General features: G+C 43.8%; 1 protein-coding gene across 1 annotated transcript; it reads left to right on the forward strand.

Annotated features, from left to right (window-relative positions):
• Positions 1–12,450: 12,450 nt before the first annotated feature.
• LOC149440135 (G protein-coupled receptor family C group 6 member A-like) lies at positions 12,451–47,429 on the forward strand. Its single transcript, XM_089658895.1, has 6 exons — positions 12,451–12,661; positions 17,993–18,290; positions 20,240–21,091; positions 25,492–25,704; positions 30,168–30,285; positions 46,205–47,429. Exons 1-6 carry the CDS (start codon positions 12,474–12,476, stop codon positions 47,185–47,187), a joined length of 2,652 nt encoding a protein of 883 aa, XP_089515021.1. The 5' UTR covers positions 12,451–12,473; the 3' UTR covers positions 47,188–47,429.
• The last annotated feature ends 24,660 nt before the right edge of the window (positions 47,430–72,089 follow it).

The following is a 72,089-nucleotide window of genomic DNA, read 5'->3' on the forward strand; positions in this document are numbered from 1 at the left end:
CAGCCCTGGTACTGCAGCCGACACAGCAGGTGAGTCCCACCACCAGTGCTGAGTCCATTCCTGACAGGCAAGAAGCATTCCAATTACATACAGTATGCTTTAATTAAAAACACAACCTTTCATTAAAAACCTAATGCCTGAACTTTGCTTTTATTGTTAGTTGTTTTAGGAGGGATTGTTTTCTGAGATAAAATTAGATTGAGCCACAGACCAACATCTTTCATATAACATTAAAGGTTCAGGTATACAGGAATAGAACCATGCTAGACCTCCACAATTTTCCTAAGCTTCCAGAATGATTTCAAGCTGTTTGGAAATTTTTTGCCAATAACACTTGAAAAGATGCCAAAAGCCTGAAGTCAATTAAAAAAGAAAAAGAATCTACACCTATCATCCTCAGACTTATACTCATTCCGTTTATCAAGTTGCAAAAAATCTTTTGATGACGGAAGCAAAGATAAAATATCAATAAAAGCACCTCTCCAAATGTATTCTTTCACACACAGTGGTAAATGAAAACCTAAAGGTGAAAATTCACAAGGTAAAATTCTTCAAAACAAGTTTCAGGTATGGCAGTTAAGAGGTTAACAGCAGCATTAACACCATTAACAATTGGTGAAGAGGTTAACAGAGATAGACATAGTGGAAACTGTGGAAAAGGAGGCCAAACAATACCTGGAGAAGGTGCAGAACTAGACAGAGAAGGTACACAAGACATTGGTTGTCAAGAAGTGAGGATATCTTCAAGTTTTGATAAAGAAGAAAGGAGGCTCTTAAATAAAGGTAGCTAAGGCAACTCACCAGCACTGGGAGCAGCACATGGGCTTTGGGCCACACTAAAACCTTCCAGCTGTTGTGTAGTGACAGAGCTGTCATCCAGGCAGGAGGAGGCAGGGCCAAGACTGCAGGAACAGAAGAGGCAGTAACATCCAGCGGGTATAGCCTGGAAGAGTGCTGATCTGGTTACTGGACAACAGGTTTCAGTATGGCCAAAATGGGAGCTGAAAGTCCTTTTTTGGAACCGACCACCACTACGTATTATTGGGTGCTGAAGAGAAGGCCAACCTCTGCCACTTGCTCCTTCTGCCAGTCAATCTTCTGCCAATAATGTTATTTCCAACTGTCGCAAACACGCGCCTCCGAGAAGGATGCGGTGCAACCATTTTGGTTTCAGACTCCATCTTGCTAAGGGTATCCATTTCTCTCCTTCCCCCCTTTCCCTTCCTGAGAGGCCAGTGTGTGTGTGTGTCAGGAATGTCACAGGAGGGTCATATGAGCTAGGTGTCGAGAGGTCTGTAGAAGTTGTAGCCTTTCTCTCCTAAGCCAAGATAAGGGCAGCTTTTCCCAGAGAGCCAGAGTCTTTCTGCCCAAGAACCTGTGTAATTTCACACCTCGTAAGGAGATAAGGCAGCTCTCCCAGGAATTGAAAGAATTGTAACCTCATAAAACCTAGTTCAGCGTAGGTGACAGGATCAGATAACTTCTGGTAAAATCAGTTTTTCCCCTATGTTTCATATCTTGAAATATGGAAGGCTTACATAAAAACCGGGCACCTCGTCAGATGGCCAATGCGCAAACGGACATTTTGATGGGTCACTCGGATCATCAGGGGAGCCAAAACATAGAACTCGTACACCGTGTGACGTACAATTTCATAATTCATATCTACATGATCCTTAGACTTAGCTGCATATTAAAATACCCGCGGAGAGATTGTCGCTTGTGCAGCTGGGAAGTTATAGGCCAGAATATGAATTATGAAAGATGCTGGTTCTAATTTTGGGTTTCGATTTTGGGTGCCAATCCCTCCCTAAACAGAGTATTGGTCAGTTACTCAGAGCCACCCCCCTGCTGGGGGACTTTAAAAAACAGGCTAGCAGGCCTAAAGAAGTTAAGTTGAAGACATCTCCTATCTTTCCATCATAACATATGGAGATCAAATCCCGCTTCTGCTCTGCAACTTGGATCTGCTGACCCAGGACTTTGGCAAGTACTTTAACTCTTCCCTTTCTCTCTGATATCTCGTTGCTGTGCTATGGTTCTTTGTGTATATATATATATATATATATATATCTCTTAGTTACATCTTTTTTCTGTAAATATTTTTATTGCACCCTGTTTGACATTTTAGTAATAAATCTTCCTTTCTGAAAGTGTTGAACTGTTTTTATAGCTTTTAATTGCAATTTGTGAATCCCTGCCTTTAAAGAGACGCTACTGTTTGTTTAACCCTCTGTATAAAAGACCTGTGTTATGACCGTTTTATACAGACGATTATATCGACCATTGTAGTATCATAGCTGAAGCCGAGTTTCCTCTTTCTCTGTACCAAAAAGGAGGTGATGGCAGTGAATGGTTAATTGCATGATTAACCTGACCCAGTAACAAGCGCATTCAGGCTGCAGGCACAGATTGTAGTCCATTAGCTGGAAAATCGCTGTACAGGGTGCAGCTGGGTGTGGCATTGTGACGCACGTCACATCGCGATTTCCGATTGACCAGTCCTTCGGTCACGAGTTTGGTGAGAAGGTCTGGGGTCTGACGCCGCGATCGTGACACCAACCGGCTACTAACTAGCTTCCTCTTCATGCCAGTCCCAAAGCACTGAAGATGCCAGCCACTCCAGGGGATGGCTACACTGCAGCCAATAAGGAGAAGGTACCAGATCCTCTTGCTGGCTTGATTGGAGTCACAACTCTGGGGAATTGTTCAACTGTCTCCTTATTTTCTCACCTCTCAGCAGGTGAGCCAGGGCCAAGCAGTGCTGGAGCCATTCTTCCCCGCAATCAGCCTTCGCTCACTCCAGAATCTTCTCACTAGAGTCTTCTTTGCAGACCTAGGTGAGGTTAAAGTCCAACGTTCAGTCAACTGCAAAGCTTCCAGCAGAACAGCTGCCTTATATACTGGTCCAGATAGGATGCAGAACCTTCCAGATCAATATATGCTGTCAATCAACCACTTAAATTTTACCTGGACAGGTAAGCTCAAAATTTAAAAGGGACAATAAATCAAAAATTATGCATAATACCCAAGGTCATTTTTTTTTTTTTTTTCAAATAAATGATGGCAGGCCCATGTAAATGGTCCCATGTTAAATATGCCCTTTTTGGACAATCTAATTGTCCAAGGTCAGTGCAAACTTTTGGCTTTTTAACTTTTTTTTTTATCAAGGACTGTACATGGAATATGTATAATTTAGTTGTGTATGAAGGAAAAATGATTTTTGTTACATAGGCTGAAAAAAGACACAAGTCAATCTAGTTAAACCAATAGAAAAAATAAGTGAATAGAGAACCTCCATATACACAATCCTATATTGTTTTGGCGGTTTTCCTACCCACTCTTATTTACTTGGTTCTATACAGATTATAAACGTAATAAGTGATTATAACCTTTTGTCTATACCTGAATTTAGCCAATAGTGTTAATATTAAAAGATAACCACTGTGCAAAAAATAAAGATCTGATTTATTTACACAGCAAGGAAGCTTTCTATTAATCAAACACAACAAAAATATAATACAGAATGTTACCTATACAAAGACTACAAGAGAGAGATAGTTACAAGAAAAAGACAGAGCAATGGTGATACATTACAGCATCCTGAAGGTCTGAGGTCTGTGCTCTCGAAAGCACATGGCAGGAAAAGGGGAAGCTGAGGGGGTGTCCAAGGTGTTTTATGCACATTACAAAAGACCATCCCAAGAACCACCCACCCAAGTTATCTTCCAATGGGTGGGCTTCACAGCAAGGTACACAAAGAAGCAGCTGCCTTCCCCCTCACCTCCATTGAGTCTTTTGTGTAATCCCCCTCCCCCCCACAGTCACAGTCAATAACCTTCATGAAGATGTAGGCCCAAAATTGCCATTACAGTTCCCCCTCAAGTTCATTCGAGAACTTATGCCCTCCCTCAATGATTTTGTACCCACCCATGACCACCCAGAAGGCCCAACCCCCCCACCACCACTGCGGCCTCCTCTTCTTTCTTGATCACGAAGGAACTCCTAGTCCTGGTGCCTCCGAGACCTCACATTCGCACCATGAATGCCTGTGCTGCGATGTTTCCTCACCCCTCTGCCTTGGAAGGATGGAACTCCAACATCGATGGCGGGATCCTGGTATCTTTAGTCCCGTATCTTGGGAACACTGTGCAATGTTTGCAAAGATTGGATCAGACCGCAAAATGGCACTATTCAGCATGGTGAAAGATGGTTGAGGAAGGTCTAGCTTTTGCACCCTTGTCTCAAGAGATGACGTGGTGGTTGTTGTTTCTTCAGGTGGTGGTAGGGCAGGCCTCCAGACAATCATACATGGATACAAAAAAAAGAGAAGGAGAATGTTATTGGGGGGGAAATCAAGCATGAAGCAGCTGTTTGGCCTTTAAGGTTGTTAAGCATAGGGGGTCCTAATGTGGGCAAGTAAAGTGGGATCCCCACAGGATGCAGAGTCTGAGCAACAGCTGGTATTTACCAGAGCCCCTGAAGGTGGGGATGGCCGATGCTGCATGCTATTGTCAGGTCTCAGTCCCTGGGTTCTCCCCACCCACTCACAGGGCTCGGGGTGAAACTATATGCAGATTGAGGGATGTCTGCAGGAAGCAATTCTAAGCCTGTGGATCCCCATCGGACTCTTGAAACTGAGTCGGGCACAAATGCCACAGCCTTTTAATTCAGGCTAAAAAAATTACATGAAACAAGGAAAAAAAAAAAAAAAAGAGAGGAAAGAGTAATAAAAGCCAAAGCATAAACAAAATGATATAAAAATGAAAAGGGTACAGATTTAATGCTCCTCCAACTACGACTTTTACTTCACTTTAGGTTGGTAAAGAGCAATGAGTCTGTATTCATACAAAAAAGTTAAAAATGAGAAAAGGTAAAAAAAATTATAATATATACTGTATAAATATAGTCGCCTGGGAAAACTGCATTAAAACACAAAAACATTGCAAAAATTGCAGCAGTTACTAGACACTAGACAAGTCCTCCACCATACTATAATCAACAGTATATTTGCAGGTCAGGTACACAAAAACGGGGAGAGTAAAAAAATTTGATTGAAAAAACTTTTAGAATTTAGATAAACCTGACTGCATTTTATTACTCCAATTTAGAGGCTTCTCCCAAAAACAAACCAAACCAAACCAAAAAAAACAATAAAAAGGGGAAAAAAGAAACAAAGAACATCAAGAGTTTCCTTTTCCTTTATGTTGTTTTAGGGTCCTCTCTTGAATGTGCAAATTTATTTTGTGTGTATCGGATCAGGTTCTTTAGAGAGCAGTTAATGGCCTCTCGGTTTCTCTATAGGAGATACCTCATTGAGGTACACCTTCTTATAAGTTTGGTGATCATTTTCCTGATAGTGATGCACATTATTAATTGCATCCGGAAGAGCAACAGGGTTACGCAAATCAGGTGAAGAGGGTGGAGTAAGATGTTTAAGAAAGCTGTGGCTTTAGGACTGTACCTGAAGAAACCCATCAGCATACCTTAGCATCTCTCTACTGTGTGTGTTACTTGGATTAATCAACTTCGATCCAAAGGTAACACTTAAATTGACCACTCCACTCCTCCTAAGACATCCTGATCTCCAGCTCTCTTGTTACCTCCTCCCATGCTCATCATCAGGACTGCTCCAGAACCTCTGGAACTCCCCTCCCCAGTATGTCCAGCAAACTTCTACCCTGTTCACCACTAGGTGATCCCAGAAAATTAATTTATTTAGGGAAACCTCATCTGCCTCCACCTAAAAACTATACCTCAGTGAGCTCCATCAGACCATTCTCTCATAGCTATTACTTTTTGTACCACCCCCTCCCTTTAGATTATAAGCCCCTTGAGCTGGGCCCTCCTGTTGATGCGCTGCACAAACTGTTGGCGCTATCTAAAACTCAAACTTTTAACTCTGGCCCAAATCCCAAAGGAAGTTTCTGTAGGTGTATGGGGGTGTCAGGTTTGAGACCAAGCCTTTTCCCTGAGGTAATAGGGGTATATGCCTGTGTCTCTGCTATTCTTTGTGCCAGTATTGCTGTCTCCTGTAAAGCCCCAAGCATAACATAACACCCTCCTTTCTCCAGTACCCATCAGTATCAATCATCTGAGGATGTCCGGACTCATAAACCATCAAAACATGATGGACTCGGGGATATAACACAGTAAAGTCTGACAGGATAGTACCCAAACTGACTGCGGTATATGCACATTGTTCAGTCCCTGCAGCTGGACACAGGGATGAGACAGTGCAAGTCAGGCATTGATAGCCAAGGACCTGAGCCATCCACCAATCCTTATGACTCATAGCAAACTTGGATACTACCCTACCTGTGTCTTTTCAAAGTGGAAATTATCCCACTGAGAAAAAAAACAATCATTCCTCCGAGGTCCTGGGACACCTCTGATTGTACCTGGGTACCGGACAGAGCAAGTTGGGTTTCCTGACCCCTTTACCAACATGTATCAGACCTCCCAATTTGGTTCTGAGTATCTCCAGATCCGTATTGTAATATTAATTGAGGTACACTAGGAGTCTAGGACAGGAAGGGCACCTATGGGTACTATGTGAGGAGACTACAGCATACCCGCATGTATCACAAGGTGAAGGGCTCTTGGAAGAGCCGAGGCACAGTGTTCAAGGATCTGCTGCTATTGGGAATAATTGGCCAATAAACAAATATGAATCTCTTGCAGCGCCGAGGCGCTGGGATCACTAAACAGGGGGTAAAATTCAAGCTGACAGGTGTGCATAGAGACATACAGATATTGGGGACAAATATACAAAAACACATAAAAACAGCCATGCAAACAAACAAACTGAATTCTCTAGAAGACAGGTAGAGGTACACTGAGACACTGGACAGGAAATAGGCTTAAAATACAATTGGGTACACAAAGGCAGGCTGCTAGGAACAATAAGGTGACAAGGCTATGGTAATTAGACAAGCTTGAAAAGAGATAGCCTGGCTGGGGGGTGGGGGTGTAGCTAACTGAATTAACAGCAGGAGGTTAACCAGTCTACAACACAAGTTTTGTGAGACAACAAGGATCAGCCAAACCTTACAAGTTAAAGCCATGGCACTACATATACTACATATACCATCCTACCTACTGATCCTAAGGAATATCTTCACAAAACACAAACACTATAGATGTAGTAACACTTTTTAGCGCTGTCCTAATCAGATTTCCATCTGAAAACTGGCTTTACCTAGTCACCAATCAGTGGAGCAAAGAAACTCGTTCATACTTGAGCTCCATACATGTCAGATTAGGACATACAAGCGTACAATCCAAACGCACACGTTCCTGCATTACCAATGGCGGTGTGTATAAGTGGGTGCTGCAGCGACCGTCTGCTGGAACCGAACAGAATCAAGCAAAGCAAATTGTCACCAGCACACTGAGGATCACCAATATGGGGCAAAAAGTTTTAATGAACGATCACATGGTTACAACAAAGCAATTAGAACATACAACACACGCCTAGACCTGAACAGTAAGACACAACCTGACTGACAAACGCAAACAAGCACCATCTAACTAATGGGGGGTGAAACTCATAAACATGGACACCTGAAAACAGACAATACAGGAGAAAGATCATTTTGGAACGAGATGATCGCCTTCTGTTCGGAAAGCCCTGAAAGCCAATGACAAAACCTGTGAGGTAAAACACCAATAAAATTTAGAAATAAAACATTACATTTCCACCTAAAAAAATAAACAACCAATGGTTAGGGCTTTACAACAGCAACACAGCTTACAGTGAATATTAAAAAAAAAACATTTTCTCAGATGTTTAAAGAGTGCACTTTTTGTATTACAAAAAAAATTGTTGACGTCAACTAATTATCACCACGTGGATTTTGTTTATGGTATACCATTAATATCCAAAAAAAAAAAAAATTGTTTGCCATGGTTAAAATGAGCAGCTCAAAACAAACATTTTAGTGTTACCATTCATTTACAAAATGTTGTACTTCACCAAGAAAATTCTCCAAACTCGTCTTTCTAGAAAAACAAACACATCATAGTGAATACAGCTCAGAACATTTGCATATGAATAGGGTCATTTCCACTCACTGACCTGGCTATACAGGAAGGGGGGGGGGACAGTTGTTGGTGGGCTGTCAGCAACTGAGACATTAGATTTTTGAAGCCTAAACAACTATTACACTCACCTTCAGACAAGACAACATAGATTCCATAAACACACTTTTACAATTTGTTATCTCAAAGACAAACTCAAGATACCACTAATGCCAGCATGTCTTCTCCAATAACCTGGACTTTTCTTTTTACTTCCATAAAATCCATTTTGGAAGTTTGAGATTCCTTTAATGATTTCTCCCTTTTCAGTTGCTTATTCTCAGCCTGTGTAGATGCATTCTCTACCTTCATCTGCTGGAATGGGACCCGTGATCTCGGCCGTTCATACTGATTACACCTCGGCCATGTTCCAAAGCGTGCTGAATACACTTCCACATCACGTCTCATTGTCCTGTATGGATTTTGTTTCACTACCTTTCCAGCAGAAGAGGATCGACAAAATCGTGCAATGTGGCCAAATAATCCACATGCATAACATTTGATCTTTTCTAAGGTGGTACGGCATCTATTAACTAAAGGCTGTGTTTTAGACTCAGAATATTCAGTGACTGACACCTGATTAGCAACTTTTCCTGGCTGCATACAAGATGAAGGGGCAGCTTTACAATCGCTCCCACCATCCAGAGATTTACAAATGTTCACACATACACTAGGAGACGATGATTTTTCACTGAATTCACAAATACTTAAATCAGTCTTTTTATCATCTACTTTAATGGGAAAATGAGCAAGCTTCTTCTGGCAGTCAACAGAAAATTGATTCATTTCACTTTCTGTGTTCTTCAATTTTTCTACTAACTGATCAATTTCCTCCTGTAATCTTTTGTTATCTCTTGTTAGCTGTTGGTGGCTAGCATCAGAATTGGTTACAGAAGTTTTTAAACTACTCAGGTCGCTTTTGGATACTTCAAGAGCTTCCTGTAATGATTCGTTTTGCACCTTCAGATGCTCATATTCCTTAGCCATCCAACAGGCAGCAAAGATCAGTGGAGTTTTTCCCGCACGCTTACTATAACTTTTCCCGCTAGGTTTTGATTTTGTATCTTCTAACTCCAGTCTGGCCTTTCCCTGACTAACTTCTCTGTTTTCCTCATTCTGTTCCTGTTCCTCACAGTCTTTTGGTCTTATCTTGTGGCTCTCCCTTTTCATCAACTGCTGATAACAGTCCATATCAGTGCTTGAGAATTCCACTGGCAAGGACTGGGTAACTGCATAAGGCCCCAGTCCTGAAGATTGCTCACTGTCCCCCTGTTCATCATTGCCACAATTCTGGGGTTTAGACTTTTGTGACTGTTCCTTTATACATTTACTTTCAAGTGTTTGGAATGCGTTCTCATGGAATGATTCCATATTAAAAACATTCCCTGCTTCCCTACTCATTGACTCTAACAGCCATATACTCCAAGCATCTCTTTCATTTGGCCGTGTCATCTTTTTATGATGATCATACCAGAGGTCTTCCCAGGTCTTAGGTTTAAAAGTACCTCTTTTAGAATACTTCATTCCAGTCCAGCGCTCCCAATCATGTATATATTCTACCACCCAGGGTCCATATTTACCGATCATCTCTTCCCTTGGGGTCAGTTGGCAGGGTTTGCCACACTTAGACGCCCTCCTTGAGTTGATGCTGTTACCCATCCTTACGGATACCGGACCCTGGAATAATTCCCAACCTTAAGCGGTTGCCCCAACCTTGAGCGGTTGCCCCCAGAGGTAGCTAATCTCTGGCCAATGATTGGGTTGACAGGTTCTGCCCCTGTCACCGTTGCTGCTTTTCACTACTTGTAATATAGTCCTTCAAGCAGCCTAGGGATCACCCGAACTTGATAGTTCAGTCCCCCCCGTGGACGTTTCTGAAGTATTCTGACAGATTTTTTCCTAAATTGCTCCTATTATCCCAAGAAGGATTAGAGCAAACTTAAATAATCAAAATTTGAGTGCTTGAAACGCATCAGGCGTGAGACACAGCTACTTGCAGTATGGTGTGTAGTAGTTACAATATAGCTGGTTCTCACAGATCTAACTACACGCTTACAATCTACAGTTAGTAAATTACAAAGAGGACAGATTCATACTCACACCCCGCTGCAATAGGTGCAACCCAGCAGTTATGATGTTTCCTTATACACTCTCAGTACAATTTTAATTCAATTATACTGTTCATAATCAGTCTCATCAAAATATTAGTAAAGACAAAAGGTAAAAATGACATTCGACAAAGCTTACTAGTCTAGGTATTTTAGACAGAAATGGAAGATAGACATGAAAACAAAGAAAGATGTAAATAATTATCTATTCCACACAACAAGTAACATTTACCTAAACATTCAGACTTCCTCACACGGGGCACCATTTGTTTTGGCGGTTTTCCTACCCACTCTTATTTACTTGGTTCTATACAGATTATAAACGTAATAAGTGATTATAACCTTTTGTCTATACCTGAATTTAGCCAATAGTGTTAATATTAAAAGATAACCACTGTGCAAAAAATAAAGATCTGATTTATTTACACAGCAAGGAAGCTTTCTATTAATCAAACACAACAAAAATATAATACAGAATGTTACCTATACAAAGACTACAAGAGAGAGATAGTTACAAGAAAAAGACAGAGCAATGGTGATACATTACAGCATCCTGAAGGTCTGAGGTCTGTGCTCTCGAAAGCACATGGCAGGAAAAGGGGAAGCTGAGGGGGTGTCCAAGGTGTTTTATGCACATTACAAAAGACCATCCCAAGAACCACCCACCCAAGTTATCTTCCAATGGGTGGGCTTCAGAGCAAGGTACACAAAGAAGCAGCTGCCTTCCCCCTCACCTCCATTGAGTCTTTTGTGTAATCCCCCTCCCCCCACAGTCACAGTCAATAACCTTCATGAAGATGTAGGCCCAAAATTGCCATTACAATATCCACAGTTTTTCCGGAGGAATGCAAAAAAACCCCATGAAGCATGGTCCAAGTTGCTCCAGCAGGGAAAAAAATACCTTTCTGAACTCCTGGATGCAATAGGATATTCCCTGGATGAATAATCTCTGGTAAGTAATGGATGTAGTTTCTAAAACAGTGAATGTTACCTACTAGGGGACCGCCCACAGTACATATACTGCGACAAGGCAGCCCCATCACTTATATAAACATGACCCTGCATTTCCGGGTAGGGGGTGCACACGAGGTGCGCGACCGCCCTACCTGTGCTGCTGATCACGGTCCCGGGAGTCAATCACCGGGTCCTGTCGGGTGATTACTCACCAGAGCCCAGTGATTGCCGCCAAACTCCGACAGGGAGGATGGCTGCATTGTTTACAATGCAGCTCTCCTCCTTGTCAGTTTGGGCACACTGCTAGAGATGGCTGTCCCGATCAGTGTGCTTACAGTGAAGCACACACCCCCCACCCCCTAGTAAAACACTCCCATCACACAGTTAACCCTTTGATCGCCTCTCATTGTTAACCCCTTCCTCCCCCGTGTCATTAGTACAGTGTCAGTGCTTTTTTTTAGCACTGATCACTATATTGGTGTAACTGAGGATGTCAGTGACCCCAAGTCAGTTCCCCCCAGTGTCAGAATGTCTGCCGCAGTCCCACCATAAGTCGCTGATTACCACCATAAGTTGCTGATTGCCGCCATAAGACGGCGATCGCCGTTATTATTAGTATTAAAAAAAAATCCAGTATCTATACCGCCATTTGTAAACGCTATAACTTTCATGTAAACCAATTAATTTACACGTATTGGGATTTTTTTTTAGCAAAGACATAGCAGAATACAGTTTGGCCTAAATTTATGATGAAATTTGATTTTTTAATTTTTGTACTAAAAATGTTTAATAGCAAAAAGTCCAAAATAATTGTTTTTTTCTCAAAATTGACAATTTTTTTTATATAGCGCAAAAAATAAAAACCGCACGGGCGATCAAATACCACCGAAAGAAAGCTCAATTCATGTGAGATAAAAGACATAAACAACGCAAACCACTTCTTTAATAAGGGAGCTTAAAAAAAGCATAAAAACGTTTTTACAGCAAATTTTTTAGCTACAAATTTGTTATAATCGGAATCAGGAATGATTCTTTTTGACTCAATGAGACAACACAAGTTCCAAATGCCCAAGGGGATTTGTTTTACCTTGCTTTGGAAAAAATTGAGTACAAAAACTAATGAACTTGATGGATATGCACTAACCTAATTCACTAATGGAACAAGTTTGTTATTTATATTTTGCAATTATGAAATCACTCGTTATGTTTCCTGGATACTCCCTTATAGAAAATTCCAGACCTGTCCTATAAAATGTGAGCAGAAGACAGGCAACATGGCCTCATTCTTCAGAATACAGAGTGTATGATCTAAGAATACACGTTACAAACATGTTTTTATATATATTACCTATAATTACCCTTTCTTCTCTTTATGGATTTGCACTTTCCTGTCGTTCCTATGAACACGCTGTGGCTCACAGTCCCGGAGACATTATGCTTGGAGGGATCTTTGCCATTCATGATGGAGTTTATAATTTATTAGAACGTCCTTATGTAGATAAGTTCACCTGTACAGGGTAAGTGCTGAAGAAATTGAAAATGAAATACAGGGAATTCAGTGTTATTTTTATTTTTAACACAGAAAAACTGTTTACTTGCCATTTTCTTTACTGGCCATTAACATTAGTAAAACATAATTATTTACTCTGATGTTATTCAAAAATTGGTTTTAATCCATGTTTACAAACAGCTGTAGGAATTGTGACTTGCATACAGGTTAAATTTGAAACAATATTTGATGGATTCAGATGTCTAAATGGCTAAAAGACTCCTGGGAGAACAAAGGACACTGCAAGGGCTGTTTCTTCTTTATACTTGCTTCTGTTGTTGATTAAGTAAAGGAAACTGTTTACCTGTCTATTTTTACTTGTCATTAAAATTAGTAAAACATAATTATTTAATCTAATATTATTTAGAAATTGGTTTTAATCCATGTCTACCAACAGCTGTAGGAATTGTGACTTGCATACAGGTTTGGATGAGAGTTGCTTATATTTGCATCTATTGTTGCCTACGTACCCTTAAGCTGGCCATAGATGGGCCTTTTTTTCATTCAGTTAACAAGCTGAATGAAAAAAAAAAAAAAAACAGATTTCTCCATCCACATGAACCAGATGGATGGAGGAATCTCTGCACCAGGATATTGTATTCTGACAGCTGATCCTGCTGTTGTCAGAATACACAGATCAGCAGCTCTGGCCAATTAGCTGTAGCTACTGATAAAAAAAGGTTTCCCAACTTTTTTGTTCAATAGAAGTCAATCTAACAATAAACTTTTGTCAAATAGGGATGGCCACACACAGATTGAAGTTCAGATGGTCCCTGCTGAACTGGCCAAATTTCATCCATCTATGGCTAGCTTTAGCTTGACTTCCAGTGCAGGTCTCACATTTCTATGTTAGTTTCTCAGATAGCATTTTAATCTTTTTGTCCTGCTGTTGTAACAAAGCAGTTATCCCTCTTTGTTGGGCAGTTATATGTGTGTCCTTTTATTTTTCACAAAACTGATGCTCTCACTGTCCTTTGTAAATGGAGAGTATTGGCTAAAGGCACAGAGCCAAATGAAGAGGCTCTGGGATGCGTAATGGTTGTGATGACTGATCACAGAGATCCCTAATGATAACATTGTAGTACTGTTTACATTGATAAGCCCACCCCTTCTTCTCACAGCAGAACACAGGGGAGAAGGAGGATTTAAGACTACAGGGCACGATCAAGTGCTCAAACGGTGAGGGTTGAGAGTTGTTAAATGCCACTGACCACCAATAATTGTGAAATTGTTTTGGGGGGTTTATAATGCCAATGTTGCCAATGTTGTAGGATTGTTTGCAGAGGGAGGGGTCAATAATTAATGATGGGGGTGAGGGAAGGTTTTAAAATGCCACTGGCTACCATTAATTGTGAGATTATTTTGTAAGGTGTTGAAGGCTTTGTGAGTTTATTTATGACATCTCACAATTGTACACAGTGAAATTTCCCCCCATGGGGAACTTCTATTATTAATGAAAAACCTAAACTTTATTTCAGTGGGTGACTTTTAAAGGCTAAAAACACACTACTAACCTAAACACCAACATGTTTCTTAATTTTCAAAAATGTGGCAACAAATCAAATTACCTTGGCATGTCTACTCTCCCAAAAAAAGAGTCCTTTTAGAGGTTTCACGCTGTCATTGCATTTTAATTTGATATGTTTTATTCTAGAAAGTAAGAAAACAGTTTTTTTATGAAGAAGAAATGTTTCCCTTTATAAAGTAAAAATGAAAACCCCAGTGGTTTTTAATTACCACTCAAAGAAAGCTCTACATGTCTCACAAATTTTTAAATAAAATTAATTTGGGTACAGTGTTGCATGATTGAGTAATTGTCAAACTACTACAGTACTAAACACTAAAAAATGGCGTGGACAAGAAGGAAATGTAATATGCTGCCCAGAAGTGGTTAAAGGATGTCCCAAATTTGAGACTCTAATACATAGCCTGACCATCTGACCTGGATGGTGGACTGGCACATTCAATGGGCAGTCAAAGCCTGGGTCTTGCTTGAACAGAGCCATGTCTAAGGCATATTGACCATAGCCCCTTGGCTCAAGCCGAATAACAGCTTACAACAGTTGAATGCACAACCATTAATGGGGCTGGCTTTACACTGTTTCCAAACAGCATGCAAAGGTACCGTCGTAATATTTGTGCCAGGCCCCATGACTCCCCTTCTAGCCAACCCAGACTTCCCATGGGTTTGCAACCAGCTTTTAAATCATACTGTAAGTTTGTTGCTATGCCACAATTCAACAATTTCTTTTGAGGTGAATCTTTCTGTTCGAGATCCGACCTTGCTCACCTAGACACCAAAACACAATTCTCCATGTTGTCTTTTTTTTTAATACAGCAGTTCATAAATCATCCCAAGATCAGATCAGTACACAGCAGACTACTCTCACATTTTCACTAATCTGTACTTGTAAGTCACCATAGACCCTTACAATATGAAGACAAATGGGAAACCAACTTGGGAATTTTCTTGCCAAAACAAGATTGGGAAACAATCTGCACTACTACACATAAAGGCTCTTTGAACATAACACAAGAAGACAATAACAAAGTTGTTAGCCATGCATATGATTAATGTAGCTTGCATTTGCATTCCACTGTACGGGAAGTAAACCCGCATCCCCACAAATACAGACTGGTTTCTAAGACTCAATAGGGTTGAAGAGCGGAGGAACATATACAAACCTCCCAGGACAAACTTACAGACTTTAACAAGACATGGACTTGCTGGTTCTATTTCAAGACCTCTAAGGAACATTCAGATTTCATATTTGTTAATAATACAACATATACCACCATTGTTAGGTTGCCTTTTACCTATAAACGTTTTTTGGAGATCAGACTAAACCTTCTCTGTAATCCAGCTGTTATACTGTACATATCATAATTACTTTCCTTCCCCTTCCCCATCCTTCCCCTTCCCCATCCTTAGCTCCCCTCCCAACTCATCCCAACCCCAGGATCTGCCCAAACCATTCTGCAGTTTTCTTTTTGATCTGTAATACACCCTTTTTTTTAATTTTCATTTATTTCAATGTGATTGCTGCTGCAAAAATTTCAAATTTCAGAGGCTTTACATTTCTTTTAAAGATTTGTTTAACCACAATTGATCAAAATGTTCATAAGTTTGCTCAGCTTTAGTTTGGATTTGCCTAACTCCAGCCCCCTCTCTCTACCACAACTGAATTTTTTTTTAAGTGCTCTCTTTAATTTTTTTGTGCTGCAGGACAGCACTTTCTCTTTTCTTGCCTATGTTAGAATGATGTTGTGCATGTGTGCATAGATGTGCTGAAAGGCTCTGTCAGGCTGACCCAACAGAGACCTTTGGCACATTTGCACATCTGTGGGTTTCCATTTGCAAGTGCACGAAGATGACACAATGAAGGAAGTCTGGTACCTCCCTCAGTGTGCATGAGTGAGCATAACTCAAGCAAGGGGCTCTGCCAGATCCAGAAGTCTGGGCAGAGCTTTTAGTTGCATATCCAGTATTTATCGGTTTCTAGACATTTTGCAGAGAAAGCAGGTGCGGAGACTGATTTACAGTTCATGGAACTCATTTATCTTGGCACCCCACAATTAGGACGAGTTAACACTGACATTGAAAGCAGGCATTTGAGGGGCGTGCAAATGACACTATGGGCAGCACACAGTGCTGTTCACGTTATCAAAACATGAAGCGTTAGTGTAACCTCTCTTCACAATTGAAGCTTCATGTCAAATCAGGAGGAGTTTGTAGCCTTTCAATGGCTCCTATTCAGGTCTATGGTGATGCTCCTAAAATGCACTGGCAGGTGTTTGTAGGGTATTTGCGATGAGATTGCGGAGCGTTAATAACATTACAGTTTATTTAGTTTGTTTTGTGATATTAACGCTTGTCAAATGCTTATAAAATGCTTCAAAACTGCACATAGGGCATATGGGAAGCATTTTTAATGCTTGTAAAAAGCCAGTCTAATACCCATAGTAAAGCTCAGTAACGCCTGCCTAACACCCATACTACAGCTCATTAACATCTGTCTAACTACTATACTAATTCTATAGGAGCATTTGGTAAGAGTTAGAAATTTAGTCAAGTGTGAACAAGCCCTTACTCCCAGCATCTAACAAAAACTGGAATTGTACACTGAGATGCAGTTTTAATTGTTTTACTTTGTATATTTTAGGTCACATTGTAGTAAAGCAATGAAGCATAAACCTCTGTAGTATATTAATATGCTTTACTAAACAATATTGCTGTACCATACAAACTACTTTCAATTGTTGGAAAACAATACAAGACTTATAAAGTATTACAGATATACATACAACATATGCACACGATAACTATCCTTACTTGCGAATGATTATGAACAATGATCTGTGTATATTAGGGATACACTAAAAGTCATTTAGCTTGGTTTATATCAGCTACACAATCTCTGTAGGCAACCAGGACTCCAGGCTCCACTCTACAAGTGATTGCAGGTAATTGGGTATTAACATCATCCCCAGGTGAAGTTGCTTTCATGATCCTGTAAAGTCCCCTCTGGAGCAGACTTTCCTTCTTAGCTATTGTGGTTATGGAGCCCTCTGGCAAATAACTTGCAACCTTGCTTGTTGTAATGGAACCTTCTAACACAGACCTTCCTTGATGTAATGAAGCCCTTCTCCTACTCAGGACCCTTTCCAAAATTGCTTTACTTCTCACAGATTTTATGGTAAAGTGATATATAAGGGTTTATTTATAAAAGAGTAACAAATAATACTCATAATGTTCGTAATGTGTGTGTAATAGTTTCTTTGTTACCTTTCACCGGATGGATGTAAAATTCCCTAACATTTGATCTTAGGCAAAAATAGCCATAAAAAATTCAGCCATGAGAGTTAACATCTACCAATAGAAAAAATAGCCTAACACTATAGCCTATGAAAAATTGACCAGAAGAGGGAAATAATATGAAGGAAAACTCAGCACTGTGTACAGTCTATGGAAAACTCTGTGCAAACAGCTGAACAAATGGTTTTCAGCAAAGTGAGAACTGCTGGGAGCTCCAAGAAGAGAAGGATCAGGGCTGCTCTGTGTAAAACCACTGCACAGAGCAGGTAAGTACGACATGTTTGTTATATTATTTTTAATTGCCTTTAATATCACTTTAATATGTTTTTCATATGTTAGCATCTGTAGCCCTACAACAGCTGGAGATTAGTTGTCACTGTTGTAGTCTCACTATTAACACCCAGAACTAACTAACTAACTAACTAACTAACTAACTAACTAATCCTTTTGCTCCCTTTACCTGTCTCTCTGTGTCTGCTTCAGGTTACATTTACGGATATTGGTTGATGCCTTGTCAATGATCTATACAATTGAGAAGATTAACAATTCCACTCTTTTGCAAGGAATCAAGCTGGGCTATGAGATCTATGACTCGTGTTCTGATCCCCTCAAAGCTGTTCAGGGAACATTAAAGTTACTGCCAGAAATCTTTGCATTAAACAACTCAACACAATGTAACAGCACAGAGTTCATACCTGCCATTAAAGCGGTTATAGGAGAAGTGTCTTCTGAAAACTCCATTGCCATAGGAAGGATACTGAGCAGCTATTTCATACCTCAGGTACCCAGATGGCATAGCGGGGTGAATGATGATGATGAAATAAATAGTTTTGATGATGAATATGGTGGAAATGATGACCATGAAAAATATATTGATGATAAAGGTGGTGATATTGAAGGGATAAAGCTAATGGTCATGATTGTCATAAAGGTGAATGCTAAAGCTAAGCATATTGGTTTGTGCAGTCTGATGTTTAGCCCAGATCAATTAAATTATGTTCACAGCAGATCCTTGATCCACCATATGAGCTGTTCTACTCCTCTCACTAAGCCCATATATAGCCCAGAGACCCATTGCCAGACCCTTTCTTATGAGATTTCTTTTACACCACATGTATGGTCTCCTTTCTTTCCTACCACACTATGAAAGGAAAAGTGCAACAGTTTATGGTACAAAGAAACTGAGTGATCAGGAGGAGAGAAATGGGAAGGGGAGAAAAGAGGGGATCCTCTAATGATAGTAAGGTTAAATAGCCCACTGGATGAGTCCAATAATAAAAGTGATTATACAGTCACTCCTGAATTTGGTGCAGCTCCTCTAATTCAGAGTATTGGATAAATCCTCTGTGGGCATGTATTGAAAAATGTTAAAAGGACAGAGGGCACTGCCATCTAAGTGTAGATATTTATTAGATCCTAAAATTAAAACCAGTATGCACTTACATGCAATAGATAGAAAACAAGCACATCATCGTGCAAAATATGGGCAACACCTCCAAGAGGTTCTGCATGCATTATGCAGAGCTTACCAGGGAAGCGGGCAAGTCTAGCAGAGTAGTTCCTGGAAGGGACTGTGTACCATATTCAGAGTTCACCAGTGAAGCTTTGCCAATGATGACATCAGACATTAGGATGTGGCTGCGCATTCCTTTTCTCAAGCCTGCATATACAGTATGGGGGAATCTCAGGAATGTATAGGGGAGGGTTGTGGGAAAACCTCTCTATGAGTATTAATGAGAAACACACTGGGGTTTATTTACTAAAGCTGGAGAGTCCAAAATCAGACTCCCTTCTGCATAGAAACCAATCAGCTTCTAACCTCAGCTTGTTCAATGAAGCTTTGGTAATGAAACCTGGAAGCTGATTGGTTTCTATGCAGAAGGGAGTCTGATTTTGGACTCTCCAGCTTTAGTAAATAAACCCCACTGTGTCTAATACTGGAGGACTGTGGGCTAGACGTGTACACAAAGGACAAAACTGGCAGGAGGCACTACATGGAAAAATAATAAATCAGTATAAAAGAAACAAAATTTTATTATTACTCATTTATTGCATATGAGTGCATATTGGTTTTAATTTTCTGATCTAATAAATATCTACGCTTAGATGGTGACACCATCTGTCCTTTTATTTTCTTTACACTGTGAAGGGAACCTGTCTTAGGAGAGTGAGATAATAAAGATGAGAGCATGGTTGTAAGAATGAAGTGTATAAAAGTCATGTAGCTCATGCGCATGCACCTAGAGAGAATGAGGAATGATTGATGAGATTGGGCTACAGCACTAATGGAGATATACTTGTCTTAAAATCCCCCCCCCCCTTGATGTCCCAGAAAGAACATGAGTTTCTGAATGTGGCTGCATGCTGTATGAAAGTATTTTGAACTTTGTGTAACTTGGACAATATTTTGGACTGCATCCTGAGAGTGCCCAGGCAGCCTGATTGGGTGCACAAACTAAAGCATTTGGAATAAGGGTTAGGTCTGTGGTTAACTGGTAGGAGTGTGTGAAATGATCTGTATGAGTAAGTTATTCTATTATACCAAAGCAGTAAATTCACTTCAGTTCTGTCCGTTTACACTTGGATATAACAGTCTTTATTCTATAATATGAAGCGTTGCTTTACTTCTATCTTCAAGCCTAAAAATGACATCTTTACCATGCGGTTTCATGTTTGATGTTGTTTCAGGTGAAATTAAATAAAGCGCATTATTTCTGTTTGTCATTACAGATAAGTAGAGCATCATCTGCTGATGTTCTAAGTGATGAAATGAGATATCCATCTTTTCTCCGTACCATTCCTAGAGACTATTACCAAACCAAAGCAATCATGGATCTGATCAAAGCATTTGAGTGGAACTGGGTTGGAATCATTGCCAGTGATGATGAATATGGACGCTCCAGTCTTGATTTATTGAGCTCCCTCTTTAAAGACAGTGGAGTATGTATAGCCTTTGCGAGGACTGTCCCATCCTATGTGAAACATCCATCCCTGCAGAATAGCTTAAATCATGTTATGAGTGATCTCAAAACTAGTACAGCCAAGGTGGTAATCACTTTCGTAAAGGATTCTATCATGGCTGAGATATTTAGAGAAGCCATCCATCAAAATATATCCAGAACTTGGATTGCAAGTGACAATTGGATCAACTCCAACTTAGTAGCTAGTATAGAAGACATTGCAAAGGTGGGCACAATATTTGGATTCACATTTACAAGTGGTATAATTCCTGGAATAGAAGATTACCTTAAAAACCTTTTTCCGTCCAATGACTCAGCCACAAATGAAATTCTTGATGAATATAAAATGTGGAGATTTGGATGCTCAGAAGACTATAGAGAATATCTAAAGTGTTTGAACTCAACTTCTGACAATTGTCCTGTTCCTGCTTCAGTGATGCACAAATCTCCGTTAGCCTGCAATGTGGATGACGTCTCTCTGCAAAATGATGATTACTTGGTACAGCATATAGAAGTAGGATATTCTACATCCTTGGCTGTTACAGCTGTAGCTCAAGCACTGAAAAATATAGTGTGCAAAGATGGAACTTGTGACAAGGATCTCCAAGTCTCACCACTCAAGGTTAGTAAATCAAAAAGGACCTGAACTAAACACTAAACAGTGTCTGATGATACTGTATGCCAATGCAGGCAGCCATTGTCTCTGATCACTGCCACAGCAGTGCAATGTCATCAGACCAGTGCAGCCAGTCACAGTGTTCCCAGTCACCACCACACCAGTCCCAGTGTCACTATTAGGCCTTATTCGCATGTGTGGTTCTCTCTGAAGAGCAATCTGTGTTTAGATTACTCTTCAATGAGCATCTGGCAAGTAATGAGGAGGCATTGTATCACCTCCTCATTGCCTGCTTCAACCTCTTGGACCCCACCCAAGTGCCCCCATTCTCTTTATTGGGACTAATCAGTGGGCACTATGCCCACAGAAAGTGTCAGGAGGTATAATTCCCACCGCAGTTGCAAAGCCAAGCATTGTAGCTGTGACATATGTACACCTCCAACCTCTGCAGCTAAATGGAGTAGGAGTTTGGGTGGGGGGGGTGAGGTCTACCTAACCTCTTGGGTGAACAGGCCCTAATAGTGCAGCCATTCATAGGGTCTCTGATCACCACCACACAGCTAGAAACAGTGTTTCTGATACACCAGACCAGGGCAGCCAGCAACAATAAACCAGGTGTTTGGGCTAGGTAGAGGTCCCTTTGGCTTGGGCACTGACAGGCTGACTGGAATTGTGATATCAGTGTTGATACACCAAGCACACAGCATCTGGAACAGCAAGCCAACACTATAGAAGAGGAGGGTTCCAGGAGGAAATGCTCTCTCCACCTCCATGTCCCTCATTTGGCCACTTAGTGTATGTGTTGCCAAAAGGAGATGGAAACTACAGCCCCTTTTTTGCCCACCATTAGTAACAATTGCCCATTTGCTGCCCACATATACTGTATATTGATTGCCGGTTTGTTGATTACATATTGAAAGTTTCCCATTTATTGCCTACATACTATAACTATTCCTTTTTCTTGACCATATATTGTAACAATTGAGCATTTGTTGGCCACCAATTGAAATTATAACCAATGCGTTGCCCACATTTTATAACAATTGTATGTTTGTTGCCTGCAGATTGTAAGAATTGCCCCTTTGATGCTCATGCAGTGAAACAATTTCCTGTTTGGGATTCAAGTAGTATTGTTAGGATTGGCAGTATTTAAACTCTTTATTTTGTTGTCATTGTTTTTAAGACCATATTGCAAAACATTCATCTCCTGTAGGCCTGTTGACTCTAACCATACTACTAGACAGCATTTTTTTGATAGAACTCTAATTTACTATAACTCGGTAAAAACTGCAGACTGCTCACTATCCACAAATCTTGTTGCAACCATAAACATCCTAATTTACTATTTTGATTCCTAATTTTTAGATACTATAACTGACCAGGCACCAACAGTCATGCATGATCAGAGCTGATTAAATCACAGATCTACACTACTTAACTATTTGGTGGAAAAAAAAAATGAACCGCTTTACAATTTATGTGTTCACTTGTAGCCCCATGATTTGCTATTTTTTTATTTGTAGTTAGGAGTGAGGTTTGAGTTTGTTGCTACCATTGGTACAAGGTGAATCCTGCAGGTTCGAGGTTCACAGTCCCAGGGAATTCTTGTGTAGATTTGCCTGCAAAAATTTTCTTAAACCGTAATGTACTGAATGGCATTTGAACTATGGGCAGCAAGCTTAGAAGGGCCGATAAGGGGACTTTTGGATAAGTCAGCCCCCTTACTATAAAATAGGTACAGGACAGCTGTGTAAGTGCATTGAAAGCTTCTGTGAGGAAAGGAAAGGGAAAGCTGACCAACTGCATGGCGAACTGTACTTTAATTATGATTGGGAAATCTACCCCTTTGCTAGTTTAATGTTCTTCTTTTGGGGCTTTTTTGTCAGTTTTATTTTGTGGTTGATTTCAAATGAGATGTAATTTTTATTTGCTGTCCTGTCCATAGTAAACTTTTTTTATCATGGCTTTCATTTTAAAAATAGCTTTTGTTTAACCGGAGTGCTATTGAGATATTTATTTAGGTTTGTGGTATATTCTGTTTTTATTTTATGTTTATGGAGTCTTTTTTTAGGTAAAAGTGCTTTATTTTAGCTGCAAGGCTTCAAAAACATTTTTAACATTTTTATATGTCCTTTTTTTAACTTTGTGAGGAGGGTGCTAAAAGTGCAGAACTCATTTGTTACTAGTTGCTTTTTATACTATGTTTAGGCTTTTTTTTAAGTTCAATTCTATGATACTTTTTTTGCACTAAAATTGGCCATACTCTAGTACATTTAGTATATATCCAGATTGACAGTTACATTTTTAGGACAAGCTTTTTGGGTTACCTTCTTCTAAGGTCCTTTGATATACAAATCTGCAAGACAAGAATCTCCGAGGAGGGAAAAAAAAAAGACAAACAGACAAAGGCAAAGTATACAAGGCAATTAGGAGAGGAGGTAGGATAAATAATAAAGAAGGGAACTATGGAATGAGAAAGAGGGGGATAAAGTCATAGAGGTGAGAAAGTTCAGAAAACTGTTGGATAGCAGTTTAGAAACATTATGTTCACATTTGGTGCATTACCTCTCGTGTCAAACAGAATTATCATATGTAGTTCAAAAGTATTCCTCTCCTGAGAATTTTTAAAAATCCCCTTTAATATCCAAAACACAAAACGGTCTAGTTGTGCAAAATTGTGTCTCACAGATGTGCATCACTCCTCCTGTTATGTTCTGTATGGTGTGTCTGTGAAGATGTATTCTATTCTGCAAATCCTGTCTTGTCTCACCAATGTAACATCCATGTTTTAATTTTTTGCATTGAATGAGGTACACCACCTTACTTAGGAAAGGAAAATATTTGAACTATGTATGATAATTCACTTAGACACAAGAGATAAGTGAAGGAATGTGGATCTCAGTTTTCTAAATCACTATCAAACATTTTTGATTATTCTCATCTTTTTTACTCCCCCCCCCCCCTGTCATTTCACAACCCTTCTTTTTTTTCGTGCTGAGAGTTTGTTGTCTTGCAGATATGTCATCTTAACATTTTACTAAAACCTTTGTATATCAGTACTGTATGGATTTTAAACAAAGGAAAAAAGTCCCCCCAAAAAATAGGATCGACAGTACTCAACTGTGATGCTATGATAAAGCTACAATCACCTTAAGCATCTTTTTTTTTGTTAATCAAATATCTTTAGCATCTTTAAAACAAGCAGGCTTTTGTTTTAGGTGTGGTACTTTGGGGGCTTTATTTCTTTTGGAAATGTTTGATTTATATTTTATGTTAATAGGGTTTTTCCTAGCCATGATATAATCAAAGCCCAGCATTTGCAGTTCGTAGAGTTGCCTTTTGTTTGCAGTACATCCCTGCATTGTTTGAAAGAAATAATAACTGCAAGAACAACGTGTGCCTAAACCATCTCACGTTATATCACTCACATTCACTGCATCCCCCCATCCATATAGATGAAATTTAGATAACATAGGTAAAAGATAAGAAAGTTAGGCACACAACAGTTAGGCCTATTTATCTGTGATTAGTTGTCTTGCTGCTGGCCAAATTTACACTGCTGTCTCCTCTCCAGCATCGTAAATCTGTTCTGTACCACAACATACAGCTTAAAGGGCATTCCTCAAGCATTCCTGCTGTATGGTATCTAAAAAAACATTATTGTTGCAAAGGTACAATTTTACATGTCCCTCATGGCAGTGCCTAACGTCTCATGCATTTTTTGACAGTACTTTGCTTATTGTCCCTAAAAATTACCAGACTTTAAAGTATAACAAATGGAAAAACCTTTTTTTAGGTTTGGATAAAGTGGAGAAGGATAAAAACACGTTAGGTTTTTATTGCTGTCTCTGTGCCCCCATTAGTGAAAGTCACACTCTCTATTTGTGCTTTTTGCTGTTATCACTGAAACTGAAAGTAAAAAAATATCCCAAATGTTGGGTTGTCACCAGAACAGAAACAGAGGGAAAATCTTCCAAAGGAGAGCCTATTCTGGTGACCCTGTTAACAACCAGGAATTCCTTCACTTTCAGGGAATTTTATTTAACTTCGTGCTGTGGCTGTGGGACAGAACATAAAGGGAAATCTCCCCGATAGAACACAGGTGGTAAAAAAATTCAAAGAAGTTGTAACCCTCTCTTACTCCTTACTCTATCCAAAAAGAAAAAATAAGTTTAGCTTTTAGTTTTACTTTAAATGACAGGATTCTACCCCATTGACTTCAATGGAATTCATCAATAAATTTGGGTTCACTGAATTTCAGAAAGTATTTGCTGAACCCTTTGCAAATCAAACCTGGGCAGATTCTTCCATTCCTATTTGTAGTAAAAATCAGGTGTACCTAATGCAGTAGCCAATAATTGTCAAAGTTATTGAAAAGGCTTGTCATTGTCATGTTTATTTTCCAGCTTCTCGCAGAACTAAAGAAAAACAACTTTACCTACGATGGTGAATCTTTCCACTTTGATTCATTTGGGGAAGTGTTACGCAGCTATAATTTGTTTAATTGGCAACTGACAAATAAATCTGTTAACATGATGATTGTCGGGCAGTACGACACAGTCAACCAAAATCTAAGCATAAACCAAAGTCTTCTTGTCTGGAACAATGTCAATGGCTCGGTATGTAACAAAAGCTAAAAAAAACAAGCAACAAATAACACATGCAATCCCAGTTCAGTTGTATTGTACTATAGATTTATTTTGCTGAATGAAAATTCAGACAAGAGCTATGAATATGATATAAGGCAGCCGTGGTTGTCAACTTATGAGCTAAAGGGACCTCAAATGTGGCCCTTGACATCTTCAAAGGGCCACACATAATGTTCAAAATACTATATGTAATGTTTGAGAGGACTGTCAGAAACTGCAGACCTAATGAGCTGGGGATAGGTAGCAGATATAACAGCTCCCTGGGGTGAGTACACTTTCAGGCACAGATACCAGTCCAATGGGGTAGTAGCAAACAGGGATATGCTTATTTGTGCTATTTACAAGTCAATTTACAAGTGCTGTACAGTTAGGTAAAAAGAAAAAAAAAGATCAAAAACATACAAAACAAAATCCTAGCCATGTCCCTGCACTAACTACACAATCACACACCCTCACTGTCACCGACCTTGCAGCTTTAACAAACACAACCTGTCTGTTCCCTCAGGATAGGAACACAGACTGCATGTTCTAGGTGAGTTTAAATTGCCACAGGGGAGAGGAGCCAAATTCAAACTGGACAGAGGATCAAAGATCTCTTAAAAGTGTATGAGAGGAGCCTGGGAGACATGTAAACGCCAAACAGGACTTTTCCATGCTCCCTCTGAGATACTCTGCTACATAGAGGAAATGAGGGTTAGATAGTGCGGACATGCTACATTTTTGACTGGGTATCTGCTGGAGAAGACATTATGAAACTGAGACTAGTAGAGTTCAATGCTATTACCCTAATCAATGTTCCCACTACAGACTGCTGAGGTCCAAGGCCACATATTTTTTTGTTGAAAAAAAAATACTTAATTTTATATAAAATGTATAAAAAAAACAAAACCTTTAATCAAATAGGGAAAGAAACAGTGAGCGCTAGTCCTGAAAGCGGCTAAGCACTCTAAGCAACCGATATATACTTAAAAATAGAATAACATAAAAATAGTGCAGCGCTATGAGTAGTGATAATAAAACAGATATGAGTCCACTTAAAGTCTTAGTCAATAGAACATGTCCAGTGACAAATAAGGATTCAAAGTTGGTGATCCGTGTGGAAACGGCTGAAAAACGCACTCACCAGAACAAAGACACATAAACGCAGTGTGCATCTAGTGCTCATGGATCCTCAATCCAGAAGGAAATAAAGCTGGTCCGGTTACAGGAAAAGTGGATCCCTCCTACATGCAATTATCTCTCTTGTCATGCCACAACTCCTTCACAGTGGTGCAGGCTTGTAGGGGTTAATAACACATCCTCAGGACCTGTCAAACATCCAATGATGATCCACCATGGATTGCTCTTCAGAAGGTGATGCCAGTGTAAACAAGCCCTTGAATTTATTTACACCATCAGTTCAGTGAATTCTGGTACAGGACAGGAAACAAGAGGATCAGAGGATGTTTGACAGGTCCTGAGGATGTGTTATTAACCCCTACAAGCCTGCACCACTGTGAAGGAGTTGTGGCATGACAAGGGAGATAATTGCATGTAGGAGGGATCCAATTTTCCTGTAACCGGACCAGCTTTATTTCCTTCTGTGTTGAGGATCCATGAGCACTAGATGCACACTGCGTTTATGTGTCTTTGTTCTGGTGAGTGCGTTTTTCAGCCGTTTCCACACAGATCACCAACTTTGAATCCTTATTTGTCACTGGACATGTTCTATTGACTAAGACTTTAAGTGGACTCATATCTGTTTTATTATCACTACTCATAGCGCTGCACTATTTTTATGTTATAAAACCTTTAATCAGTTTACATTCCACCCTGTACTGCGACGCAGTGCATGATATACACTACATTACAATACAGATCCAACCATACAATAAATACATTACCTTTAGATTGTAAGCTCCACGAGCCGGGCCCTCCTATTCCTTCTGTACTGAAATGTATTGTAATTGTACTGTCTCCCTTATATTGTAAAGCGCTGCGCAAACTATTGGCGATATATAAATCCTATATAATAATAATAATAATAACTCTGCGGTATGATGCCTAATGTGGTGTGAGGAGCAAAGTTCCCTGAACCATCACGTCATGCACGACACTGCTTACACTGAAAACCTAGTGTGGCCCCTAAGGTTCCACCAACAAATTAAGTGGCATAATGTTAAACGTTCAATGCCTGAGTTTGACCGCTGTCCCCCATGTCCTACATGATACCACAACAAGAGCAAACCATGCACCAATCACCAATTCAAAACAATTTGATAAGTAATGGGTGTGATGAGGGATAGGAAAGAGGGGTAAGGGAGGGAAACAGATTTCACAGGCCTGAAGCTTTATTTGAAGGATCAAGACACAAAAGGGAGAGAAGGGGAAGGGGATATCTTCTTCAGATGTCCTCTTCCTCCATAAAGTACATAATGTTATGTGTTGTATGCTGCCATGCAGGCTGGGATGCCACTATTATTATTATTATTATTATACAGTATTTATAAAGCGCCAATAGTTCGCTCAGCGCTGTACATTACAAAGGGGGACAGAACATGTGACAGAACAATACCAATACAATGCAAAACTTGAGGGGATTGAGGGCCCTGCTCTTTCGAGCTTACAATCCACTAAGAATGAATAGCACCACTAACACACATAAAACTCGTTTACGTTTTGTGTTGTAAAAGCATTTGTTTTTTCATCCTTAAAGAGGTTAAAAATGAGTAGGGGAGTCCACTCATGATAGGTTCCCCCCCTGGACCCACAAATTTTCTTGGACAGCCCTGTCACCAAACCTAAAAAAGTTGTAACCCTTTCCTACTTTGTACAGTACAAAGGTAAAAATGATGTTTTGGCTGGAATTAGGTTTTAAAAGACCGCTCCAACCAAAATATATTTTTGAGTGTTTTTTGCTGAGTTCCCTGGTGTCCACCTACTGCACCCAAAATGATAATAACTTTATTTTCCTGTCCCAGTGTGTATAAGTGAGGAAATTACTTTTCCTTGTAACACCTTGCCTGGCAGTGCAAGCTGAATTGCCTTGGATTGCAATCTGATCATTTAAATAATTCTAGTTAAAGACACCAGCTCTGGCCATTGGCGAACAAAGCCCATCACTCTAAATCACTCTGCCATTCAATCAAATTTTCGCACTTATGTCACAACAAGTCATTCTTTTGTAGGAGGACCCCCATAGAGGTCAACAGATTGTCGGTCCCAATGTCTTTTCTCACTATCGTCTTGCATAAATGCACTTTCTCTCATTTGGCTTAAGAACAGTCTAATGTTGTTGGTTTTGGTGTGTTTGATAAAGTGTTGAACTTGGATGGGGATTGGGAAAGTAGGATATGCCAATATCTTGCTATAATGAACTTTGAGGACACTGAAACTTGCTTCTTGAAACTCAGAACACTTGTATCATTGAACTTTGCCCCCTTGTAGCATAGAGCAGACAGGCTCTGCAAGGCAGTATTGAGCCTTCCCCGTTGAACAGTCCAAGCAACAGCTTTGCTCCCACGGAATAGATAAGCTATGCTCTTCAGGACAAAACAAACTGCTTAGCGAACACACGGCTGAATTCCTAACACACAGGAGAGGTGATACTCAGTCTCTAAGATCTCTTCCCATCTGTATTCACAGAACACCTCTAGATAGATGGTGACCTGCTACTAGTATCCTGCAGGCAGCTTTTCCCAGTGGTACCAGACTAGATCCTTAGACGACAGCCCTCTCAGCCAGCCTTTAGCAGCAAACAGTGTCTCCATGCCCTCCAGCCTCCCAGCTGAGGCCTCCACTCAATAAGCACATGGCAAGGTGCCCTGGAGAGGCATATGAGCCTCCTAGACGATAATCGCCTCCTCTGGTTGAAGACCAGGCTGCTGTCTGCTCCAGGGTATTTATGCATTCTCCCAGAATCCTCTGGGCCAGACTTCCCAGGAATTGGCTGGAGCTACATAAATATTTAGCTGCTGCCTGGTATGCTCATGCCTTTGGTACCCATAGCTCCTCCATTGGAACAGGGAAAAGAAAAAAAACATGCAGTCTCTGGGATACAGACCAGACCAAAATGATCAAACCCAGTGCCAACAGTTTGCTCAGTGCTTTACAATATAAAGGGAGACAATACAGCAACAATACAGTTCAATACAAGAGGGTTAGGAGGGCCCTGCTCTTTGGAGCTTACAATCTAAGATAAATTTTCCTACACTAACACTTAACTATAAACCCAAAAACAGAATTCCAGCCTCACTGGGTACAGTGAGCCAAACTAAATTTACCTAAGAGAACAAATTAAGCCCACTGACTACAATGGGCCCAAAGTAAATTTACCTATCCTAGCACCTGACTTGTAGGGTGCTACATTTGTATTGCATCATTTTCCAAAACCTTCTGCAATTTCACTGCAGGTTTTAGAATTGTTTGGTAATGATGGTAATTTTATCCTGTAGGTCCCTTCTTCTAACTGTACAGCAACATGCAAGCCTGGGTATTTCAAGAAGCATTCATTTATCAGCTGCTGCTATGAATGTATTGCATGTGCAGAAAACAGCTACTCCCCCATGCCTGGTAGGTATACTGATATCTCACTGGCTCACAGAACTGTCATGTTTCCTTTCCTATGGGCAGAGAGTACACTTTTCGAGGTATGAAGTGCTTCAGCTACCTTCTACACAGGCCCTCATGCTAGAATGAGTTCTAGAAATGTATTATACTCAGTAGAAAAAAACATTTTAAAAACTAATTTCTATTCTTTTTGACTTTTTGTGATCAGAGGTCAGCGAAGCTTTAAACTACAGGACCAATTTTGCAGCACCAGCTATAACCACTTGATATAAATGCATGACAAGTTTGCATTTTGTAATTGTTATTTCGAATAATTAATGCTTTTAATTGGTATTAATAGAAGCATGCTCTGTTTATTTATTTTGAAGTAGCAAATGCACAAAAATGTAAAAAAAAGTATTCTTGTTTTCTACATTTTTTAACCTCCCTAGCGGTCTGATTATGTCAATATTTCTGTGCTCAAAGCGGTACATTTTTGTTCATGGAAATATGTTGTTCTTTTATTGTAGGCCTGTAATTTTTAGGAATAACTCACTGAAATCTGTCCGAACAAGAGTCTAGTAAACATCCTGGGTATGATAAAATTTGAAACACGAAATCATAAATTATAATATATTAATCATAAATAATAATATAATAATAATAAATTTAATTCAATAATGTAATCAAACCAAAAACACTGAAATAAGAAATATAGAGCCAAGTTCGCACATCGCTGAGCTCAGTCGCAGAATTGTTTTCAGTGTCTGATGACGAATTTCCCCACGAATCATTATCACTCAATTCTGCAAGTGGTTCTAATTTACTATCGCTGTTCTCTAGCTGGGCACAGGACAAAGCACTCGGGACAAAATGTATGTGAAATGGTTTGATACAGTAATTAGAGATGAGCGAATCGAAGTATCCGAAGTGGAATTCGAGTCGAATATCGGAAAAATTTCGATTCGTGCCGAATCCGAAAAATAGCCTAATTCGGACGCGCGAATCGAAATTTTTCAGAAAATGGCGGCTGACATGTGCGGCGACGGAGCGGGGATGTCTGGGAAGGCGCGCAGACAAGGCGCGCTGACCCATAATGCATTCCTCAACTACATGTGATCGCATCAGCCAATCAGCAGCCAGCCAGCCAGCACTGTGTAATGGTCGAGCTATAAATAGCGGCCATTTTGGAATTCTTCATTTGCCTGCAGTTATTGAACAGAGGCAGACCGCTCTGTACTAGGGGCAGGGACAGAGTTAGGGCCACAGAAACGATAATTGGGGACAGAGAAAAGTTACTTAGGGACAGAGAACCATTACTCAGGGACACAGACTTGTTAATGAGGGCCACAGAATCGTTATTTAGGGACAAAGAAACGCTAGTTAGGGCCACAGAATTCATACTCAGGGACAGACAGAATTGTTACTCAGTGCCAGAGAATTGTTACTTAGGGCCACAGAAACGTTATTAGGGCCACAGAATTTTTACTCAGGGACAGACAGAATTGTTACTGAGTGCCAGAGAATTGTTACTCAGGGACAGACAGAATTGTTACTGAGTGCCAGAGAATTGTTACTTAGGGCCACAGAAACTTTAATTAGGGCCACAGAATTTTTACTCAGGGACAGACAGAATTGTTACTGAGTGCCAGAGAATTGTTACTCAGGGACAGACAGAATTGTTACTGAGTGCCAGAGAATTGTTACTTAGGGCCACAGAAACTTTACTTAGGGCCACAGAATTTTTACTCAGGGACAGACAGAATTGTTACTGAGTGCCAGAGAATTGTTACTCAGGGACAGACAGAATTGTTACTGAGTGCCAGAGAATTGTTACTCAGGGCCCCAGAAACTTTACTTAGGGCCACAGAATTTTTACTCAGGGACAGACAGAATTGTTACTGAGTGCCAGAGAATTGTTACTCAGGGACAGACAGAATTGTTACTGAGTGCCAGAGAATTGTTACTTAGGGCCACAGAAACTTTACTTAGGGCCACAGAATTGTTACTCGCACAGACACAGAATTGTTACTCGCACAGACACAGAATTGTTACTGAAGGCCACAGAACTGTTACTTAGGGCCACAGAATTGTTACTCGCACAGACACAGAATTGTTACTCGCACAGACACAGAACTGTTACTGAGGGCCACAGAACTGTTACTTAGGGCCACAGAATTGTTACTCGCACAGACACAGAATTGTTACTCAGGGCCACAGAACTGTTACTTAGGGACAAAGAAACGCTAGTTAGGGCCACAGAATTCATACTCAGGGACAGACAGAATTGTTACGGAGTGCCAGAGAATTGTTACTCAGGGCCACAGAAACTTTACTTAGGGCCACAGAATTTTTACTCAGGGACAGACAGAATTGTTACTGAGTGCCAGAGAATTGTTACTCAGGGACAGACAGAATTGTTACGGAGTGCCAGAGAATTGTTACTCAGGGCCACAGAAACTTTACTTAGGGCCACAGAATTTTTACTCAGGGACAGACAGAATTGTTACTGAGTGCCAGAGAATTGTTACTCAGGGACAGACAGAATTGTTACTGAGTGCCAGAGAATTGTTACTTAGGGCCACAGAAACTTTACTTAGGGCCACAGAATTGTTACTCGCACAGACACAGAATTGTTACTCGCACAGACACAGAACTGTTACTGAGGGCCACAGAAACTTTACTTAGGGCCACAGAATTGTTACTCGCACAGAATTGTTACTCGCACAGACACAGAACTGTTACTGAGGGCCACAGAACTGTTACTTAGGGCCACAGAATTGTTACTCGCACAGACACAGAATTGTTACTCAGGGCCACAGAACTGTTACTTAGGGACAAAGAAACGCTAGTTAGGGCCACAGAATTCATACTCAGGGACAGACAGAATTGTTACTGAGTGCCAGAGAATTGTTACTCAGGGCCACAGAAACTTTACTTAGGGCCACAGAATTTTTACTCAGGGACAGACAGAATTGTTACTGAGTGCCAGAGAATTGTTACTCAGGGACAGACAGAATTGTTACTGAGTGCCAGAGAATTGTTACTCAGGGCCACAGAAACTTTACTTAGGGCCACAGAATTTTTACTCAGGGACAGACAGAATTGTTACTGAGTGCCAGAGAATTGTTACTCAGGGACAGACAGAATTGTTACTGAGTGCCAGAGAATTGTTACTCAGGGACAGACAGAATTGTTACGGAGTGCCAGAGAATTGTTACTCAGGGACAGACAGAATTGTTACTGAGTGCCAGAGAATTGTTACTTAGGGCCACAGAAACTTTAATTAGGGCCACAGAATTTTTACTCAGGGACAGACAGAATTGTTACTGAGTGCCAGAGAATTGTTACTCAGGGACAGACAGAATTGTTACGGAGTGCCAGAGAATTGTTACTCAGGGCCACAGAAACTTTACTTAGGGCCACAGAATTTTTACTCAGGGACAGACAGAATTGTTACTGAGTGCCAGAGAATTGTTACTCAGGGACAGACAGAATTGTTACTGAGTGCCAGAGAATTGTTACTTAGGGCCACAGAAACTTTACTTAGGGCCACAGAATTGTTACTCGAACAGACACAGAATTGTTACTCGCACAGACACAGAATTGTTACTGAAGGCCACAGAACTGTTACTTAGGGCCACAGAATTGTTACTCGCACAGACACAGAATTGTTACTCGCACAGACACAGAACTGTTACTGAGGGCCACAGAACTGTTACTTAGGGCCACAGAATTGTTACTCGCACAGACACAGAATTGTTACTCAGGGCCACAGAACTGTTACTTAGGGACAAAGAAACGCTAGTTAGGGCCACAGAATTCATACTCAGGGACAGACAGAATTGTTACTGAGTGCCAGAGAATTGTTACTCAGGGCCACAGAAACTTTACTTAGGGCCACAGAATTTTTACTCAGGGACAGACAGAATTGTTACTGAGTGCCAGAGAATTGTTACTCAGGGACAGACAGAATTGTTACTGAGTGCCAGAGAATTGTTACTCAGGGCCACAGAAACTTTACTTAGGGCCACAGAATTTTTACTCAGGGACAGACAGAATTGTTACTGAGTGCCAGAGAATTGTTACTCAGGGACAGACAGAATTGTTACTGAGTGCCAGAGAATTGTTACTCAGGGACAGACAGAATTGTTACGGAGTGCCAGAGAATTGTTACTCAGGGACAGACAGAATTGTTACTGAGTGCCAGAGAATTGTTACTTAGGGCCACAGAAACTTTAATTAGGGCCACAGAATTTTTACTCAGGGACAGACAGAATTGTTACTGAGTGCCAGAGAATTGTTACTCAGGGACAGACAGAATTGTTACGGAGTGCCAGAGAATTGTTACTCAGGGCCACAGAAACTTTACTTAGGGCCACAGAATTTTTACTCAGGGACAGACAGAATTGTTACTGAGTGCCAGAGAATTGTTACTCAGGGACAGACAGAATTGTTACTGAGTGCCAGAGAATTGTTACTTAGGGCCACAGAAACTTTACTTAGGGCCACAGAATTGTTACTCGAACAGACACAGAATTGTTACTCGCACAGACACAGAATTGTTACTGAAGGCCACAGAACTGTTACTTAGGGCCACAGAATTGTTACTCGCACAGACACAGAATTGTTACTCGCACAGACACAGAACTGTTACTGAGGGCCACAGAACTGTTACTTAGGGCCACAGAATTGTTACTCGCACAGACACAGAATTGTTACTCAGGGCCACAGAACTGTTACTTAGGGACAAAGAAATGCTAGTTAGGGCCACAGAATTCATACTCAGGGACAGACAGAATTGTTACGGAGTGCCAGAGAATTGTTACTCAGGGCCACAGAAACTTTACTTAGGGCCACAGAATTTTTACTCAGGGACAGACAGAATTGTTACGGAGTGCCAGAGAATTGTTACTCAGGGCCACAGAAACTTTAATTAGGGCCACAGAATTTTTACTCAGGGACAGACAGAATTGTTACTGAGTGCCAGAGAATTGTTACTCAGGGACACATAATCGTTGAATTAAAGAGTATGTCAGACAACATGCAGAGGAGTGGCAGAGGAGGCAATTTTTTAGGAGCGAGCAGACGTGGCAGCAGAGGAAGGGGTCGAGGCAGCACTATTCGCAGCCAGAGGCCAGTGCTCCCGGTGTCATCCAGCGGTCGTGTCTCCACCGACAACCCTGCCGTCATTGATTGGTTGGCTCGGTCGTCTTCCTCTTCCCAGGTCACCTCTGACACCTACAGCCAACGGTCGGTGGGTACGTCAGACACAACCGTTAGTTGGCATGGCCCGGGAGCAAGCCCACTGAAATCACATGTCCTCTACCTGCCCCTGTCCTTTGCTGTTCCCTCACCAAGCGAAGTATCGCATGCTGTGGGCTCAGCCCCACTGTACAGTGAGGAAGAGCTAACAGAGGGCGGTCAGGAACGGGGGGAGACATCGGCCTTTTCAGCAGCCAGGCGAAGAAGTACTGGCGAGGAGAGTGACATAGGGTGCTGGCAGATTACGGACCTCCCATAGCTGCTGCCAGGCCCCTAATCTGCCATGGGCCCCTATATACCGCCTCCTCATGCTGCTGCCAAATCCAGAGTCTCTCATGGGTCCCTGTACGGCCTCCCATTGCTGCTGTCTCCATCGCCACACTCTGCCATGTGCCACTTTCAGGTCTCCTCACACACTGCTGGTGTGTAGAATTTTTTGACATAGGGTGCTGGCAGATTACGGGCCCCCTATAGCTGCTGCCAGGCCCCTAATCTGCCATGGGCCCCTATATACCGCCTCCTCATGCTGCTGCCAGTTCCAGAGTCTCTCATGGGTCCCTGTACGGCCTCCCATTGCTGCTGTCTCCATCGCCACACTCTGCCATGTGCCACTTTCAGGTCTCCTCACACACTGCTGGTGTGTTGAATTTTTTGACATAGGGTGCTGGCAGATTACGGGCCTCCTATAGCTGCTGCCAGGCCCCTAATCTGCCATGGGCCCCTATATACCGCCTCCTCATGCTGCTGCCAAGTCCAGAGTCTCTCATGGGTCCCTATACGGCCTCCCATTGCTGCTGTCTCCATCGCCACACTCTGCCATGTGCCACTTTCAGGTCTCCTCACACACTGCTGGTGTGTAGAATTTTTTGACATAGGGTGCTGGCAGATTACGGGCCCCCTATAGCTGCTGCCAGGCCCTTAATCTGCCATGGGCCCCTATATACCGCCTCCTCATGCTGCTGCCAGTTCCAGAGTCTCTCATGGGTCCCTGTACGGCCTCCCATTGCTGCTGTCTCCATCGCCACACTCTGCCATGTGCCACTTTCAGGTCTCCTCACACACTGCTGGTGTGTAGAATTTTTTGACATAGGGTGCTGGCAGATTACGGGCCCCCTATAGCTGCTGCCAGGCCCCTAATCTGCCATGGGCCCCTATATACCGCCTCCTCATGCTGCTGCCAGTTCCAGAGTCTCTCATGGGTCCCTGTACGGCCTCCCATTGCTGCTGTCTCCATCGCCACACTCTGCCATGTGCCACTTTCAGGTCTCCTCACACACTGCTGGTGTGTTGAATTTTTTGACATAGGGTGCTGGCAGATTACGGGCCTCCTATAGCTGCTGCCAGGCCCCTAATCTGCCATGGGCCCCTATATACCGCCTCCTCATGCTGCTGCCAAGTCCAGAGTCTCTCATGGGTCCCTATACGGCCTCCCATTGCTGCTGTCTCCATCGCCACACTCTGCCATGTGCCACTTTCAGGTCTCCTCACACACTGCTGTTGTGTTGAATTTTTTGACATAGGGTGCTGGCAGATTACGGCCTCCCATAGCTGCTGCCAGGCCCCTAATCTGCCATGGGCCCCTATATACCGCCTCCTCATGCTGCTGCCAGTTCCAGAGTCTCTCATGGGTCCCTGTACGGCCTCCCATTGCTGCTGTCTCCATCGCCACACTCTGCCATGTGCCACATTCAGGTCTCTTCACACTGCTGGTGTGTTGAATTTTTTGACATAGGGTGCTGGCAGATTACGGGCCTCCCATAGCTGCTGCCAGGCCCCTAATCTGCCATGGGCCCCTATATACCGCCTCCTCATGCTGCTGCCAGTTCCAGAGTCTCTCATGGGTCCCTGTACGGCCTCCCATTGCTGCTGTCTCCATCGCCACACTCTGCCATGTGCCACTTTCAGGTCTCCTCACACTGCTGGTGTGTTCAATTTTTTGACATAGGCTGCTGGCAGATTACGGGCCTCCTATAGCTGCTGCCAGGCCCCTAATCTGCCATGGGCCCCTATATACCGCCTCCTCATGCTGCTGCCAAGTCCAGAGTCTCTCATGGGTCCCTATACGGCCTCCCATTGCTGCTGTCTCCATCGCCACACTCTGCCATGTGCCACTTTCAGGTCTCTTCACACTGCTGGTGTGTTGAATTTTTTGACATAGGGTGCTGGCAGATTACGGGCCTCCCATAGCTGCTGCCAGGCCCCTAATCTGCCATGGGCCCCTATATACCGCCTCCTCATGCTGCTGCCAAGTCCAGAGTCTCTCATGGGTCCCTGTACGGCCTCCCATTGCTGCTGTCTCCATCGCCACACTCTGCCATGTGCCACTTTCAGGTCTCCTCACACACTGCTGGTGTGTTGAATTTTTTGACATAGGGTGCTGGCAGATTACGGGCCTCCTATAGCTGCTGCCAGGCCCCTAATCTACCATGGGCTTCTATATACCGCCTCCTCATGCTGCTGCCAAGTCCAGAGTCTCTCATGGGTCCCTGTACGGCCTCCCATTGCTGCTGTCTCCATCGCCACACTCTGCCATGTGCCACTTTCAGGTCTCCTCACACACTGCTGGTGTGTAGAATTTTTTGACATAGGGTGCTGGCAGATTACGGGCCCCCTATAGCTGCTGCCAGGCCCCTAATCTGCCATGGGCCCCTATATACCGCCTCCTCATGCTGCTGCCAGTTCCAGAGTCTCTCATGGGTCCCTGTACGGCCTCCCATTGCTGCTGTCTCCATCGCCACACTCTGCCATGTGCCACTTTCAGGTCTCCTCACACACTGCTGGTGTGTTGAATTTTTTGACATAGGGTGCTGGCAGATTACGGGCCTCCTATAGCTGCTGCCAGGCCCCTAATCTGCCATGGGCCCCTATATACCGCCTCCTCATGCTGCTGCCAAGTCCAGAGTCTCTCATGGGTCCCTATACGGCCTCCCATTGCTGCTGTCTCCATCGCCACACTCTGCCATGTGCCACTTTCAGGTCTCCTCACACACTGCTGTTGTGTTGAATTTTTTGACATAGGGTGCTGGCAGATTACGGGCCTCCCATAGCTGCTGCCAGGCCCCTAATCTGCCATGGGCCCCTATATACCGCCTCCTCATGCTGCTGCCAAGTCCAGAGTCTCTCATGGGTCCCTGTACGGCCTCCCATTGCTGCTGTTTCCATCGCCACACTCTGCCATGTGCCACATTCAGGTCTCTTCACACTGCTGGTGTGTTGAATTTTTTGACATAGGGTGCTGGCAGATTACGGGCCTCCCATAGCTGCTGCCAGGCCCCTAATCTGCCATGGGCCCCTATATACCGCCTCCTCATGCTGCTGCCAAGTCCAGAGTCTCTCATGGGTCCCTGTACGGCCTCCCATTGCTGCTGTTTCCATCGCCACACTCTGCCATGTGCCACATTCAGGTCTCTTCACACTGCTGGTGTGTTGAATTTTTTGACATAGGGTGCTGGCAGATTACGGGCCTCCCATAGCTGCTGCCAGGCCCCTAATCTGCCATGGGCCCCTATATACCGCCTCCTCATGCTGCTGCCAAGTCCAGAGTCTCTCATGGGTCCCTGTACGGCCTCCCATTGCTGCTGTCTCCATCGCCACACTCTGCCATGTGCCACTTTCAGGTCTCCTCACACACTGCTGGTGTGTTGAATTTTTTGACATAGGGTGCTGGCAGATTACGGGCCTCCTATAGCTGCTGCCAGGCCCCTAATCTACCATGGGCCCCTATATACCGCCTCCTCATGCTGCTGCCAAGTCCAGAGTCTCTCATGGGTCCCTGTACGGCCTCCCATTGCTGCTGTCTCCATCGCCACACTCTGCCATGTGCCACTTTCAGGTCTCCTCACACACTGCTGTTGTGTTGAATATTTTGACATAGGGTGCTGGCAGATTACGGGCCTCCCATAGCTGCTGCCAGGCCCCTAATCTGCCATGGGCCCCTATATACCGCCTCCTCATGCTGCTGCCAAGTCCAGAGTCTCTCATGGGTCCCTGTACGGCCTCCCATTGCTGCTGTTTCCATCGCCACACTCTGCCATGTGCCACTTTCAGGTCTCCTCACACACTGCTGGTGTGTTGAATTTTTTGACATAGGGTGCTGGCAGATTACGGGCCTCCCATAGCTGCTGCCAGGCCCCTAATCTGCCATGGGCCCCTATATACTGCCTCCTCATGCTGCTGCCAAGTCCAGAGTCTCTCATGGGTCCCTGTACGGCCTCCCATTGCTGCTGTCTCCATCGCCACACTCTGCCATGTGCCACTTTCAGGTCTCCTCACACACTGCTGGTGTGTAGAATTTTTTGACATAGGGTGCTGGCAGATTACGGGCCCCCTATAGCTGCTGCCAGGCCCCTAATCTGCCATGGGCCCCTATATACCGCCTCCTCATGCTGCTGCCAGTTCCAGAGTCTCTCATGGGTCCCTGTACGGCATCCCATTGCTGCTGTCTCCATCGCCACACTCTGCCATGTGCCACTTTCAGGTCTCCTCACACACTGCTGGTGTGTTGAATTTTTTGACATAGGGTGCTGGCAGATTACGGGCCTCCTATAGCTGCTGCCAGGCCCCTAATCTGCCATGGGCCCCTATATACCGCCTCCTCATGCTGCTGCCAAGTCCAGAGTCTCTCATGGGTCCCTATACGGCCTCCCATTGCTGCTGTCTCCATCGCCACACTCTGCCATGTGCCACTTTCAGGTCTCCTCACACACTGCTGTTGTGTTGAATTTTTTGACATAGGGTGCTGGCAGATTACGGGCCTCCCATAGCTGCTGCCAGGCCCCTAATCTGCCATGGGCCCCTATATACCGCCTCCTCATGCTGCTGCCAAGTCCAGAGTCTCTCATGGGTCCCTGTACGGCCTCCCATTGCTGCTGTTTCCATCGCCACACTCTGCCATGTGCCACATTCAGGTCTCTTCACACTGCTGGTGTGTTGAATTTTTTGACATAGGGTGCTGGCAGATTACGGGCCTCCCATAGCTGCTGCCAGGCCCCTAATCTGCCATGGGCCCCTATATACCGCCTCCTCATGCTGCTGCCAAGTCCAGAGTCTCTCATGGGTCCCTGTACGGCCTCCCATTGCTGCTGTTTCCATCGCCACACTCTGCCATGTGCCACATTCAGGTCTCTTCACACTGCTGGTGTGTTGAATTTTTTGACATAGGGTGCTGGCAGATTACGGGCCTCCCATAGCTGCTGCCAGGCCCCTAATCTGCCATGGGCCCCTATATACCGCCTCCTCATGCTGCTGCCAAGTCCAGAGTCTCTCATGGGTCCCTGTACGGCCTCCCATTGCTGCTGTCTCCATCGCCACACTCTGCCATGTGCCACTTTCAGGTCTCCTCACACACTGCTGGTGTGTTGAATTTTTTGACATAGGGTGCTGGCAGATTACGGGCCTCCTATAGCTGCTGCCAGGCCCCTAATCTGCCATGGGCCCCTATATACCGCCTCCTCATGCTGCTGCCAAGTCCAGAGTCTCTCATGGGTCCCTGTACGGCCTCCCATTGCTGCTGTCTCCATCGCCACACTCTGCCATGTGCCACTTTCAGGTCTCCTCACACACTGCTGTTGTGTTGAATTTTTTGACATAGGGTGCTGGCAGATTACGGGCCTCCCATAGCTGCTGCCAGGCCCCTAATCTGCCATGGGCCCCTATATACCGCCTCCTCATGCTGCTGCCAGTTCCAGAGTCTCTCATGGGTCCCTGTACGGCCTCCCATTGCTGCTGTCTCCATCGCCACACTCTGCCATGTGCCACTTTCAGGTCTCCTCACACTGCTGGTGTGTTCAATTTTTTGACATAGGGTGCTGCCAGATTACGGGCCTCCCATTGCTGCTGCCAGGCACGTAATCTGCCATGGGCCCCCGTACCGACTCCTCATGCTGTGACGTTGCAACAAGGTGGAATTCAACCCTACATATGTTAGACCGCCTTTACGAACAGCGAAAGGCCATCACAGATTTCCTGATGTTAAAAGCGGATAAAGGTACTCCCTGTGTAACTTAGATGTCAGCCATTGGCAGCTCATGCGTGACACCTGCCGCTTGCTCAGGCCCTTTGAGGAGGCCACGCTATTCGTGAGTCGGCAGGACTATGGGATGAACGACGTCATTCCTCTGTTGCACGTCCTGGAACAAATGCTGTTAACAATGGCTGGTCAGGGTGCGGTAGATGTGGCGCACAGATCTCAACGCCACATGACCCCTGTGGGGGCAGGACAGGAAGAAGAGGAGGAGGTAGAGGAGGACATTGGTGCTCAGGAATTATTGAGTGAAATGGGTGGTTTTTCCACTCAGCGGACAGGAGTGGAGGAGCAGGAGCATCTGGTAGAGGAGGAGGAGGAGGAGACAGAGGACCCAGACGCACCGTGGCAGTATGCTGTGGAGATGGAGGCAGGGAGTCCCTCGCATTCCTTGGCACAAATGGCCCATAGCATGCTCGCTTGCTTGCGTAGCGACAGCCGAATAATAACCATCAGACAGAGGGATGACTTTTGGCTGTCCACCTTGTTGGACCCTCGCTACCGGTTTAAAATGGTGGCCTTTTTCACACCTGCTGAGAGGGAGGCCAAAATTACGTACTATAAAAACCACCTATGTAGTCAGTTGGTCTCTGCCTTTGTGTGCCAACGTCCATCCTCAGACACTGTGGGCCCTGTGCGCTCGCGTTCCGCTGGCATGGCAGCAGGGGAGGGGTGGGGTGGTAGGAGCAGTGGCAGCTTCACCAGCAGCGGCTGCCTCAGTCTGCAGTCGATGATGAGTAGCTTTCTTCACCAGCGCAGTGAGGAAACTACTAACCAGCCGCAGCAGCAGCAGCAGCATCAGGTGGACCTGGAGCAGGAGCTCAAACAACAGGCTTGGGCCTACTTGGACAGCACCCTGCCAACCGAGGTAGACAATCCCCTTGACTACTGGGCAACGAAACTTGACCTTTGGCCCCAACTAGCTGAATTTGCCCTTGAAAGGCTGTCATGCCCGGCCAGTAGCGTGGCATCGGAGCGCGTGTTTAGTGCGGCAGGAGGTATTGCAACTCCGCGGAGGACACGACTGTCCACCCAAAGTGTGGAGAGACTCACGTTTGTGAAAATGAATCAGGCGTGGATTAGTCTGGATTTCAAACCACCAGTTCCTGACACAACTGACTAAATCCGCCATGAATCATGCCTCAAACATGTGCCACTTTCAGGTCTCCTCACACACTGCTGGTGTGTTGAATTTTTTGACATAGGGTGCTGGCAGATTACGGGCCTCCTATAGCTGCTGCCAGGCCCCTAATCTGCCATAGGCCCCTATATACCGCCTCCTCATGCTGCTGCTAGGTCCAGAGTCTCTCATGGGTCCCTGTACGGCCTCCCATTGCTGCTGTTTCCATCGCCACACTCTGCCATGTGCCACATTCAGGTCTCTTCACACTGCTGGTGTGTAGAATTTTTTGACATAGGGTGCTGGCAGATTACGGGCCTCCTATAGCTGCTGCCAGGCCCCTAATCTGCCATAGGCCCCTATATACCGCCTCCTCATGCTGCTGCCAAGTCCAGAGTCTCTCATGGGTCCCTGTACAGCCTCCCATTGCTGCTGTCTCCATCGCCACACTCTGCCATGTGCCACATTCAGGTCTCTTCACACTGCTTGTGTTTTCAATTTTTTGACATAGGGTGCTGGCAGATTACGGGCCTCCCATAGCTGCTGCCAGGCCCCTAATCTGCCATGGGCCCCTATATACCGCCTCCTCATGCTGCTGCCAAGTCCAGAGTCTCTCATGGGTCCCTGTACGGCCTCCCATTGCTGCTGTCTCCATCGCCACACTCTGCCATGTGCCACTTTCAGGTCTCCTCACACACTGCTGTTGTGTTGAATTTTTTGACATAGGGTGCTGGCAGATTACGGGCCTCCCATAGCTGCTGCCAGGCCCCTAATCTGCCATGGGACCCTATATACCGCCTCCTCATGCTGCTGCCAAGTCCAGAGTCTCTCATGGGTCCCTGTACGGCCTCCCATTGCTGCTGCCAGGAGGCAGCAGGGTCGCAGCAGTGTCAGTGGAGGCAAACGGCCACGGAGTAGAGCACCAGCTCCACTGCAGCCTACCACCACGGCCAGTAGTGGTGCCGGTGTGCACGGAGGAAGTAGCAGTCAGCCAGTGAGGAGTAGAGGAGGCAAATTTTCCTACTCTGCGGTGTGGCAATTTTTCGTCAAGCCGCCCGAGGAAGTAAACGTAGCCGTATGTTGACTATGTGGCCAGAAAGTCAAGCGTGGCCAGGGGGCCCATGTTGGGACTACAGCGTTGCGTCAGCATATGCAGCGTCGCCATTCGGTGGCCTGGGAAAACCGTGATAAAGATACGGCGGTTCTGCCTGCCCCAGCCCAGGGTTCCATTTTGTCATAGGGTGCTGGCAGATTACAGGCCTCCCATAGGTGCTGCCAGGCCCCAAATCTGCCATGGACCCCCGTACCGCCTGGTCACGCTGCTGCTGGGCCCACAGTGTGACCTGGGTCCCTGTACCGCCTCCCATTGCTCCCACTCTGCCATGTGCCACTTTCAGGTCTCCTCACACTCCTGCTGGTTTCCATTTTGTCATAGGTTGCTGTATGGCCTCCCATTGCTGCTGCCTCCACCGCCACACTGTGGCTCCAAACACTGGTTTTGGCCCCGTGACTGGCCAAATGAGTGAAGTGTGCGGTGATTCTAAGATCGACGGCACTCATCTGCATGTCATACTGAGTGACAGTATTATTTCTCTTCCCCAGCAGACTCCAAGGGCATTTAAATTAAAGGTACAGTGTTCTGCACTAATATTAAGTCTCTCTGAAGCCTAGAAACACCCTTTTTTAAGTTAAATTCACAGCGAATTTATTCGACTCGAATCGAATATTGTCCACGAATTCGCCGAATCAGTCGAATCGAATTTTTCATTTCTTCGCTCATCTCTAACAGTAATGTTAAACTACTGTATGTGATTTTAGTGAACGTCACTTTTACAATTTTTTAAATTTGCGCCTTTTCCGTCCCCCGTACGTCCTGTACGTCCTGTACGTCCTGACACTCGCAAAAACTCAGAAGATGGATGCCGGCATCGGACGGAGGAGACGGCTGGGGACGCTGCAGGGGGGAAATCGCAGGAGCGAAGGACAAGGTAAGTGATCAAGGGAATACCGCCAGGGAGGTTAATACTGTAATTGTATCTGACAATTGCAGTTTTAAGCAGAGAAACATTCCACCTTCAGGCTGTAGTGTCATCTGCAGTTTGAAGAGTTATTTTATAAATAAAGATTCAAGCCTGCATTTAATTATTATTACTATTATTACACAGGATTTCTATGTCAACAGTTTGCACAGCACTTTACAAAATAAAGGAAGACAAGACAACTGCAATACAACTCAATGCAAGTGGAACCATAGAGTCCATATTGTTAGAGCTTACATCATTAAGTCATAGTTGAGGTTAATGAAGAATATCATTAACTGTATGTGAATAGTTACTGCAGTGTTCCTTTAACCTCCCTGGTGGTATGATTATTTCAGATTTTTGGTGCTGAAAGTGGTACCATTATTTTGCATGGAAATATGTAGTTTTTTTATTGTAGGCCTGTCATTTTTAGGAATAACTCACTGAAATCTGTGACTGATTTCAGTGAGTTATTCCATTTGAGCACTCGGGCACTGCTTGAGGGCCCAGGGTCAGTAGGGGGCCCCATGAGATGCCCTTGATACCTTTCACAGGCTTTTTTGGGTGTGGTTTGAGTGTTGGCGAGGACACAGGGGCCCCATAATTTCCTATTGCCCGGGGGCCCCATGAGTTGTCAGTCCGCCCCTATATATATATATATATATATATATATATATATATATATATATATTGTACATATGTTTAAACTCTTAATAATCTTAAAGAGTAACTCTTATTTTATCAACTTTTATTGAAAAAAAAAAGCCCTCATGGTTGATCTTTGACCATTTCAGGGATTTTAACTTTGTGGCATATTCTTACCTTTTGTTTTCTGTAAAAAAAATAGCTCTTTGTTTCACCAGACTGATTGCATACTCATTTTTAATGGAAGTAACTGGTTCATTATTAATTAGGTGATGTACTTTATGGGTTCTAATAAGGAAAGCTGCAGTGTCTGCATTCCTTTAGAAGTGATTAACACTTCTGATGTATCTCATCAAAATGTACATTTTAAATGCAGGGAATGCCTTAAATCTGACTTATATCTTAGTGCAGACTTCTGGGAAAATCAATGATCTAATCACACAAGCGGGAAATGACATTTTGTGTATTAAATGCCTCCCTGTTACCTTATTGCATTTTATTTCACAACATGGCTTATGTAACAATTGTATGTATTATATAATTTTTTTCTATTTGCTATATTTTTTCAAAAGTGGAAAACCCTTTAAGTTAGCCCCACCATACGATTTGGTATTTCAGTTTTCCATATACCATAAGTTGGTAAACAAGAGCAGTAATTCTTCCTACTTATATTGGTCTGTTGTAAATTGTAAATTTCGATACACCAGCACCACCCATCTCAGCTCAAACAGGAAGGTGTAGGAACATTTTGGTAATCTTTGTTTAAGTGCCAATGGTTGCATTCTGCAATTAATGTTCATTTGATAAATGAATGAAAATTAAAAAAAAATATATATATATATATATAAATATATAATTTATTTTTTCCAGACATGGCTGAATGCTTTGTGTGTCCCTCCCATCAGTGGTCAAAAAATGGAAGCTCATGGTGTAAAAACAAGACGGTTCAATATCTGGAGTGGAAGGACCCATTTGCTGTAACTTTGGTGACTTTTGCTTCATTTGGAATTTCAGTGCTGCTACTGATAGGAATCCTCTTTGTGAAAAATGCTAACAATTCCTTTGTTAAGGCAGCAGGCGGTCATTACGCCTACCTCTTGATAGTGTCATTAATATTTAGCTCGGTAAGCATTTGGTTTTTCATTGGAGAGCCAAATCCTCTAGTCTGCCAGGTTAGACAGCCCCTGTATGGCATTAGCTTCACCATTGCTGTCAACTGCATCCTAATTAAATCTATCTTGATCCTCATAGCTTTTGAATCAGCCAAAAAGGGCAAGCGGATAGGTAACTTCACTCGCCAGCGTTCAATCATTGTCGTGGCTGTATTAACCGGTGGACAAATTGTTATTTGTGTGGTGTGGCTCATTCTGAAAAGCCCCTCTTCTATGACCGATAACACCATACCTCAGCTCATCATCAAGTATTGTGATGAAGGATCTTACGTGGCCTTTGCTATCATGTTAGTGTACATTGGGCTGCTTGCCTTAACTTGCTTCCTTCTTGCTTATAAGGGAAGGAAACTGCCTGAGAAATACAATGAGGCCCGAAGTATCACTTTCAGCATGCTTGTCTACATGTTTGTGTGGATTCTTTTTATCCCTGTCTACAAGAACTCCAGAGGCATGTACCTCTCTGCAGTACAAATAGTCGCTATTCTTTCTTCTGTCTTTGGCATCATAGGATGTCACCTTTTACCAGTATGTTACATTATATTATTCAAACAAACTGACAATGTCAGTGAAAATGGCAGCACAATTGCATTCTTTAAGGCTAAAGTCAGAAATGTTACCATGTACATTACTAATGTGTCTGAACCAAATCCACCAGCTAATGAAATCCAAAGAACTACATGAGTGCAATTGTATTATTATTGTATTGTATTATTATTATTTTTAATGGCCTTTAGTGGTAACCAGAATTCAGTACAGGATTCAATGTATCATTGAGTTATTAATTGTATACAATTTTCTATAGAAGCCTTTTTGGGCTACAGTAATTCATAATTGTGTTTATTTTTCATGACCTAATTTGAATTGTATAATTGTCTTTGCTTTACTAAAAAAGTAAAAAAAAATAAATAAAAGTGCTGCAAATATTTATTGTCCCTTTTTTGACTGAATTTATTAATACAGTATGTTTGGGATAGATAGATAGATAGATAGATAGATAGATAGATAGATAGATAGATAGATAGATAGTTTGGGCTTATATCAGTCCATCTTCAGGAAAATAAATATATCTAGCCCACAATGTGCAGGCAAGCAGCAGCTCTGGCCAAAACAATGTACCCTTACATAGCTTTCTATTTCCGAGTGTGAATGTGCCTGCGGCCCCCCGCTGCCCCCTGTCAATCCAGGGAGAGAAGATAAAATACCGCACTGTGAGTAAAAGCACTAAATTTTACACACACACATTAGATTAGCACTTTGATCTCCCCTATTAATCCTTTGTTCACCCCATCATCCAGCCAGTGCCATTAGTACAATGTCGTTATATAGAATTTTTCACTGATCACTGTAATACTGCCACTGTAATACTGCCACTAGCAACATCAGATAATGTCAGGGTCAGTTGGCGCCCCTCCCCTCCCAGCCAGGGTCAGCTAGGGTTAGATTGCCTGCACACAATCACTATAGGTCACTGATCACAGCCATTACTAGTATAGCGTTTGTATGGATCAATATATTGATCACCAACAGAACTATCCCAGTGCCTCCTGTGACGGTGTGCTGCGTCAGACCCCAGCCCTTCTCACCAACTTGTGAACGAAGGACCAGCCGATCCAAGACTGTGCTGTCAGTTGCGTAACAATGCCTCTCTCAGCTGCACCCTGCACAACGATTTTCCAGCTCGCTGGACCACAATCTATGTGCCAGCAGCCTGAGAGCGATTATTACTGGGTCAGGTTAATTACGCAATTAACCCTTCACACTGCCACCACCTCCTTTTTACAGAGAAGGAGGAAACTCACAAATCTTAGCAGTAACACTATGATATTAGAATAAGCGTCTGTAATACACACTGCCACCGCAGACAGATGTATTCAGAGGGTTATACATACAGTAGCACTGTCCAGAGACAGGGATTCTTAGTTTGCATTAAAAGCTTTAGAGACAGTTTCAACACTTTTCAGAAAATAGGATTTATTACTAAAAAGGTCAAAATGGTGCAATTAAAATATTTACAGAAAAAGATGTAACAAATATATATAGAGAGAGAGCAATAAAACAACAGAGAAATAAAAGAAAGAAGTTTCAGAAGGTAGGATACGCGGAAAAGTCCTTGGTTTGCGCAGAGTCCTATCATCCAAACAAAAAGGTTGCCTTTCTCCCAAAGATGGTTCCTGATGTTAAAAAGGGAGAGATCTCTTACTTCTCTACTACTTCTTTTTCTAGGATCCCAAAGGGGTTTCTCCTGAAAGCAAAGAGCCAATCGCCTCATTTGGGGATGGGTGTTAGGCCGAGACTCAGGCAGGGGCGGACTGACAACTCATGGGGCCCTCGGGCAATAGGGGATCATGGGGCCAGTGTCCTCGCCCACACTCAAACCACACCCAAAAAAGCCTATGAAAGGTACCAGGGACATCTCATGGGGCCCCTACTTACCCCGGGCCCTCGGACAGTGCCCGAGTTCCCCAATGGTCAGTCCGCCCCTGGACCCAGGTTATGACCTTACAAGTTCATACTATGGTCAATAACCTTCAAAAGGTACAGGTAGCATCCTAGCAACTGCCAGATTAATATGTAGAATTATATTCTGAACGTACAGATATTAGACAGTAGCATATCCTGCCACTCCAGATAAAAGATATTGTTTTCTACCCTCTTGTAGACGCTACATAGGGATGTAAGGTGTCATGAGACTCGGATTAAAATGACCTGTTTGAATATATACTTTATATCAATGTGCCAAGTTCCTGTTGAAGTTTATGAATTTGTATGAAAAATGACTCATGTGGGATGTACATTTTATGGCCCCTGCTGTAATGCTTACAGGTCGTGGCTGACTGAGTTATGGTTTTACGACTGGGCAAAGGAAAGTGTTTGTCAAGCAGACATTCTGGAACCAGGCTAATTAGGGATTAGAACCATAGCGTTTTTTCAGCTGTGCCTATGCACTTGTGACCCCAGTTCACTTACAGACCACATTCCATTCAAAAGGGAGGTGGGACGGAGGGGAATGAGATTTGCAAGGCATGATATAAAATGGTTGTCCACGTCCATGTGTCTAAGCGCACAATTGCCACACCTCCTTAGTATAGTGTCCCCCCAAAAAAACAAAGTGTTGGCAGGGTCAGCCCCTTGCGGTGCCAGCACTAGGGTTTAGCCCATCCATTGTTTTTCACGGAAAATTTGTATCAATTGATTGTGGGCCAAAGCAACTTATACGCACAACAATACATTGCCGCCCACCCAAATTCAGCACCTTCAAGATAATTTGTGGGGAAACTGTCATGGAAATTTTGTATTGTTGGTCGAACTTTAAATGTGTCATGTATTCGTGTTATTCATATGTCTCTCGTGTGGCTTAATTAAAGCTCTGAAGGCTGCAATTGGGCCATGCGCATGTACAATGTATGTATTACAGTACTCAGCTTGGTAATGGATGAGATGGCAGATCTGCGCTTATAGACCGGCGTGTATACCACCACGGCATTCCATGCGAATGCTGCTGTCAGTAGACCGTGGGCCTGTATCCACATATCAGCAGCATGGTACCACGTGGGCTTCATAACGCAATGCGCAAGCGGTGTGAACTCCACGTGTAGGCTTATGCATATCTTACAACCCATTACCAACTTGAAACTGTATCTCGGATGGATGTGTTTTAATAAAGATCGTATCGGGCCCATCCAGGTACAGACTGATATTTTTAGGGAGTGCTTGTGCAGAGAATTTACATACCAATAGAAGCTAGTAGGACAGGAAATATGACCTCAGATGGCTCATAGGGGGGAAGGGGAGGAAGTCTGCTGACCTCAGAAGGTTCATGGGGGAGGACCAGTGATAGATAATAGCAAAGGCTATGCTCCAATTGGAATGTATATCCTCTGTATAGGCAATCCCCATTGTATTGTTCGGTGGGAGGGATTGACTTTATTCATGTGGGGGGCATGTGTGTATTTTTAATAAAAACAGAGAGCTGAGCCTAAAGCCGGCCCTTATGTGGATTGCAACCAGCCTTAGAGTGTCGTGTGATCATTCTAGGGTAACGGAGCTCCATCACCCACAAATTCAACAGAACCAAAGTATTTGGATGGGCAGGAATCGTGTAGTTTGGCTGCAGTCGTGGTAAGCGAGATTCGTACAGCTTTATGGGGGATTTCTGCGCATCCAACTGCGAGTACTCACGGTAAGGAGAAATTCGTTAAAGCGAATTTCCAAGACAGTTTGGCGAGCCTGGTGGATACTAACGCGTATTCTTGCGTAGCTAACCTAGAACGAGGGGGGAATGGCCATCATGAACTAGCAAAAAGTATGCCGGCACATTTCAGGTCTCTCTGCCATTAAGAGGATCGCTTTTTGCGTGTTCGTGTGGCTGATTTCGCTCTCTGTTAGCTAACAAGAAATACCGCTTGGTAAGGACCTCATTTTTTGTCCTAAACTCTTGATTTGTGGGTGAAAAGACGAGGGTTTGTCTCTGCTGAGAGCAGCAGGGGGGGTGGGTTTGGTTGGCTGGATTTGGTCAAGTTTAAAAATCTTCCAACCAAAAATTAAACGGGTATATGTTTTAGTGGGTAAAAGTTGTTGCATAGTGTTAGGTAAGTATTTGTGGGCTGTAGGTACTGTGGTGATTGCTCTACCCCCCTCCACGTGAGGTAATTATTACAGTGCTGAAAGGCTTAGGTTAATTGTTAACTGTTGTAAGATCTCTGTGTGTATGTGATCTGTACAATGTGTACTACTGCTCCCAGCAAGCATGCAGCAGGGGGTCCTTTCTGTTACATGTGCATGTTAGTGTGATATGTTGGTGTTTTATGTCCGTTCTGTGATTGTGCCCAAATTGTGTTGTATGTGTGCTTCATATTGTTGTGTAATTGTCCAGTGTATGTTCTGTCTAAAAGTCTGTTTTATGTAAGAGGCAATTTTGAGGCTAGAGTCTGCCGTGTGCTCCTCTGTGGGGGGTCATTCTAGTATCTGCCATGTGCTCCTCTGTGGGGGGTCATTCTAGTATCTGCCATGTGCTCCTCTGTGGGGGGTCATTCTAGTATCTGCCATGTGCTCCTCTGTGGGGGGTCATTTTCTTGACTAAACCACATGGACTCCTTTTGTTTGGTGGCCATTTTGTTGGCTACCAAATGTGCAGTAATCTCTATGCAATGTGCATGAAGTTTCCTATATGCATTTGACCCATATTGTGTTTTTTTAATCCAAATTTTTTACAGTTTCATTTGTTTGCTTTTAGCTTTAAATTTGCGTATTGCCAGCCAATTTAAAGTGTATTAAGCGAGTTTTCCCTTCACGTGTTCCACATTTAATGAGCGCGGTGAAGTCTGGGTTTTTGCACATAGATTTCTTGTATAGTGATTATGTTTTTCTTGTGTTTTTCCTGTTAAAAGTAGTTCCTTATTGTAAAGCGGGTTTGTTTTAAGCTGCTGTGTCGCGTGTTTCACGTCCAGCAGACTTTTTGTGTAAACGGTTCTAGGTGGTTGCAGTAAAGATTGCGTGTATAACGTGGATCGTTTAGCGGTGCTGATAGGAGTGATTTTTGCGTCAGCAACAAGGTTACTTTTGGCGCAGTTTTTCGGTTTACCTCTGTGTAATTGTTTTACTGTGAAACGTCCCGTGTTTTTCATAAGGATCCACTTTGTCCTTTTTAACAGTTTTTCAGGTTGAAAAAGGGTTTTTCTGTGTGTATTAGGAAAGTTTTTTTTCTTTACACAAATTTCCTAAAGGTCAGTTAGCAGGTTTCTGCCCAACCAGTGACCCCTAAGTAACATCCAAGAACCCCTCTTTTTGTTTTGACTTGTGTTAGCTACTGTGTGCAGGGAGAGAAAAGCCACTTTCATCATTGTGCGGTGTGGCCTGCCAAACACAGTGGGTGATGAGAACCACATAAATTACGCTGTGTGAGTGGGCGGTCCAGGGAAATCCTGGTCACCACAAACACTTCGGGTGGTCAGGATCACACAAATTGCGCTGTGGGAGTGGGAGGTGTGCTCTCAGTCTGACCGCCACTTGATGCGCTTCGGGTGATCGATAAGTATCACATAAATTACGCTGTGCTGGGAAAGTGGTGGAATCAGGCCTCTCGGTAGGATCCCACCGAGTGCTCCAGGGGGTAAACAGGTACCCGGACGCGGGATATATACCAGTGACTAGTCACGATGGGCAGTAGTCAGTCCATGAAGAGAGAGGGGGAACCAGCCCTCTTCAGGGTAAGGACAGCTGCACAACTGATGAAGGTGAGTTTGGGGGGGAAGTCTACAGAACCCCTCAAAAGGTGGAATAAATGGTCGAAGGGTACCAGATGGGAAATTCCCCGGGAAGGTACATTTGACGCATGGAGGTGGGAAAAATTCATCTCTGAATTTGAACCACGGATGCAGGCGTCAGAACTAGAGATCGCACAGCTATGGCTTCACAGGTCAATCCAATTAGGGAGGCAGGGCATACATAAACTGGTGTCTGTCCGGAAGAACCAGGTGATGTATACCTGGCCTCCAGAGGGAATAAAACAGGAGGATCCAGTGTCAGAGGTGGAAGAAGCTCTTTCAGGGCTGACTCTACTAAGGCAGGCAGGATCAGGGTCTGCTGGGGTTCCCGAACAACCAACAGTGGCTGAGATAAGTATAACTGCACCTGTCTCTTCTGTTAGTGACGTCACTCTTGACATACCGTCTGTGTCTTCTGTCTCTATGCCTCAGCCTCTGCCTCTACCTCTCCCTTCTCCCTGCTTCACCCCAGCTCCTTCTGTTTCCAACTATGAAGCCTTCTCAACAACCGATTTGCAGACTATCTGTGAATCAAGGGGAATAGACACCCGGTTAAAAAAACAGGGCGGATTGCATCAAAGCGCTACGAACCACTGATCAGACCCCTGCCCCCCAGCTATACCCTGATCTGAGGGACCTCAAACCTGAAGGTGCAGTAAGCGAGGTGGTTAATCTAAGCCCACCGATGATGCTGGGTCAGCCCTTGCACTCTTCCCGGACCGAGGCCTATCCAGTCAGGGTGCAGCAATTTGAAGGTCCTCCCAATGCACGGGGGGAACGGACTTTAGGGGAACGGGTAGTTTGGCATGTCCCCTTCACCCCGGCAGAGATCCGCACTATTCTGGCTGAGCTCCCGGACTATCGAGTCAATCCGAGAGGATTTGCTCGAATGTTTGGACAAAACCAGTTCAGCTATGGTATGAGCGGGTCAGATTGTGCACAGATCCTACGGGCAAAGGTGGGCATGGAAGTGGCCAGTACAGTGATTGCAGGGTGCTCTATAACCACGCATGAGGAGATGACTTCAGGGGGCAAAGAGTTCTGTACACAGCTAAAGGCAAAGCTTCCAGAAATGTATGGTGCTACCTCTACTACGGACATGATGAAGCTCACCCAGGGTCCTAATGAGGAAAGCGCCTGCTTCTGGCGCCGTCTCAAGCAGACGGCACTGGATGCAGATCTGGAAGTTGGACCTGATGCTCCAACTGAAGGGGTAAAGGTGACCGCGACGCACATTCTGTTGCGGGCCAAATTTTTGGAAGGCATCGATACTAAAATTCGGGAAAGGCTGGTTCTGGCCCGACCCGAATATAATGAGATGTCTATCCCTGCTATCCTTTCCACTCTTGCGGCAATAGAGAGGGAAATGGATAGAAGAAAACAAGACAAGGCCAAAGTTCTTATGTCCCAGACCCCACACGAAAAACCAAGGGATCTGGGTCACAGGAAGGATAGGCCCCCACCCAGGTGCTTCCAGTGCCACCAAACGGGGCACATGAGGAGGAGCTGTCCCCAATTACCTAAAGGTCGGTGGCAGTTCATTCCTGATGAGTCCTCCGCCCCTATGACCACCATGGTAAGTAACTCCTATGAATTCTCATAGGAAGTTGACAAATCGGTGTCGGCCCAGATCCATCTTTTTCTAGAGGAATTAAAATATCCCCTCCCTTGCCTCACTGACACCGGTGCAGCAAGAACGGTCCTGCGAAAACAGGACATCCAAGGCAAGGTACCCCTCTCAGGGGAAAACCCTCCTAACCCCTACTAACCTCACTATCAAACGATGCACTATTCTTAACCCAGCTTCTCTTCTTCCTGTGTCGGAAGATGAGAAGGGGGGGGAGGACAACAATGACAGTGCTGAATTTTGCAACACGACTAACAATACTAACACCTCTTCTGCTAACATGTCTTCTTTGTCCACTACTAATCTCTCTTCCAAAGGACACGACTGCATCTCTTTGGTGGAACTGGAGTCAGCGGCGACACACCCCATATCACTCCGAGAGTAGCGGTAAGGTTGAACGTCTTCCGATACCCAAAAACCTTGGCCTGAGTGTCTCCCCATTGCCCTCTATTCCATCCGGAATGCCCCTCGGCAACCACATGGGCTGTCACCCTACGAGGTGTTGTTTGGGGGACCTCCCAAAACAGGGTTGTACTTTCCTCAACAGTTGTTGTCTTTGCATTCACAGCTTACAGGTTATGTGCAATCTCTGCAACGGGAGCTGCAGAAGATACACCATCGGGTTCGCGAATCGCTCCCCGATCCAAATACAATAACAGGTGTTCTTTCTATTGAGCCAGGTGATTGGGTCGTCCTAAAGAAACATCAAAGAACCGGACTCGAGCCACGGTTCACCGGACCATACCAAGTCCAGCTGACGACACCTACCTCACTCAAGCTCGAGGGACGAGACAACTGGGTGCACGCAAGCCACTACAAGAAGCTTCTCAGCTACACCAGAGAATGAGGGGTGTCATTTTCCTTTTTCTTTTTGTTTGTATGTCTTACATGTGTGTGAACGGAGGAAAAGATGGCAGATACCCCAACCTTTTATTTAAAATGCACCTGCGTTTAGCCAGAACCGCCAACAAAACCAACTGTTGGGTATGCTCTAAGCCCCCACCCAGTCATCACATGTCCGCAATGGCCGCTGTTCATGCCCTATATGACATCCGCGTCGGCATGAAAAAGCAAGGGACCCCTGGTCAGCCCCCACGTAGACATTTGTCGGTAGAACTTAATGACACATTTTTAGCAGGTAACATCAGTTTCAGCACCAATATTAGCTCTAGCTCCTGTAGGGCCCTCACCAGTCCATTATGGGTAACTGGACAGCTAGGCAGCCCTCAGGTGTGCTTTAACATCAGCTTTGGCACAGGTAACAAGTTTGTTGGGATTACCACCTGCGAGGGAGGTATAACTGTCAATCTGACTAACCAGACTTCCTTTCTGAGTAACCACACTGACCGACCAGACCACGTGTGTTGGAAGGACGGATGTGATGTGCAGACTGAGGGAGCAATCCCCCAGTCTGTGCAACTGTTGCTCAGTACCAGAGGCCGAACGAGGAACTCCTCCTGTTCTGCTCTGACAGGTCCATACTATTTTCTGTGTGGTTCGGCAGCCTATAGAACATTTCCCCAGAACGCGAAAGGTTCGTGTGCCCTCATAAAGCTAGTCCCCGCATCCTATGTAGTGATGGACCATGAAGAGTTGATGGTCCACAAGAAGGTAAGGATGGCAGGGAGAGTTCGCAGGGAGCTGTTCTCTGAGGGCGACCAGGCATGGGCTTGGTTCCCCTCATGGACAGGATGGGGAATAGAACTTATGAAGCGCCTGAACAATTTTTCTGTCATCGTGGATAGTATGTTTAACGAGACCGTAGAGGCTGTCAGAGAAATTGCCCAAGAACAACGGCAGATGGGAATTTTAGTGCTTCAGGAGAAGATGGCCCTCGATTATCTTTTAGCCGCCAAAGGGGGGTTCTGTGAGTTCATCGGAGAGGATTGTTGTACTTGGATAGAAGACACCGATGACAAGGTCCAGGCCCATATGGACAAAGTTAGTGAACTACAGGGAAAAGCTAGAGCTATAGCTAGTGAGGGTTGGAATCCGTTCAAGGGTTTGGGAGGATTGGGAGATTTCCTGTTCTCCATCGGATCTTGGTTGAAGGAAGTGGGAGTGTATATCCTGATGCTTCTCTTTTTCATCTGCCTTTTATATGCCGCGGTGAGATGTTCCTGTTGCCTCATCGACCGTGTAAACCAAGCTCGGGCAGACGACCACATCTCCATGCCCGCTCCTGGGATCCCACTCCAACCACTGATCGGAGGAAGACCTCACCAACCATCCACCTTCTCTACAGATTACGTCCTGGCTTCCCTCTAATTTATCTCTCTGAAGACCACATTCTCCAAGACCTTCAAGCAAGCTTCAAGCCTCATCATGGTTTGTGTCTGCGATTTGGAAAACTGTCTGGGTCAAGACCAGCCTTGTGTGGCCCCGTCTGCAGGGGCAATTTGAGAATCTGTTGCTGGATCTCCCCAGACCACCGTGGGATCACAAGCTTTATTCATACCACAAGTCTGTTTGTGGTTTTTGCAAGAGCCTTCCTGTAGTGAAGGTTCCAACGCTCTTGAGGATCATCGCTTCAATCAAGCCTGTTTGCGTCGAGTCTGCGTCGGGTCTTGTTGTTTCAGGTACCCCGTGGAGCTTTATTCTCAGGGACAACTACAGGAACTCTTTGAAGTTTGAGACTACACCCATCAAGCTGAAGAAGATCAAGAAGGGACACGAGGAGAATATGATAAAACAGGAGGGAATGTCATGGAAATTTTGTATTGTTGGTCGAACTTTAAATGTGTCATGTATTCGTGTTATTCATATGTCTCTCGTGTGGCTTAATTAAAGCTCTGAAGGCTGCAATTGGGCCATGCGCATGTACAATGTATGTATTACAGTACTCAGCTTGGTAATGGATGAGATGGCAGATCTGCGCTTATAGACCGGCGTGTATACCACCACGGCATTCCATGCGAATGCTGCTGTCAGTAGACCGTGGGCCTGTATCCACATATCAGCAGCATGGTACCACGTGGGCTTCATAACGCAATGCGCAAGCGGTGTGAACTCCACGTGTAGGCTTATGCATATCTTACAACCCATTACCAACTTGAAACTGTATCTCGGATGGATGTGTTTTAATAAAGATCGTATCGGGCCCATCCAGGTACAGACTGATATTTTTAGGGAGTGCTTGTGCAGAGAATTTACATACCAATAGAAGCTAGTAGGACAGGAAATATGACCTCAGATGGCTCATAGGGGGGAAGGGGAGGAAGTCTGCTGACCTCAGAAGGTTCATGGGGGAGGACCAGTGATAGATAATAGCAAAGGCTATGCTCCAATTGGAATGTATATCCTCTGTATAGGCAATCCCCATTGTATTGTTCGGTGGGAGGGATTGACTTTATTCATGTGGGGGGCATGTGTGTATTTTTAATAAAAACAGAGAGCTGAGCCTAAAGCCGGCCCTTATGTGGATTGCAACCAGCCTTAGAGTGTCGTGTGATCATTCTAGGGTAACGGAGCTCCATCACCCACAAATTCAACAGAACCAAAGTATTTGGATGGGCAGGAATCGTGTAGTTTGGCTGCAGTCGTGGTAAGCGAGATTCGTACAGCTTTATGGGGGATTTCTGCGCATCCAACTGCGAGTACTCACGGTAAGGAGAAATTCGTTAAAGCGAATTTCCAAGACAAAACCTATCACAGTTTTTGAATTTAAAACTTTTTTGGGCCTAACCTTCAACATTTGCATAACAAAAAAATAATAAATTGTGGTCATATTGGCCCACAGACCCAATTCATCATATGCCTGTGTTATAAAAATGCCCAGCAAGGACCAGAAATGTACTAATACATTGCTGGACTTTGAGTGGTTATACCGGGATGATGCCTGCAGCTACAGGCATCATCCTGGTAATGTTTTTTCAGCTGGCAGTCAGATTTCATGTAAAAGCATTCCTAATAGCTAATTAGCTGCTTGATTGTTTTTATAAGCATCGCCTCCCCCCTCCCACTGCCTTCCACAGCTTTCTCGGGCTCTCCCATCCCACAGGGGAATCCGAGAATGCAGCCAGCAGTTTCGCTGACTGACCACAGAGCTGATAGAATGGCTCCAGAATGGCTCCAATTATCTCTATGGTCTAAGAAACCGGAAGCTATGAGCATTTCCTCATTGCATTTCCAGATAGAAACAGCGCCATTTTCAAATTGGGAAAGCATCTGATCACACCGATCTTGGTGTGATCAGATGCTTTAAGGGCAGAGGAGAGATATAGAGTCTAATAGACCCCAGATTTCTTAGAAAGGAGTACCTGTCACTGCCTATTGCTATCACAGGGGATATTTACATTCCCTGTGATAACAATAAAAGTGATCAAAAAAGAAAGGGACAGTGTAAAAAAATAACTAAATAAAAAAATTTAAAAAATCACCCCTGCCGCAAAGTGTCAGTCCCACGTCAATATGTAAACAGAGATTTCACTATGCATGTGAGGTATCACCATGAACATAAGACCGAGGGCAGTAATGCTAGCAGTAGACCTTCTGTGTACATATAAAGTGGTGACCTGCAAAGGCTTTAAAAACGTTGCCTATAGATAGTAAAAATTTACGTAGTATATCACCATTGCACGAGCATGTGCAATTTTAAATCATGTAATGTTTGGTATCTATTTAATTAGAATAACATCATATTTTATTCAAACAAATGGGCAATATATTGTGTTTTTATGCATTAAAATTAAAAAAAGTGTATTTGTTCCAAAAAAATTTCTTTTGAAAAATTGCCACACAAATACAGTGTGACATAAAAAATTGCAACACCCACATTTTATTTTCTAGGACCTCTGCTTTAAAAATATACGTTTGTGGGTTCAAAGTAATTTTCTTTAAAAAAAACTATTTTTTCATGTAGACAAAAAGTGTCAAAAAAGGCTTGGGGTTTATTTACTTAAGCTGGTTCACTCAGAATCTCCTGCATGTCTGCATAGAAACCAGTCAGTTTACAGATTTTATTGCTAAACCTTAAGAAGAGTGAGTGGTGTGTGGCCTAAGCTTCTAATGTTGGACTTGAAATTCCAGGATAGTAGAAACCAGTGGTGTTAAGACCCAGCGTTGGAGTATGGAACAGGTCAGCATGACAGCAGACCCACAGTGGTGGCAAGAGATGGGTTATTGTGTCCGGCCAGCAGCAGTATAAGAATCTATTAATTGTATGCTGCTCAGTTGCATACAAAGTAAGTTCTGGCCAGTGGTTCATCCTTGCTACTATAATCCAATATCATATGGTTTAGATGCACCATACAGTATAACTGCTTCCAATAGACAGCCATGAGCACTCATACTAAAGAAAAGACTTGAGAGCTCTGCTTAGGCAATAGCAGCCACCACCTTCACTGCTCCTCCTTTCACTGACAGGAGGATCCAAGTCAAGCTGGCCATGAAAATGGAGACTTCCAGGGGCGCATGCGCAACCGTGCTTGATGGCAGATGCTCATTAGCAGAGCTCCGCTCATCCCTGGCATCTTCGGCTCTCCCGCTCCACTCCATAAGCCGACAGCTGCTCTGGGCAGGCCACATAAGCCTAGCACACACCCGGAGGCGTATTATGAGGAAGATCGGGCGCTGAAAGCCCCCCTCCCCGCCGCTGACGGACCCGCGGCCTTCCCCACTGCAACGCTTAACTAGTACTGCTTCCAGCCCACAAGGGGATTCCGGGCACCCGGCGGTGGCTGGGGGAGGGATCGATAAGCCCACCACAGGGCCCCTCACAATCCCACCCCAAAATAATATCCAGATGGAGGATCCCAGGCACCCGCAGGTGGCAGGGGGGGGAGCAGACAACCCTTATTCAGAGCACCTCGCAGCTTTAGCCACAGTCCCATCCTTGCAGCCAGCTCCATCCACCCTAACAGTCTCATCTTTGGACAACAAATTGCAAGTATTTCTGCGCAATATTACTGCTACTATATCTGATGAAATTGGGAAGCTGATGCAGGATCATCGAGGGGAGATCGCCCAGATTGGGGACCGCACTGACCAACTGGAGACCAAGTTTGATGAATTGGTACAATACGACCATGTTTTGACAGAAGACAGCGCATACTTGAAGCATTCCATGTCCCAAATGCAGCTTCCACAAGAAGACCTGGAAAACAGGGAACGCCACCAGAATATCCATATCCGCAGTATGTCTGAAGCAATTTCTGACTCCCAACTTCATCACCTTTTGCTGTCCTTTTTTACCGCAACTACCCCCATGGTCCCAGAATCAGATTGGCGGCTGGATAGGGCTCACCATTCTCTGGGCCCTAAACACCCTGAGGGCACCAGACCCCATGACGTCATTGTGTGTTTCCATTTTTCTAAAGCAAAGAGGCTCTGCTCTCCTCTGCACAACAAATCTTCCTTAGAATTCAAAGGGGACAAACTCGAGCTCTTCAGTGACCTCTCTCCAATTACCCTGGCCAAACGACGGGCTCTGAAACCAGTCACCACCCATCTCCAGCAACACCACGTCCCCTATCAGTAGGGGTTTCCCTTCAAGTTGGTCGTCTCCAAGGACAGCACTCAAGTTACCCTATGTGATCTTCTTGAGGCGGACTCCTTCCTTCATCACCGGGGACTTCCCCCTCTTCCTGATGATCCATCTTCGCTGCCGCCTACCCCATCACGCCCTTCCGCCACCCCAACCAAGATCTGGACACCGGCCTATACTGTGCAGAAACGTCTACTCCTCTATGCCCACGACGTCCTAGAGCAAGTGATGTACCTGTCTGATGATTCTGCTGGATGGTCCGTTGGGCGTTTTTGGAGTCGCCTTCTTCCCCAATTATTGCACTGCTAATGTCAATTTTGCTATGCCTTGGTTGCGTGCTGTCATTTTGTTTTTCCTTGCCGGGACGGACAGTTGGTGAGATGTGTCAGTTGTCATGTTGACCCCGAACCCGTCTAGCATTAGGCCTAGATGACTTGGGTCTGTTTACATGTCCCGAGTTTATATCATTACAGATATCTTTGTTTTTTGCTGTTATTTTTACAGTTTATGTTGTTTTCAGTTTTTTTTCATTGATGATGCCTTATTCACTCTTTATACTGGTACAATAGTTTTTTGCATTATTATCTAATGATGACTTTACGGTTACTATCATATAATGTCAAAGGTCTTAAACTCCATCCAAAAACGGTGGATGGCTTTGAAGGGATTTCGATCCTCAGGAGCAGATGTTATTTTTGTCCAGGAGGCCAATTTTAAATCGAATGGCTCTTTTCGTTTTGCCTCACGGTTTTTCTTCCAATCCTACTTGGCTTTTGATCCCACTGGGAATACCGGAGAGGCGATTTTGATATGGACACATTGCTCCCTTCGGGTCGTTTCCTCCAGACTCAACCCAAGGGGTCGTTTTATTCTTCTGGAATGTATGTTTGGATGCTCTCCTCTTATTCTGTTAAATTTGTATGCCCCGAACATGGGTCAATTGCAGTTCCTTTCCCAAACACTCGCCAGATTAAATTCCCTTTCTACACCACACATGATCATTGGTGGCGACTTTAATTTAATTATGTCCTCCCATAAAGACAGAAAGGTCCTTTTTGAATCCACCCCTCAAAACGGCAATGTTCCTCCTCATGATCTTTTTGTAAGTTGATCAGGAAACATTGTCTCTTTGATGCTTGGGGGGTCAAACATCCCCTACACAAACAGTTGACTTTCTATTCCTCCCCTCATGGCAGTTACTCTTGCTTAGATAATTTTTTTGTCTCCGCTCCTTTACTCCCTCTTTTGGTTTCTTCTGAAATCAACTCTATCACGTGGTCTGACCTCGCTTCTCTGACTCTGAATCTTCTTTTCCCTGACTCTCTACAGAAGGCCTGTCATTGGCGCCTCAGTGAGATTTTCCTCACTACAACCCATCTCTGCGAGGATCTATCTCAAGGATTAGACATGTACTTTCATCATAATGTTGGCTCAGTGGTTTCTTCCTCGACCCTATGGGAGGCTCATAAGGCTGTTTTTCAGGGACTCTGTATATCTCTGTATCTCTATGGGCTCCCGTTTGAAAAAGCCCTTGACTGATGCCAGGGCTTCCTTTAGTCACCAACTATCTTCGGCTGAACGTCGTTTACTTGCAAAGCCGTCTATTACTGGGCTTCGTAGGGTAACTTCTCTCCATGATCAGGTCAAAGCCCTTGATTTGTGTAGATCTTCACAATCCCTTCTCTGGGTCAAACAGAAATTTTACAAATTCTCTACCAAACAAAACCGCATACTCGTAAATCGGCTCAAAGCACAATCTCCCTCAACAATACCAGAGCAGCTATTCCAACCGGATGGTGAACCTACCTACGACCCTCACATAATGACCACAATCTTTGGAACATACTATAAGAACCTTTACAACTGCTTGACCCCAGATCTTCACCCCCCCTGCAAAAGACGTCTTTTGACGCCTTTTTTGACTCCCTATCCCACCCGACGTCTGGGACCTGACGGACTACCCTATTCCTACTATAAAACCTTTATAGGCACTTTGGCTCCTCATCTTCTCTCCCTATTCCAGGATCTCCTAAAGGGTGTCGCCCCCCAGGCAGAATTTTCATGTGCATTTATTTCTGTAATTCCCAAGCCTGATAAAGACCATTCTACCCCGGCTAACATTTGTGGCTGCCTTGAAGGTTCTTTATTCTTCACCTTCTTCACAAGTTAGATTAGCCTTGTTCCTCTCACCCTCCTTTCAAATGTCAAAGGGTATAGGGCATGGTTGCCCGCTTTCCCCCCTACTGTTTATCCTTTGTCTGGAACTGCTGGCTACCGCCATTCGGTCCAATCCTGATATACATGGGATACATTCTCATGAGCATGAATACAAATTGTCCCTATCCTCCTTACGGTAAAAAACCCTCTTACCTCCCTACCGGTTCTCCATAAAACTTTACAATTATTTGGGGCTTTGTCGGGATGTAAAGTCAATGCATCCAAAATTGAAGCATTCCCTTTACACATCCCACCTGATGCATTGTCCTTTCTACAATAGTTTTACCCATATTGTTGGTGTACTCACTCTTTAAAGTTGTTGGGTACCAACCTCACTTCTTCATACCACTCCATATACGAGGCTAACTTCCCTCCCTTATTCATTGCCATTTCCCGATCTCTAAAATTTTGGGACACCCTACCCATCTCCTTCCTTGGCCGCATCAATGTTATAAAAATGAACATACTGCCCAAACTCATATCTATTCATGACTCTTCCCATTCCCATCGCTATGTCTAAGCTACACTCCATTCACAAATGCCTTTTACACTTCATCTGGCATGATAAACAACATAGAATCGCAGGCACCGTACTTCTCACCTTGTGTTCCAGGGGAGGCCTAGGTGCTCCATATATTGTGACCTATTATTATGCTACCCACCTCACATTCCTACTGTCCTGATCCACTCAACATCCAATATATGGTCCAAGATTGAATCCCTACAACTAACTCCGATTCACCCATGCTCCCTTCTCTGGTCTATGTCGGTGGTGGATATCACTTCTTATCGACACCTCTTGCTTGTACCTATGCAATTCTCCCTGTCTATTTGGAAGAGATGCAAGGTTAAATTCGCACTGGCCTCTGACTGTTCTCCCTTGACCAATGTTCTTTTTAATCCCATCCTTCTGGATAGTCTGGCCATGTTCCGTATGCTCCCTTGGGCTTCAGCCAATCTCTTCCAACTGCGCCATCTGGTCCACCCAGTGACTCGGGTACTTAAACCCTTCTCTGTTATCCAGAAAAAAGACCATCTTCCTCCCCAACATTTTTATGTCTATTTGCAGATACGCCATTTCCTTTCTATCTTGTCACCCTCTTTGACCCTTGAAAAGCCTACTCCTTTTGAGCGTCAATGTATACAGGGCCCACATAAAAGGGGCATAATCTCCACTACATATAAGCTCCTTATGAACACCTATCCCTTATCCAATGACACCCACCATTATATGAGCAAATGGTCCCAATCTCTCAGCTGTGACATTGATGTGGTGCAGTGGAGAAAGATATGGGAAAGCACATCTAGATCTTCCATATATGTAGTCTATAAGGAAAATTTGTATAAAATCATGATGTTTTGGCACAGAACACCTAAAGTACTCCATGCCCGTAAACCTGAGTGCTTCTCCTGCCTGCTGGCGATGTGGGAGGGAATCTGGATCCCTTTACCATATTTTTTGGGAATGTAGGTCCATCATTCCCATTTGGGAGGATGTACGGTCCCTACTACGTTTACTACTACGTACCGACCTTCCTTTTGAACCCCTTTACTTTCTTTTGCGTCTACCCTTCCCAGGCCTCCCCAAATTGTCCAGGAAACTCTCTGTTCATGTTCTGATTGTAGCCAGAAGAAGCATTCCGATGTGTTGGCTCTCTTCCACACTCCCCTCAGTACTGATATTATTTAAATCTCTGATCAATTTGTTCAAAATGTAAGGATTTTATTATTTTTCCACTGTTGCTTTATTGACATTGTATGTTTTTTTTTTCCTTTTTTATCCTTACATGTTCTTATCATTGATGAACCTATTTTTTTTTTTTTTCTCTCTTCTTTTCTGTTTTTTCTTTTTAAATTTCATGTATATTTATACATGTGAAAACCCAATAAAATGTTATTTACAAAAAAAAAGAAAATGGATACTGCCAGTCTCTGTAAAGGTTGGTGCCTCTGTTTGATGGCCTAAATCCTGACATTCGTTCAAAAACACTGCAGCATGACCAAGTCCATCTGATATAAATTTCCACAGGCAGAGGTACCCAAGTCCTTAGAGAGAGGTAACCAAGTCCTTGGAGTCACTGAGGACAACATTGTTGTCAACTATCTCCCTACATTTGCATACAATTCCTGGCATTTGGGAGAGTTGAAACTTAACCCTAGAAGTTTGACCAATGTCCTTCTAATACATGCCGGCACTGCAACCCTCCTCCTCTTGCTCCACATGTGCCTAGTGTTGTCAGACAGAGATGGAGTCAGGATTAAGCAGACCCTGAGACACCAGGAAGCCTCCTCTTCCTTCTGCTGCTGTGCCTAGTCTATTACACTATGCAGTGTTTCATCCAGCAGAAACAATACAGTGATCACGTTGCTGATCCTTGCCTCATCATGACTTACTATTCTGGTTACCTCTTCAAATGGTGACAAAATGGTACAAGCGATGTGTATGAGGAGATGTGTGGAAAAACCAAGATCCCAGGAGCATGTCCTCCTGCAATACTCACACAAATACTGGATCTTTAACTGATCTTTTGAATCAATCTTTATTTATGGGGGAAGATTGCCATGACTGGTGGACAACTAATGTTTTTTTTTTAATTTAGGCATAAACACTTATTTTAAAAAGTGCACTAAAATTGTGTCTCTGGCCCAATTCCCGAAGAAGTAGAACCCCTCCCAGTTGCCTGATAGGGGTAAGGCACACTCAGGTCCACCTAGCCAAAAGGCCTGACAGGCTCGACAAGGTGAGGAAGAAGAAACCTAATAGCCACACATCTCCCCCTAGACTTCAGGTTAGGCTGAAGACCCACATTATCTATCCTGAGTGAAAGAGAACACATACTGTATATATAGAAGTACAGAGTGACACACTTTTTTTTTGGTTCAGCGGCGGCGATGGCGGGCATCATGATTGCCATTGGATCTACTGCGGGGGACATTCCTTTAAAATTTTTCTTTTAATAAAGGACTTGTCAAAGACCATGTCCTGTCTTTTTTCACACTATACTTTTTGTTTTTTGTGAATGATTAGCAGTACAATGTACCCCATACTCATTCACATAGGAAGGGGGCAGGGATCAGGGGGCCCCCTTGTTAAAGGGGGCTTCCAGATTCTAATAAGCCCCCTGCCCACAGACCCCCACAACCACCGGCCAGGGTTGAGGGGAAGAGGCTCTTGTCCCCATCAACATGGGGACAAAGTGCTTTGGGGGTGCAGCCCCCCTGCCCCAAAGCAACTGCCAATGTTGAGGGCATGTGGCCTGGTATGGTTCAGGAAGGGGAGCACTTGCTCGTCCCCCCCCCTTTCCTGACCTGCCGGGCTGCATGCTCAGATAAGGGTCTAGTATGGATGGAAGGGGGGACCCCATGCCATTTTTTTCTTTACTATGGTGCTGGTTTTTAAATGTAATTATCGCTTTTTTTTTCTCTTCACTATAGCTCAGAAATTCAGCTGTCACTTTCCCCCCAGCTAAAAGAGAAAGTTTTCTTTGCGATTCCCCCTAAAAGAAACAAAGTTTCCTGTAACTCCGGGGAAAGTGACAGCTAATCTTGTGAACTATAGTGAAGAAAAAAAAAGCTGGCATTTGCATTTAAAAATCAACACTGACATACCTTCGTATTACGAGAAAAACTATTTAAAAATTTGTAAACCAAGACATTATTTTCAATGGATTTTCATTCGTAAATTGAAAATTACGTTAACCGAGGCGTACGTAAACCATGGTACACCTGTATTAGTATTGTAATCATATTGGGATACATAGAACCAACATACGGCAACATAGCACAACATTTGTGTCACATTTGAGATATCTGGTGAGTTACACTGACTGTCACGATATGGGTCTCTGCCAGTCCCAGATATTAATTCCTTGTTCCTAATCCCTCCTGGCCATAGGAAGAGCTTCCTTCAATTAGTATTCACTCCTGTGTGCCAAAGACCCCTAGCTGTAATTAACTCACCCCTCCACAAAAGGTCCCAAATTTAGGAAGAGCTTCCTCCAATTAGTATTCACTCCTGTATGCCAAAGGCCCCTAGCTGTAATTAACTCGCCCCCTCCACAAAAGGTCCCAAATTCAATTAGTGTATACATCCCTAATTAGTGCCTTACTTTTGTATTAATGTATTTCCCCCCACTAATTATCCTGCCCAACCAGTCCTTTCTGTGTACAGCCACAAATTAAATTACTGTAGTTCCATTCTCTTCATTGTCACCTGCTAATGACCCCCCTCTGCCTCTCTTCCTTCTCAGGGGGTTTGAGAGGCCAGTGCTGGTCTCTCTTGTTGTGCCATTCTTCTGGGCAACCACTGAGAGGTCCAGCTGGACTCTAGTGGCCCCCCGGCTCTGCCTGAGCCCACTGGAGGAAGGGGGACCCCAGAAGCTACATCAGCCCTGCCTGGAACGCTGTCAGCTCTGGCTGAGACTATCGCATCAGCTTTGCGCGAGTGTATGCTTCCCTTGTGCTATCTGACTGCTTATGAACTGCCTCTTGGATTACAAATTGCTGTAGAGCCTTTAACTTTGCCCACCGGGGCTGGATTACAAGTATTTTGGACTCTCTCTCCCTGCATTACTCCCCATTGAGTGACTGTTGTCTGTTTTAATAAATCTTTAAGTGTTTGCCGTCTGCCTTGTGTGTTCTGTTCCGCTTACCCTCGGTCACACTGACCTTGCCCAGGGACTTAGGGTTGATTCACACCACAGAAATGCAGGCTGGATGGGTGTCACAGCACAGTGGATAAGTGGTTATCACTGCTGCCTCACAGCACTAGGGTTGTCGGTTTGAATCCCAACCACAGCAATGAAGTTCAATGTTCTCCCTGGATTGCTGCCCTAACATAGATGTGCTGGCAGCATTTTTGCTTTCTGTCTAAATGATCCTGAGAATGTGAATTAGAATGAGACCTTGTCTGTGTTCAAATACCTTCAAAGCTGCGCCTTATGTGAATGTCAAAGGATGGGGTGAGATAAGGGCCTGGACTAATGATTGATTTGATAATGCTGGTTTGCACTCCACCACCTTTTGGGAAGGGTTTGTCAAGCCAAGAGCTGAGAGAAAGGGAGAAGAGCGAGCAAGTGAGAGAAGAGCGAGAGAGAGAAAAGAATTTAGAGGGGAATCCCCACGCCAAAATTTATTAAAGTAATGGCGTGTAGTCCACCCGACAATTCATAACAGACCCCTAACTGAGCATCCAGATATAGCATGCCTGTAAAGATTTATTTCCTTTGTTGAATTGCCTGCTTAGTTCACACTAGATGCAATATAAAATTGCACTTTTGGTTGGCAATTTCACTGTGTTTTCTGTAGATTTCCCAATGAGTTATTGCGTTTTCAATTGTGTTTTGCATTGCAATTTCTATTGTAGTCTATATGTGAAATCGCTATAAAATACAGAAATAGTTAGACAAGAATTACTTTTGATATCGTGCTGCAGCAAATTAAGTATGTTAAGATACTCACATTCACATTAATTAGATCTGATATCAGGTAAGAATTCAATTTCCAAATTGCACCTGAAGCAAATTGCACCTGAAATCGTGGCAGGGTGAACCAGCCCTAAGGGCTGATATAACTATAAAAGATAGTGAGCGCTCTCATAAATGTCAGCAGCTGGAACACTTTAGGCAACCATAATGCCTCAAACATAAACAAAAATCTCAAAACAACAGAGTGCAGCGCTTAAAAAGATGAAAAGTCAATAAGGTGATAATCAAGTATCCACAATAGTACACTGTAGAAATACGAATTCTCACGGCCTCCACTCTGTCAAATTAACAGAAATGCGCACTCACCGGAAACGCATGGGTTATGTGCATGTGTGATCATGCATCACAGGCAATGGATACACCAGAAGTTAGGCAGCCAGGCATCTCCCTCACGGTGGGTCATCACAGACTCCTAAGCCAGGTCCAGGGGGTCCCCTTAAGATCAGCCAGGTGCTTCATGAAAAAACCTTCTCTCAGGGTGGCAAAGTGCTTTCTCTGTGGGAGTGAAAGCTCCAGACAGGAGCCCCAGAAAACAGATGCCCAAGATAGTGTAGTATGTCCAAAAGGTAAATGTTTATTTATAAAAGCAACAGGGCAGTATGCATGTTATACATCATGTAAAAACATATACAGCAGTACTGACCCCAGTTATGATGGCTGCCGGGCCTCCTCGTGGCTCCGGCGGTGGAATGACGTCACGCTCTGCACAGTTCCTCCTTAGGCCTTTCGTGCTAAAGGCACATCATCAGAGGGGAGACTGTACCCCCTCTCCTCTCTGATGATGTGATCAGTCTCCCCTCTGATGATGTGCCTTTAGCACGAAAGGCCTAAGGAGGAACTGTGCAGAGCGTGACGTCATTCCACCGCCGGAGCCACGAGGAGGCCCGGCGGCCATCATAACTGGGGTCAGTACTGCTGTATATGTTTTTACATGATGTATAACATGCATACTGCCCTGTTGCTTTTATAAATAAACATTTACCTTTTGGACATACTACACTATCTTGGGCATCTGTTTTCTGGGGCTCCTGTCTGGAGCTTTCACTCCCACAGAGAAAGCACTTTGCCACCCTGAGAGAAGGTTTTTTCATGAAGCACCTGGCTGATCTTAAGGGGACCCCCTGGACCTGGCTTAGGAGCCCTAAGGGCTGGTTCATCCATGATGAGACTTGGCATGCAATTTGCATGCCCTGCGACTTGCAAATTGCATGCCAAATTGCACCTGATGTGACCGGGGGCTAACACCACAGTCATATCTAATCCGATTTGGAAATGGGGCAACTTACAGTGAAGTCGCACGATTTCAAAATCAGATTGGATGTGAACAGAGCTTATAGTGGACAATAGGTTGTGACTTGAACTACGATTTGCAAGTCGCCTGGCATGGAAATCGCATGCCAAATCGTACCCGATGTGACTGGGAGCCTCTCCGGTCACTTCAAAGCAGATTTTGAAATTGTGCAACTTACACCACGGTCACATCAAGCCCGACTTTTAAAGCATGGGACTTACAGTGAAGTCGCATGATTTCAAAGTTGGGGGACATGCCAATTTCAAGTGCTATTTGCAAGACATCTGACACAGATCTCTCTGAAAATTGCATGAAAAGTAGTGTATTGACTACTTTAGAAATCGTTGCAACTCTGACCAAGTTTGAACAACACCAATATGAACGCTCTAATAGCGGTCACATGGAGTGAAACTTGGCATGCAATTTGCATGAAATGCGACTTGCAAATTGTATGCCAATTCGCATCCTATTGTCCACTATTAGAGCGGTCACATGGGTGCGTTTCCGACACTGATATCTAAAGTAGTACATGCACTACTTTGTAGCAATTTGCATAGACATCTGTGTCAGATGTCTTGCAAATCACAATGAAATCGGCAACTGCACTGTAAGTCGCACGATTTCCAAATTGGCTTTGATGTAACCGGGGTGTAAGGTCTTTTTATGTTTGATTTCCTGAGTGTTTTTCGATTTATGGGAAATCCCGAATACTAGCAAAAGTGAATTGACATCAGTATTGCATGCGAGATGTGGTCATGTGACTGCCTTAACTCATGCGATAAGCTTGAGTGAATTGTGCCGATAGTGTCAATAAATGTTACCATGGGGTTCCCCTTCACATCCCGGTGCAATCACTTTCTCTGACCAAATGAATGACAGTGGTGAGCGTAGCCTTCATTGGGGGTGGGGCTTTGTTTGGCGCGCTCCAAATCCAACCTATATTATATAAAGGTCTGCAGTAGTGGGTAGTTTGGCCTGGTAATAGGCCAGGTTATTTTCAGCAAGTCCTTGACCATGGTGGTTTGGGGGGGGAGGAAGAAGAGATATTGTGCTGAATTTCCTCAGACCCCACTCACGCTGTGTGTTGATGTGGGCTGTAAATGTTTTGCATTTTTTTCCTTCTAAAGTGTGTTTGTGTATTATTGTACAATAAAGTGTGAAAGCACTGTCCATTAGAAGGTAACATCTTTTAGATTGTAAGCTCTTATGAGCAGGACCGTTCAATTTTAGCAACATCAATCTTGCTTTTTTTCCACCAAGAAATTGTCTGTACCTACTTTTTGCTGCTGTGGAATAAATAAATGTGGAATATGTATTTGATCAATAAACAATTGGTGTATGTATTTTTTGGGGGGTTATTTCATGTTTAAGTTCAATTTACTAGCACCCCTAACACTTATTTTTGCTACCTATATAATATGCTCAAATCTAGCTTGTTAGAGTGCACATATGCAAGTATGTCCAAAATAACAAACCAAAAGCACCCTATTGCACCACAAGATAATGTTATGTACCAATGAATAGGTGAAGAATAGCTAGCTATTCTTTTTCTACAATCTGCTTAACAGTAATAAATGAGGCCCCCAATTTATGTTGACTTTGGGCCTTTACCGGCAAACATGTATTCACCAATGCCAAATACACAATAGAGCCGCAAACATATATTTGTGAATGTCATATACACAATGGACCAGCGCGGAAAATTGCTATGGTGCACAAATAAACGCCAAGACGGCTGTTGAAGGAGGCACTAGAGCGACTGTCATACCGGAAATACGTCATCACGTTTGTGGAAGGATGTTCGTGTGCACTGTGAATTGTTGGTGGGGAGTGTTAGTGGATGGGAGTGTAGTAAGGAGAATTTAGTGGTAATTTGCAAATCTATTTTTTGGCTTTGCGAATCATTCTTTTATGGAATTCCAGACCACATCTGGACATGACAAGATCACTGTTCTCGACCGAGGAGCCGATCCTCATTTGCAAAGTAAGTGTGGCCGTTGCAACTATGTTCATAGCATGTGAGGGGGTTATGTGATAGCTTTTTTGTTTAACATGTAATGGGCAGCTTTTGGGGGGCTAGCAGCATGTCAATTAGCGCACATATGCATACACATGCTGCTTCATGTTTATCTGCACAGTAGCTTGCAGATATTGATGATTCACCGATAATAACCATCCCAGCAGCTAGGCCTTTATGTTTAATCTTTGCATATAT

Source organism: Staurois parvus, unplaced genomic scaffold, assembly GCF_062004578.1.
Source record: "Staurois parvus isolate SC_StPar_1 unplaced genomic scaffold, SC_StPar_1.0 ptg001110l, whole genome shotgun sequence".
Classification (NCBI taxonomy): Eukaryota; Metazoa; Chordata; class Amphibia; order Anura; family Ranidae; genus Staurois; species Staurois parvus.

Coding starts and splice junctions, on each gene's coding strand:
- LOC149440135 (XM_089658895.1), top strand. CDS start 12,474: ATGTTTTTATATATATTACCTATAATTACCCTTTCTTCTCTTTATGGA. Junction 25,705..30,167: donor GGAACAATGTCAATGGCTCG/GTATGTAACAAA, acceptor TTTATCCTGTAG/GTCCCTTCTTCTAACTGTAC. Junction 30,286..46,204: donor CAGCTACTCCCCCATGCCTG/GTAGGTATACTG, acceptor TATTTTTTCCAG/ACATGGCTGAATGCTTTGTG.